At 45.0% G+C, this 72,089-nt stretch overlaps 1 protein-coding gene and 1 long non-coding RNA gene across 2 annotated transcripts; one reads left to right on the top strand and one right to left on the bottom strand.

Annotated features, from left to right (window-relative positions):
- Window positions 1-25,499: 25,499 nt before the first annotated feature.
- Window positions 25,500-67,866, bottom strand: LOC120930525 (snake venom metalloproteinase atrolysin-C-like). Its single transcript, XM_040341703.1, has 4 exons — window positions 67,769-67,866; window positions 29,095-29,183; window positions 25,735-25,811; window positions 25,500-25,641 (listed from the first exon to the last, which is right to left on the bottom strand). Exons 1-4 carry the CDS (start codon window positions 67,818-67,820, stop codon window positions 25,500-25,502), a joined length of 360 nt encoding a protein of 119 aa, XP_040197637.1. The 5' UTR covers window positions 67,821-67,866.
- LOC120930895 lies at window positions 43,244-44,283 on the top strand. Its single transcript, XR_005747774.1, has 4 exons — window positions 43,244-43,373; window positions 43,482-43,555; window positions 43,894-44,011; window positions 44,118-44,283. It is a non-coding gene; the product is annotated as an uncharacterized LOC120930895 (long non-coding RNA).
- Window positions 67,867-72,089: the final 4,223 nt, after the last annotated feature.

The raw sequence follows: 72,089 nt of genomic DNA, 5'->3' as shown, positions 1-72,089 counted from the left end.
CATTCCAGGTCTTCCAAAATAAGAAGCAAGCAACGTTTTGGGTCAATAGGCAGTGATATCTGGAACACCCTGTTAATGGTGTCCACTACCCCCGCCCAATAGGGGTGAAGCTTCGGGCATCTCCACAGTAGGTGAATCAGATCACCATGATCCCTCTTACACCTGGTGCATAGCGGAGTGGGCCGTAGCCCCATAGCAAACAGTCTGTGAGGGGTGTAGTACACCCTCAATAGCAGGTATAGTTACGATACTTTATGGGACACATTTAGGGAACAAACTGGTACAGCCTGCAGAGCCTCATCCCACTGTTCGCCGTCCATCGGGCCCACATCTCCCTCCCACTTGGCCCTCACTTTCAGCGGGTGCTTAGTCATGAAACCCTGTAACAGCATACTATAACATTGCGATATGAATCCCTTAGTAGTAGTTGCTCTCGCAATCAAATTAAACAGAGGGGTAGGGGAGGGGGACCACTCCGAGGCGTCTCCCTGAGCTCTCACTGCATGGCTAAGTTGCATATAATAAAACTGCATCGACTGTGGTAGCTTTTAAAGATCCCGCAGAGCCTCAAACGGAAGGAGTTGCCCGTTGCGAAATATCTGTCCCAGTTTAACTATCCCATACCTCCTCCAAAGCGCCCCATGCTGTAGCTTGGCCAATTCGGGATACGAATCATTTGACCAAATAGGACTGTATTCCGTGTATCCCGTCACTCCCTGCAGATACCTAACTTTGTTCCATACTTTTTGCATGAGGTTATAGGTGGGGTATTGTTTGTTTGGTTTTCCGAAGGCCAGTGCTTCCAGGGCAGGCGCTACCGATTCCCTCCCAACTGTGTGGAGCATCACCATCTCAGAGGAGCCTCCTCCCTCCTCTCCCCAGTGCGAACCACGCCTACCAGCTGTTGCAGCTGGGCAGCTATGTAGTATAACCAGGGATTAGGGAGGGCGAGCCCCCCCTCATCCCTCGGGCACTGGAGATGTTCTAGCTTAATCCTAGGGGTGCGGTTCTTCCAAATGAGTGAGCGAAACAGGGAGTTGACAATTCTAAATATCTTCAGGGTCACCACTGTGGGGGCATTATGCAGTACATAAAGCAGCTGGGGCATAAGGATCATTTTGATCAGGTTCACCCTACCTGCAACAGACAGGCAGAAAGAATTCCACGTTTTGATACGGTCACAAAATTTTTGCAGCAACGGGGACACATTCAGTCTTCCATACTCACATATCCTGGGTGTCACCTGGATACCCAGATATTTAAATGAGGTAGTCAGGGGTACCGTGGACGAGGTGGGGGGAGCCCCCCCTTCATCAATAAGCATCAGTGAGGACTTGGTCCAATTTATCTGTAGCCCTGAGAATGTACCAAACTCCCGTATCACAGTCATAGCCCCCGTCAGTGAGCCCTCTACGTCTCCTAACAAAATCATGGTATCGTCAGCATACAGCATTATTTTTTCTTGTCTGTCTCCGTACCTGAACCCCACTATCTCCGGGCTGGCTCTAATTTTAATTGCAAGGGGTTCTATCGCCAAGGCGAACAACAGGGGTGACAACGGGCACCCCTGTCGCGTGCCCCTCCCCAAAGAGAAAGTGTGCAAAACCGCCCCCGCCGACCGAATGGCCGCCCTCGGGTTAAAGTATAGCAGACGGACCCAAGAAATGAAGGATTCCCCAAAACCGAACCTCTCCAGGACCTCCCATAGGTACCCCCACTCCACGCTATCGAAGGCCTTCATAGCGTCCAGTGAGAGCAAGGCCCTCTGTCCTACATTATCTACTGGGGATTGCATATTAAGGTACAACCTACACAAGTTGACAGCCGTCGACTTGTCAGGCATAAATCCTGCTTGGTCAGGGTGGACCAAGCTTGTAATGACACCGTTCAACCTGATCGCTAACATTTTGGCCAGCAGCTTAATGTCGCTCTGGAGCAGTGATATCGGCCTATAGGAGCCCGGATCCAACGGATCTTTGCCAGGCTTTAGTATCAACACAATATTGGCAGTGGTCATGGAGGGAGGTAAAGACTGTCGTTCCCTGGCCGAATTAAATACCGCCAGCAGCCTTGGCAGGAGAATACCTGCATAGTGCTTGTACACTTCAATGGGCAATCCGTCTGCCCCCGGAGCCTTACAGTTAGGGAACGCAGCCAGCGCTATCTGCAACTCTTCTAAAGTGAAGGGGGCGTCTAAGGCCTTCCTTTGCTCATTACCCAGTCGGGGGAAGTCAATGTCTTGTAAGTAAGTCAGTAGTTCTGTCCGTGTGAATAACTCCGTCGGGAGGTACAAAGTCTCATAGAATCTAGCCAGTTCTGCCAGGACCTGATCCGGGGAATTCACTATCTTGCCCTCTCTGTTTTTAATTGCACCAATACTGGGAGCCCTCTGCTGGGAGCTAGCTATTCTAGCGAGCATACGCCCTGTACTTTCGCCCTCCTCAAAAAAAGCCAGTCTAGAGAAGAATAGCTTCTTTTCGGCCTTGGAGGCCAGCAGCCGCTCATAAGCTGATTGAGCTGACTGCCACACCTCCCTAGCGGCCTCAGTGGGGGTTTGCACGAAAGCCTCCTCCAGGGCCGTTACCTGTTTTTCAAGGTCCTCTTTGAGCCCCGAAGAATCCTTCTTCACCCTGGTAATTTCCCGGATAAGTAGTCCCCTCACATATGCTTTAAATGCGTCCCATTGCTCGGATGGAGATTCAACAAAACTCCCTCTATCCAAAAACTCCCGCATGCTCCGCTCCACCTCCTCATGTGACAGGAAAAGTTCCAGCCAAAAGGCGTTAAATTTCCATGGGGACCTTGGAAGTGTAGAGGGTGGGGAGATAATTAAGTTAGTCACCAAATGTGAGTGATCAGAGACACTGCGGGGCCTATACGTCACTTCCGAGATGGATGGGAGCATTGCGGGGTTGCCCACCACCAGATCTATCCTAGACAATGTCCCGTGAGTCTTGGAAAAGCAGGAAAACTGCCTCTCCAATGGGTTCCTTGCCCTCCATACATCTATCCATCCTACCTCGGTGAGCAATCTCAGCAATGGAGAGTCCCTCGGAGTGGACGAAACCCCAGAAATGGGATGTCGGTCCAGCGAGGGACTCAGCCAGCAATTGAAGTCCCCCACTATCAACAGCGGAAGGTCCGGCCTGCCCTCCAAATAGGTCAGCAGCGATCGGAGCACCGCCACTGTGAACGGCGGGGGTATGTAAATACATGCTAATATACAGATCAGCTTACCCACCCGGCAATGCAAAAAAATAAACCGCCCCTCCGCGTCAATACAGACATCCAATTCCTGAAATTCAACAGCGGCGTGTATCATTACACTCACACCCCTGGAATACGAGGTGTGAGTAGAATGGTAGGCCTTACCCACCCAGGCATATTTAAGACAGCATTGCGATTCTGTGGTTAAATGCGTTTCCTGCATACATAAAATCATAGGGTGATATTTTTTCAAACAAGTACATACCATCATACGCTTCAGTGGGGAACCGAGGCCCCTCACATTCCACGATACTATAGGTATTTCAGCCATTGGGAAATAAAATGCATGAATGAAAGGTTAAAGACATTGGGAATGACTGCATCGGCCTCAGGCTAGTACCTAGAGGCCCAGGAGTGGTCAGGAGAAGACAGTCATGACACCACAGTGCGGCAGTGAGCAAACATAGTTCTCGATGTAGTTGGTAAGAGTTCAACAAACAAAAGGCCTGGGTTGCCAACGGGCCAGACCCATATTCATGGCCAGCATTCCGGAAACAATACAGTAGTTAAAAAAAAAAGAAAAGGTCCAGGTCACCAACAGGGCCGACCCCTCGGCTCCAACATGGAGCGGACCATAATAAGGCACTTTTACTCCACATACATTGTGGAGAAATCGCATTTTCCTTGCACCTTTACAAGACAACTCAGAGTTCACATCCTGATATAATGTCTCCCAGCAGAACATGACAAAAACATAGTCATCCAGGAAAAGGTAGATAGGTAATAAATGAAGGGGTTAAAGAAAAATAAAAGGGGTCTTTTGTGCAAAAAATCAACGGATGGGGACATCAGACCCACCACCCCCGTCAGGGGAAGAGGGGAACAGAATCAAACCCCCCACTGTAGAAGTGCTGACAGTGCACCGAAACTAAAACTTAAAACATAATGACCTGCTTCAGCTCCTGTAAGGTCAGTCACCTTCCTCTTCTCTCTCGCGGAGACGTAGGGCCTGTTTGTTACGGTCGAGCCACTGTGCAGCGTCTTGGGCTGATTCAAAGAATTGGGCTTGCCGGTTGGCAGTGACTCTCAGCTTAGCAGGGTACAGCATAGCATAAGGTAGTTGTAGTGCGCGAAGACGCCTCTTCACATCTGAAAATTTAGCCCGGCGGCGCTGCACCTCAGCAGAAAAGTCCGGGTAGAAGGACACCCGAACACCATTAACCTGGACGTTGGCCTTCTCTCTAGCATGCCTCAGCACCGCCTCTCTGTCTCTATAGTGCAGCAATTTGGCCAGGATAGGCCTAGGGGGGGCCCCAGGCTGCGGTGGGCGGCCCGGTGTGCGATGCGCTCTTTCCACCGTAAAGAATGGGGAGAAGGCCTCCTTCCCAAATATTTCCACCAGCCAGCTTTCAATAAAGGAGGTGGGGTCCCGGCCCTCCGTCTTCTCCGGCAACCCCACTATGCGCACATTATTGCGGCGTAAACGGTTTTCGATGTCATCAGCCCTGTTGTTAGTGTCTCTAGCCAGTTGAATGGCCGCATGAGCCTCGCGGGCAACTGGGGGCAGCCTGTCTTCCACTTCACTCACCCTGCTCTCCACAGCCGTAGTACGCTCCCTCATCTTTTGCATGTCTTGCCTTAGCAGGGATACCTCCTCTCTGAGGCCCCCAAACTGTTCTTTCAATGTGTTCACTGACGCCGTGCATACATGGACCGCTCTAAGTATTTCAGCCAGCGTCGGTTGCTCTGCTTCCCCAGCCCCTGTCTCCGGGTCTGTAGGCATGGAGGGGGATTGTTCCACTCCATCCACACGTTTCACACATTTCCAGGCCCTGCCATCCGCCTGTCCCTGCAAGGCCTGCCCCGAGTCCATGGCCCGATCAGCTCCCCCCCTGTTTCTTGTTCCTGGGGGCCCCCAAGCTTCTGGGTGAAAAAAGTCATATCTCTAGGGTACTCCTTACCCTGTGTCTTTGCGGCTTTTTTGCTGGTCTCCCCTTTGAGCTTGTCAGCGCCTCGTGGTGTGCGGAGAGTCCGGGCCGCGGCGGCGCTATCTTGGATCTCGAGCAGGGGCCAATCGTCCTGTTTTTTAGCCATACCGCGGGTGCAGTGAGCCGGCGGATGTCCGGGTGAGTAGCCAGCTGAACAGCCGGTCAGAACCGTCGGATCGCTGCTGGGAGAGGATCAATAGCAGGTATTGCGGAGGAGCTGTGAGACACACGTCTTCTCACATGCTGGGTCTTGGCCACGCCCCCCCGAGCGGACAATTTTCGGCGGATAAAAATCCAGCCGACGGATTCCCAGCGGATAAAAATTTTGTAGCTTGCTACAAAATCTATCCACTGGAATCCAGTCCAGCGGACTGATCCGGTCGTCTGTACAGACTCACCGGATCAGTCCGTCCGCTCTCATCCCTCGCATGCGTCGTAATGATTCGACGCATGCGTGGAAGTATTTACCTTCCAGCGTCGCGCACGTCGCTGCGTCATCGTCGCGGCGACGGCGCGACACGTGACCGCGGATGTTTTCTGCGCGGATTTTGATCCGATGGTGTGTACAAGCCATCGGATCAAATTTGGATACCTACAGTATCTCACAAAGGTAAGTACACCACTCACATTTTTGTAAATATTTTGTTCTATCTTTTCATGTGATAACACTAAAGAAATTACACTTTGCGACAATTTAACCACTTGCTTACTGGGCACATATTTCCCCCTCCTGCCCAGGCGAAATTTCAGCATCCGGCACTGCGTCGCTTTAACTGACAATTGCGATGTGGCTCCCAAACAAAATTGACGTCCTTTTTTCCCCACAAATAGAGCTTTATTTTGGTGGTATTTGATCACCTCTGCGGTTTTTATTTGTGCTATAAACAAAGAAAAAGAGTGACAATTTCAGTGATGCGGCGGGCACACGCGCGCCCCCCAGTGGCTGGAGACTGGAGGCCGTATATAGACGCCTCCCGGCATTTGTGATCCACACTGCGGCCATACAAAGTCGTACGGCCGGCAGGAAGTGGTTAAAGTAGTGAGTGTACAGCTGTATAACAGTGTAAATTTACTGTCCCCTCAAAATAATTGGCGCAGGGTTCCCCTTAAAGCGGGGTTCCAACCACAATTAGCATTTTTTAACCACTTAAGCCCCGGACCAATACGCTGTCTAAAGACCCAAGGTGTTTTTACAATTTGGCAATGCGCTGCTTTAACTGGTAATTGCGCGGTCATGCAATGTTGTACCGAAACGAAACTTGCGTCCTTTTCTTCCCACAAATAGAGCTTTATTTTGATGGTATTTGATCGCCTCTGCGATTTTTATTTTTTGCGATATAAACGCAAAAAGACTGTAAATTTTGAAAAAAAAATGATTTTTCTTATAACAAAAAGTAAAAAATATCGAATAAACTAAATTTTAATCAAAAATTTATGTCCTTAGAAATCTTGAAGGCGGTGCTTGGTTTTCGGGGTCTCATACGCGGCTAGGCTCCCAAAAAGTCCCACACATGTGGTATCCCCGTACTCAGGAGAAGCAGCAGAATGTATTTTGGGGTGCAATTCCACATATAACCATGGCATGTGTGAGAAATATATCATTTAGTGACAATGTTTTGTACATTTTTTTATTTTTATTTTTTTTGGTCATGATTCAATCACTTGGGGCAAAAAAATTAAATATTCCATGGACTCAACATGCCTCTCAGCAAATAGCTTGGGGTGTCTACTTTCCAAAATGGGGTCATTTGGGGGGTTTTTGTGCTATTTTGGCATTTTATGGCCTTCGAAACTGTGATAGGTAGTGAGGAGTGAAATCAAAAATTTGCGCCCTTAGAAATGCTGAAGGAGGTAGCGGATGGCGTGCACGTGAGGACGTGACGCGCTCGAGGGCGGGGGGTGTGAAGATCTGTGGGAATGCCGGGTAGGAGGACGGAAGAACTGCGCTGAACCGCGCTGACTGGATGCAGCGACGGTGTCTCCCATCCACACACCGCACGCTGCCTAAACAAACCGGCTGACACTTCGGACGCCACAGACATCATTTTCAGCGCGGAAGGAGCGGGATGCTGTACCACACGGACTGCAGCAGCCCGCATATCACAGTGCTGTGCAGTCCCATTGGGACACACAGCTGGTAAAGACCGGAGCCGACGGACGGAGACAGAGAGCAGTGAGGGGGAGATCGAAACCACCAGGTCTACTCTTAAAGACACCCACCTCCAAACAACACAGATGAAAGGGTCAGTGCTCAGGCTTATACACTCCCTTGGAAGAATAGAGGTAAGGTGGGGGAAAACCCCCAGGCGATGAAGATCATGAAGGTATGAAAAAAATGTAAATGCTGTAAACGATCTGGATGTCACCTAAATCTCTGGAGAGTAAAGTTTGCTAAATTACTGCCAAGATATGATAAAACTATGTACAAGTACTGATTGGAATGCTTGCAACGTATGTAATATCCTTAGCCACCAATTTTTTTTTTTTTGGGATTCCCCTGGTCTATTACCCTAGATGACACAGCTGCATATAATCAGGGGAAAAGTCTTTGGAAGGACAATAGAACCACACTGAGGGAAATAAGCTGGGATAGGGAGCGAGCGGAGCCTAGACAGAGTTTATCTGCATCTACTCCCCCCTAGCCGAGTGGGCTCTAGAAACATTGACCTAACGGCTAAAGAGAACCAGTCGGGGGGAAGAGGTTAATCTAAATGTTTGGTACATATCTCAAATCCCAGGAAGGCAAAAACGGATTACTTTGGTCTGCAAAGTATGGTATGACATAAGTGATTATAGTACATAAGAATAGAGGACCGATGCTCAGGTGGAGGAGAACCCCAAGAAAATTAGTCAGATTGTAAAACCATCTGGAAGATTGACACCATTGGTAACGGGACGGTATAGCTCATGGATACGCCACTAGATGGAGTGGACTATATATATCTTTTCCTAAATATTTAGAATAGATAAATCTGACATAACCGCACGAACTTAAAAAAAAACTTTTTTTTTTTTTTTTTGCGCTCCCTCCCTAAAGGTCCCCAAAGGTTCCAAGTAAAAGGGGGTGGATAAAGCCACATTTACGGATAAAACAGGACTCTATATGTATTAACGGGGAAGGATTAGAATAGGCAGGGCTGTATAATTTCAGTCTTGTTCCTTTTTCTCTCACCGTGATATACAAATCCAAAAGGGGGCCCACCCCATTGAACCCTTCAGGTCCGCTGACTGCAGGATAATATCCATACCCTCTGCGGACGCGGATATTATATATCTGAACCTGACCGGATAGGGCCTTTATCTTGGAGTTTTGCATAATCTTGATGAGAGTAAGAGGCCAAGCTGGGGAAGAGAATCAGAAGGAAAGAGACTAATATGAGCAGAATGGCGAGTAGATCAACAAAAGGGGGACCTCCAACTACCCCAAGTAATATAACAGCAACAAGCTCAATAAGGCCATTTGTGACCAGAGGGGAAAGCCCGTGTACCTCCGGGAGCCAGGGAGCAACAAAGCAACAACATGGGAACAAAACAAAAAAGATCGAAAATAAGAAACCCCAAAGTGATGCACCCCGAGAAACATCTATAGAATCAAGAGAAGAAGGACCCATAGGAAGTGACCTAGAAAGCAGCAGGAGGCTAGAACGGAGTCCAGACACTCAGGCCCCCTCAAAAGGAGAAATGGCAGAGATGTTGCTAAGACTGGAGAACGTGATAAAAAGTGAAATACAGAACTTACGGACCGATTTTGGCCATATGCTCTCCAGAATAGAAATGGTAGAGGGACAAATAGAGAAACATGAACAAGAATCAAATACACTTAAAGCCCAGATGGACCAGATCCAGTTACAGCAGAGGCATATTCTCTACAAATTAGAGGACCAGGAAAACAGAAACCGGAGACAAAACTTGAGGATAAGGTCAATACCAGAGAAGAGGGGAGAGGACCTCAGGACAATAATGCAGACAATATTTAATCCGCTACTGGAAAGAACAATTGACAACCCGATTAGGATCGAAAGGGTTCATCGAGTAGGAAATCCGAAAAGAGTGACCTCCGAGCGAACAAGAGATGTCATAATAAGGTTCCAGTCTTACGAAGATAAAGAAGCAATCTGGAAGAAGCTGAGGGGACAACCCCCAATAGTATTTGAAGGAATGGCCCTGCAGATATTCACCGATGTGGCCCCAGAAACTCTGGCAAGGAGATGGCAGTTAAAACCGCTCCTAAAACAGATGATAGATCTGAATATTAAGTATAACTGGGGTTTTCCTGCTTGCCTAATCGGAACAAAAGAGGGGAGATCTGCTACGCTGAGGTTCCCAGAGGACTTAAACGAATTCTGTAGGAAATTAGATATTCAGATCCCTGACTTGCCAGGCTGGGGGTAGAGGGGGAGGGGAAACTCACCCCCCCCCCCTTTCTCCTGGTCTGTCCCTGGGTGCACCCTTGGTCTCTCCTGGGCCACCCCGGAGACCCTTCTGGTCTTTCCTTTTTTTTCTTTCTTCTCTTTTTCTTTTTTTATTTTATTTATTGGTTTTGTGTTTTCTTAGTTCTTTGTTCGGTCTCCTTACCGTCCGGCAGGACTGGGTCTCTACTCCCCCCCCCTCCCTCCGGGTGGAAAAACCGGGGGGAGGGGAGGCAATCCCAGACCCCGCCCAGAATGATCTGAACCAAGAGATGGAAGTAGGTTCAGAGGTCTTTATCAGGCCAAATAGGGGGAGGGGGAGGGAACCAAACGGGAGGGTGGGAGGAGGGTTTAGGAAGGGAGGAAGGGGGGAGGAGGGGGAGGGGGAGGGGAGGGAGGAAGATACCCTATCTCACCAAAACAATCGGAAGAAAGCGTAACCAACAACCAAGATGCCGGTAATTAAATGCCTATCCTATAACGTAAAAGGCCTCAATAGTCCATCAAAGAGACATAAGGTACTAAAGGAACTAAAGAGGTATAGGGCCGATGTAGTCTTCCTACAAGAAACCCATCTTACATTAGGATCAAACATAAAGCTATACTCCCCTGACTTCCCCATATGGTACTATGGCGACACCATTACTAAAAGGGCCAGAGGGGTAGCAATCGGAATAGCTAAGGGGATTAGGTTTGTGTTAACAGACCGATTGACAGACCCAGAAGGGAGATTCCTCTTTCTAAGGGGAAAACTAGAGGAGGAGGAATATACTCTTGTAAACATATATGCACCGAATACCTCCCCGATGAAATACCTCCTGGGAATCCTAGGGAAATTAAAAGACTTCAGGAAGGGAAAGATAATACTGGGAGGAGATCTAAACTTCTGTATGGACACAAAGGCCGATAAAACACACCAGACATTAGAAACTCAAGAAAGGCAATTAAGAAAGGTAAAGGGTAGTCTACATAGAAGCCAATTAGTAGACACATGGAGGATCTTTAACCCAAGCAAACGAGATTATACATTTTACTCTCATGTACATGAGAGCTACTCCCGGATTGATCACATTTTCATCGAGCATAGAATGTTAGATGCGGTGGTCGAGACAAAAATAGAGACCATGACGATTTCCGACCATGCCCCAATTAGCATATCCATAAATATTATAGGCAATCAAAGGACCTATCAAAATTGGAGACTAAATGAGAAACTACTAATAGAAGAGAAAAGTTTAATGAGGGTTAAAAAAGAATTAGAGGAATATTTTAAGATAAATAAGACAGATGAAATTTCGGCAGCAACACTATGGGACGCCCATAAGGCGGTGATCAGAGGGGTGTTAATCTCCGAAGGAGCAAGGAGGAAAAAAGAAATGAACAGCAAAAAGGAAAAATTAGTTGATGAGATCTTCAATTTAGAACTAACACATAAGAAAAATGGTAAACAACGAGATATATATTTGGACCTAGTTAATAAGCGGAACGAACTTAAAGAACTTATCGACCGGGAAACAAGAAGGGAATTCAACTTGGTGGCAAGGGAGAGATACAGGTGGGGAAATAAAACACGTAAACATCTGGCTCGGATGGTGCAAAAAAAGAAATCAAGGAATTATATAGATAAAATCAAAAATGAAAAAGGAGAGGTCTTGCATACAACAAAAGATATTGCCGAAACATTTAGATTATATTACGAAAAACTATACTCAGTAGAACAAAAAAACTGGCAAAAAGGGGAGAAAGAAAATAAAATCTCAGCATTTTTAGAAGAAGCAGGGTTATCAAAAGTCAGTCAAATAGACGCAGAGGGGATGGATAGGCAAATTTTCGGAAAACGAAATTAAATTAGCACTATCAAGTTCTGCCTCAGGTAAAAGTCCGGGGCCAGACGGCTTTACAGTAATGTATTACAAAAAATTTAAGGAGATACTTCTGCCAAGGCTATGCCAGTATTTTAATGGGCTTGGAAAGGAGTACGAACTAAGTAAAGAGGCATCAGAGGCAACTATCACCGTTATCCCTAAGGAAGGTAAGGACATCGGAAATTGTACAGGATACCGGCCAATATCTCTGCTCAATACAGATTTAAAGCTGTTTGCAAAGGTATTGGCCGGGAGAGTTAAACAGGAAATGACGAAATTGGTGTACCCGGATCAGACGGGGTTTGTCCAGGGAAGAGAGGGGAGAGACAATGGGGTTAGAACACTGTTAATCCTCCGGAAAATGAAGGCAACGGGGTCCCCAGGTCTACTCCTGTCGATAGACGCGGAAAAAGCGTTTGACAGGGTGGACTGGGGACTTATGTTGCTCACCCTGAAGGAAATGGGGTTCGGACAGAGGATGATGGAGTGGATTGGCACCCTCTACAGGTCCCCCACGGCCAAAATAAAAATAAATGGAAGTCTCACTCAAACCTTCTTAATGAGAAACGGTACAAGGCAAGGGTGCCCTCTATCGCCACTACTGTTCGTGCTCTCATTAGAACCCCTGCTGGCTAGGATCCGAAACTCTCAAAAAATAAAAGGGGTTAAAATAGGAGAGGAAGAACATAAACTTGCAGCTTTTGCAGACGACGTCCTCTTCTATTTAATGGAACCCAAAACATCAATCCCAAACCTTCTAAATCTATGTAGCGAATACGGAGAAATTTCAAACTTTAAATTAAACATTACAAAAACGGAGATCATGAGTATAAACATAAGCAAGATAGAAGAGCAACTCCTGAAAATGAAGTACAAATTTGCTTGGGTTAAAGAACTTAAATACCTAGGGATATTGCTAGCAAAATCTACTAGGGAGATGTATACGATAAATTTCATCCCTTTATTGAATGAAATTAAGACAGAAACAAAAAGGGTGGAAAACAGGGCAATATCATGGATAGGACGAATTAATTACTGCAAAATGGTTATTCTACCAAAAATTTTATATAAATTCCAGATGATCCCCATTGCCCTCCCCGGGACATTGCTCTCTGCCCTTAGAAAATTAATAATGAATTATATATGGAGAAATAAGAAACACAGGATAGCACTTCAGACACTAAAACAACCAAAAAAAAGGGTGGATTAGCGGTGCCCGATGTCAAGAGATACTATGAGGCTGTGATATTAACAAGAGTGGTGGAGTGGGCCAGAGCTAGTAAAGAAAAAAGGTGGGTTAGTGTAGAAAATGAATTATCACAGGCAAGGTTAGATAAGATAATTTGGAACCCTCCCCAATTTAGGACATTAGATAAAAACGCACACGAGATAACTAAAAATGCACTTAAAGTTTGGGACACTGTTTACAAGAAAACTGTGAAGGAGTACAATTCACCCCTTATATCACTAAAGAATAACGATTATTTTGCACCAGGTAAAACACAAGTGGGGGGGAAATTGGATTAAAATGGACACTATACAATTAAGGGATATAATGAAGGAAGGCCACATTTTAACACTACAGGAGTTGAAATTAAAAAACTTTTTCCTGGAAATTAATGAATGGAGATATCGGCAATTAAACCACTTTATCCAAGACCTTCCACACCCACTGAGGTCGGGAGATCAGTTATTGGAATTGGAAAAAATATGCTCTACAAAAAATACCAGAGGATCTATCTCGGGACTATATAGGATGTTACTGAAGATGGAAGAGCAGAACATACCTCCATTCATTAAAAAATGGGAAAGGGAACTAGGGACACAGCGGGATAGGACCACAATAGAGAAAATGCTGACTCTGACACACTCCTCCGCGGTGGACAGCCGCACAGCAGAGATGTGTTTTAAATGCATAGCCGGATGGTACATGACACCAGACAAATTAAAAAAGTTTAAAGAGGGACAGACTGGAGAGTGCTGGAGGGGCTGCGGTTCACCAGGAAATATGGCGCACCTGTGGTGGGGATGCCCTAAGATAAGGAGGTACTGGGAAAAAATATTGGCCTGTGTTGAAGAGATTACAAAGAAAAAGATAAAGATGGACCCTTGGGTTGTCCTGTTCCACGGGGGGGAAGAAGGCATCAAAAGTTATAAAAAATCGCTAGTACCGCACCTACTGAATGCTGCCAAAAGATTAATCCCAAGGGGCTGGCAAGAGGTGGAATGCCCATCAATCTGGGAATGGATCGATGCGGTTGAAGAAACTTATAAAATGGAGGAACTGCAGGAGGACATGGAGGGCAACAATATGTTACAAAATATGAAATGGGAAAATTGGAGAACCTTTAAGAAATCATGGAGTTACGCGGAAAAGTTAAGAGAAGATATTTAAGGCCTCCATAGAAAAATCAGAGAGAAGTAGAGGTGTATGGAGATTGTTTTGGGTGAGATAGGAGGGGGGGGGGGAGGGAAGGGTAAGGGGGGTGAAGTATTAAGGGGAAAACTTTTGTATATGTCTAGCAAAAGAAGTTAAATATGTATTTAAGAAAATAACATATATATATATATATATATATATATATATATATATAAAAAAAAAAAAAAAAAAAAACATAAGAGGGAAAACAAAAACAATTTACACAAGAAACAGAGACACTAATGATGCAAAACCTAAATAGAGATGCAATGGGCTGGTACGCAGAACATGAGCATGTAAATGCACACTCTATGAGGTGGAGTCTGAAGTAAAAAAATAAAAAAAAAAATAAAAAAAAAATAAAGAAATGCTGAAGGCGGTGCTTGGTTTTCGGGGTCCCGTACGCGGCTAGGCTCCCAAAAAGTCCCAAACATGTGGTATCTCCGTACTCAGGAGAAGCAGCAGAATGTATTTTAGGGTGCAACTCCACATATAACCATGGCATGTGTGAGAAATATATCATTTAGTGACAATTTTTTTTTTTTTTTTTTTCTCATTATTCAATCACTTTGGACAAAAAAAAAAAATCAATGGACTCAACATGCCTCTCAGAAGTTTCCTTGGGGTGTCTTCTTTCCAAAATGGGGTCATTTGGGTTTTTTTTGTGCTATGTTGGCATTTTATGGCCTTCGAAACTGTGATAGGTAGTGAGGAGTGAAATCAAAAATTTACACCCTTAGAAAGCCTGAAGGCGGTGATTGGTTTTTGGGGTCCCGTACGCGGCTAGGCTCCCAAAAAGTCTCACACATGTGGTATCCCCGTACTCAGGAGAAGCAGCAGAATGTATTTTGGGGTGTAATTCCACATATGCCCATGGCATGTTTGAGCAATATATCATTTAGTGACAACTTTGCGCAAAAAAAATATATATATATATATATATATATTTATATTTCCCACAACTTGGGTCAAAATCTAAAATATTCCATGGACTTAAGATGCCTCTCAGCAAATAGCTTGGGGTGTCTACTTTCCAAAATGGGGTCATTTGGGGGGGTTTTGAATTGTCCTGGCATTTTATGCACAACAATTAGAAGCTTATGTCACACATCACCCACTCTTCTAACCACTTGAAGAAAAAGCCCTTTCTGACACTGTTTGTTTACATAAAAACATATTATTTTTTTGCAAGAAAGTTAAGTTGAACCCCCAAACATTATATATTTTTTTAAAGCAAAGGCCCTACAGATTAAAATGGTGGGTGTTGCAAATTTTTTTTCCACACAGTATTTGCGCAGCGTTTTTTCAAACGCATTTTTTGGGGAAAAAATACACTTTTTTTTATTTTAAAGCACTAAAACACACTATATTGCCCAAATTATTGATGAAATAAAAATTATGATCTTAGGCCGAGTACATGGATACCAAACACGATATACTTTAAAATTGAGCACAAACGCGCAGTGGCGACAAACTACATACATTTTTAAAAGCCTTTACAGGTTACCACATTAGATTTACAGAGTAGGTCTACTGCTAAAATTACTCGATGTCCTCGATCTGCCCTTCGCGGTGATACCTCACATGCATGGTGCAATTGCTGTTTACATATGACTCCAGACCGACGCTTGCGTTCGCCTTTGCGCAAGAGCAGGGGGGGACAGGGATGCTTTTTTTTATTTTTTTATTTTTTTATATATTTATTTCGCTTTTTTTATTTTATTTGTTAACTGTTCCTTCCATTTATTTATTTTTTTACCATTTTTATTGTTATCTCAGGGAATGTAAATATCCCTTATGATAGCAATAGTTAGTGACAGGTACTCTTTTTTTTTTTTTTAATGGGGTCTATTAGACCCTAGATCTTTCCTCTGCCCTCAAAGCATCTGACCACACCAAGATCGGTGTGATAAAATGCTTTCCCATATTCTCAATGGCGCCGTTTATATCTGGGGGGGGGGGGGACATTCCCTCCCACTGAATGTAAAAGCAGTCTAGAGGCTAATTAGCCGCTAGGACTGCTTTTACATGAAAGCCGACCGCTGGCTGAAAAGAATGATACCAAGATGATGCCTAAACCCGCAGGCATCATTCTGGTATAACCATTCAAAGTCCAGCAACATACCAGTACGTTGATGGTTCTTGTTGGACATGTATTGTAATCTTTTTTTTTTTCATGCAGCCTGTTGGCTGAACAAAAAAAAGATTGATCGGTGGGTATGCCCACCATTAGAATACCTCCCTTCATCCACCCACTTCTAATGATGGGCATACATGCACCATTTATATATGCCGAAGCATGGGGGCATCCTCCCGCAAAAAAGTTATGCCGCGTACGGTCGGACTTTTCTATGCCGCGTACACACGGTCGGACTTTTCTATGCCGTGTACACATGGTCAGACTTTTCCACGGGAAAGCCTCCGTAGGAATGTCAACCGTATGTACGCGGCATTAGGAGCAAAATCGCTCCTCCGCCCCTGCTGCCCCCATGCTTCGGCATATATGTTCTTTTTTTTAACTGTGGTGGTGAAATCACCTCCTACAGCACTGGAGTCGCGGCTTTATATATCGTGGGAGCAAACGCTGTTGCTGTCAAGATAAATAAGTCCGCGCAACAGCTGAATGGCGTACCTGAAAACAGTAAAATAAATTACATACCTGAAAAGCAAGCATGAAAAAACATAACAATAAAACTTTGCAGAATAGAATACAGTAAAAAAGAGCAGAACAATAGAGAGAGAATAGAGAGGGAGAGAACAATAAAAACGACAACTATTTTTGTTTTTTTTATTTTATATTTTTTTGTGTGTTTTTATTTTTTACTTTTTTTTTTTAACACTTTTTTTTGTAACTGTGAACTGTAACTTCAACTTTTCGGTTCCAGGTTTGGGTCTCTCAAAATGCGATGGCATCTTGGGAGACCCTGTGTAAGTGAGCCTAGCCTGTGAAATGTTTCACCCTACACTAATAATTAACGTGTGTGTGGAAGCGTTCAAAACATTCACCAACACAAAGACCAGGATCGGCAGGACATTTGGGACAAAAGAAACGGGTGTCACGCCTAAATCCGCGCTTGGTACAGACACGACATTTTCTTTGGGGGGCTCGTTGGGTAAGGGTACTCTCGAGGGCATACGAAAAATGCCTCTCATGCAGTCGGCTTACTGCATTTGGTAGGGGCTGGTGAGGTACAGTACCGCCTGGATACAGGAGTTCTGTGATGATATCCCTCTGGAATTGAAGGAAGGATTCATTCCGTCCTGAAGCTCTGTATACGACATGAGCATTCAGTAGAGCCAATTGAAATAAATGTAGAGACACTTTTTTGTACCAGCGTCTCGTCTTACGGGCAATATGATACGCCGCCATTAACTGGTCGTTGAGGTCCACCCCTCCCATATTAAGGTTATATTCGTGGACACAGAGGGGTTTCTCCACAACACCAGTCGCCGTACGAATTTGGACTGTCGTGTCTGCGTGAAGGGTGGTAAGAACGAAAACATTCCTATTGCCCCGCCACTTCACAGCGAGCAAATTTTTACATCTGCAGCAGGCTCTCGCCCCTGGCCTAATACGGGCATCTACAAGCCGCTGGGGGAAGCCCCGGCGATTAGGTCGCACGGTGCCACATGCTCCAATCTGTTGATCAAATAAGTGGCTAAAAAGTGGCACACTGCTGTAAAAATTGTCCACATACAAATGGTACCCCTTTCCGATTAAGGGTGACACCAAGTCCCAAACAATCTTGCCAGCGCTCCCCATGTAATCTGGGCATCCTTCCGGCTCTACCTGACTATCTTTTCCCTCGTAAACCCTAAAGCTCCATGTGTAGCCTGTGGCCCTGTCACAGAGCTTATAGAGCTTGACCCCGTATCTGGCACGCTTGCTGGGAAGGTACTGTTTGAAAGACAAGCGGCCAGCAAATTTAACCAGGGACTCATCAACGCATACAACCTGCTGGGGATTAAACAAGGCTGCAAAACGTTCGTTGAAATGGTTTACAAGGGGCCGAATTTTGTAGAGCCGGTCAAATTCAGGGTCTCCACGTGGACGACAAAGTGCATTGTCACTGAAATGCAGGAACCGCAGGATCGCCTCGTATCGTTTCCTGGCCATGTGAGCAGAGAAAACGGGCATATGGTCGATGGGATGTATGGACCAATACATCCGCAATGACGGAAATTTGTGTATGCCCATGTTGAGGGTAAGGCCCAGAAAGGTCTTAAATTCGGAAACCTCGAGAGGTTTCCATTGTTTGGCAAGGCGAGACTGGGGGTTAGCGGCGATGTAGGTACCAGCATATAAATTACTCTGGTCCACAATAGATCTATAGAGATCTTCCGTGAAATACAGCGAATAAAAATCAAGTGCCATAAAATTCGCTGTATCCACCTGAATACCGGGTTGGCCAGTGAATGGGGGAAGTACAGGTGCTGTAGAAGTGGTGGGGACCCAATCAGGATAGGCAAATTCTACAGGAAGGGCACTATGGGCACGACAGGCCTATCTCTGTCTTCTTCTTGGTGGCAGCGGGACACTACTTGTGCTTGCCACATCGCCAGCGTGCGAGCTATCTGACATGGAGCCGCTGTCGTAAACGGGTTTGTATTCTGAGCCAGAATCTGTCAGATGCGTGACCTCCTCCTCTTCACTATCTGACATGCACATGAACTCCAAGGCCTGCTTATCATTGTACCTTCGCTTTGCCATTTTGGACTCTAAATTTAGTGGTACAATGGTAAGGATTCACAGGTAAAAAAAGCACCTGATCTGTAGGAAAGTAAACGTAGAAAACGCTTCAAAAAAAACTGTAAGCGATCGCAGGGATCAGGCCTGTCTCTGCGAACGCTGCAGTTATGTGTCTTGTGTTTTGTAAGTGACAGTGATCGATCGATACTGCACTTGGGTGGGTTGGGCTGGGCAGAGGGGGAAAACGCAGGTGCTAGCGGGTATCTGGGCTGATTCCGCTAACAATGCGTTTTTGGGTACCCTAAACTGCTGGGTACGCTAGTATAGATCTGATCAGATCAGGTATCGATCCGTTCAGATCCTATACCACTAAGGGGGGTGTATGCTTAGCGAGTGGGTGTAAGCGGTACTGGCTCTAACCTAACGCTGCCTGGGGAGACGCAGACCCTGACTGGCGCTAAAATTAAATTTATATCACCCGCCGGGTGATCAGGGGGTTAAACCTATTGGGTTATATACGGCGGGTGCCCTGATGCTATAAACAGCAAACTAACCAACCAGCGTCAACCGTAACACTTATACGGTGATCACTGGTGAAAGGGTTAACTAGGGGGCAATCAGGGGGTTAAAACCTTTATTCGGTAATATATGGGGGTACCTGACGCTTTCTAAAAACCTGGTGGCGAACCTAAAATAACTAAATAACTAACTGGCCAACCACGTCACCAGTGACACTTATACAGTGATCAGTGGTGAAAGGGTTAACTCTAGGGGCAATCAGGGGTTAAAACCTTTATTTATGGGGGTACCTAACGCTATATAAACCTGGCGGCGAACCTCAAAAAAAACTAACTGCCTAGCGGCAACAGTGACACTAATACAGCGATCAGAAACCGATCGCTTAGTGACACTGGCAATAGGGGTGAAAGGGTTAACTCTAGGGGCAATCAGGGGTTAAAACCTTTATTTATGGGGGTACCTAACGCTATATAAACCTGGCGGCGAACCTCAAAAAAAACTAACTGCCTAGCGGCAACAGTGACACTAATACAGCGATCAGAAACCGATCGCTTAGTGACACTGGCAATAGGGGTGAAAGGGTTAACTCTAGGGGCAATCAGGGGTTAAAACCTTTATTTATGGGGGTACCTAACGCTATATAAACCTGGTGGCGAACCTCAAAAAAAACGAACTGCCTAGCGGCAACAGTGACACTAATACAGCGATCAGAAACCGATCGCTTAGTGACACTGGCAATAGGGGTGAAAGGGTTAACTCTAGGGGCAATCAGGGGTTAAACCTTTATTGGGGGGGGGTAGGGGGCTACCCTGGACCTAAAGGGGCCTAAACCTAACTGCCCTGACACTTTTTTCTGTCACACTGACACTAAAAGCAGTGATCAGAAAATAAATGATCACTGCAATCAGTGACACTGTGACAGGGGGTGATCTGGGGGTGCTGGGGGGGTGATCGGGGGGGGGGGGGTTATGTGCCTATGTGTGCTGTGTCAGTGTGCTGTTGGTGCAACTCACAGTACAGACGTCTTCTCTCCTCTGGAACCGGACGAAAAGACCGCCAGAGGGGAGAAAACGTCACTTCCTCCCTGCCTGTGTTTACAGTTACACAGGCAGGGAGGGCTCAGGTGGAAGCCGATTCGCCGAGGGAGATCGAGAGGGGACGGCTGGAAATCAATAGCCGCCCCCTCCTCCCGGACCTCCCGTACACCGTTCCCGGCCGTCGCATGTACCGGAGGGGGTCCCGATCGGACCCCCGAACCCGGGAAAGGCGGGGACGTACATGTACGCCCATGTGCCTGTACATTTACATGCGGGGGTCGGGAACTGGTTAAATGTATGTCCTTTCAACATGCGTTTTTTATAATATAAATCCGGTCACTTACTATTTTACAATCCGCCGCCGCTCCACATAGTTATTCAAAAAAGATAGTTTATAAAACTATGTCCACACTGTTGTCATTTTGCTTGTGGGCATTGTGAAGCCCACAAGCACTTACTCCCTGGAAGTCTTGGATGGGGAGTGATAATTGGGAAGCGCACTGCATCCTGGGAAATGATGACACCCATTTCCCAGGAGCATTAGATGGAGATGATGTCAGAATCCTAGGTGATTCCAAAGGCAGATTTCGTGGGACCGCATAGCAACAGGCATTTCCAGATGAGTAAAACATTTTTTTTCTTTTTTTCTTTTTTAGGTCTAATGAGCACAGTAATGAAAACATTTTGGGATGGAAACTCCACTTTAATAGCCATACCAGACCTGAAGGGCCTGGTATGGATTTTGGGGGGACCCCTACGCAATATTCTTTTTAATTTTGGTTCAGGGTTCCCCCTAATATTTATACCAGACCCAAAGGGCCTGGTAATGGACCATGCCATTTTTTTCAATTCGTTATATTGCCGAAACCCGACAATTCATTACAGCCACAAGCAATTTAAAAAAAATGTTTTTCCTTTAGAAATGTAATTTTGCTGTGGTATTGTTCTAAACATGGGAAAACTGTGTCTCTTTACAGGCATACTATAGACACCCCCCGGGCGTCTATCACTTTAAGCATTATTAAAATCACTGCTCCCAAAAAATTGCCATTTTTAAAACTTTTTTTTTGCATTGATACATGTCCCCTTGGGCAGGACCCGGGTCTCCAAACACTTTTTATGACAATAATTTGCATATAAGCCTTTAAAATGATCACTTTTGTTTTTTCATGGTAGTGTCCCATGGATTTTAAGGCCCCATGTACACAGGACGCTGATAAACATACGTTCAGAGGCAGTTGGACACTTTTTTCAACTGCCCCTGAACTCATTAACTGTAATGTTATCCTATGTGACCAAGGTACACAGTCTCGTTTATTGCCGTTTTTAGGCAGTTGCATTTAACAGAAAGAAAAAAATGGGTTCAGAAGCAAAAGATTTCCACATTTCAGACGCCAAATGCGACTAAACGCGTTTGGCATCGTTTCATTTATAGGCGTTTTTGGCCATTTAAAAAAAAAAAATGTAAAACGCTTCTAAACGCAAACGCAGAAGCAAATGGCAAAATGCCGCTAAACACGGCATGTAAACGCGGCAAAACGGACGTTTTAAACGTGGGTTACTATCTTTTAGGGCAGCACAGTGGTGCAGTGAGTAGCACTTTCGCCTAGCAGCAAAAGGGTCGCTGGTTCGAATCCCGACCACGACACCATCTGCCTGGAGTTTGCATGTTCTCCCTGTGCATGCGTGGGTTTCCTCCGGGTACTCCGGTTTCCTCCCACACTCCAAAGACATGCTGGTAGGTAAATTGGATCTTGTCCAAATTGGCCCAGTATATATATGTATATCTGTGTGTATGACTGTGTGTCCCAAGCGTGTCATGATCCTACGGAGTAAAATGACCGCACCAGCCAAGCAGACTCTGGCTGGAAAAAGCCATTGTAAAAATGTCCCGTGTACATGAAGCCTACTGGGGTTCCTCGGCTTTCGAATTTGCCCCGAACACCACATAATGTTTGTTGTTCGCGAACATCCGAACAACCAAAGTTCGGCTCAAACTTATACTCGGGCTGAACCCTTCGCCCATCCCTACTGGTAATATGTCTATGCAAGTCTGCCCTGCATACAGCCAGGAATGGTCATGTAAATATCACTGTATGTGTCTGACCTGATGGCCTATACCGCTACACAACATAAAGATGCTGAATATTGGGCAGCAGTAGCCCGAGTTTAGGGCTCACAAAGGTTGCAGGACTATTTCGACTATTAACCTCAGCTTATGGACAAAAGATATATATAGGTGGCAAGAGACATGTTCATGGAATATGAGTCATTAAAGGATATCAGTGCATTTGTGGTCATTAAATAGGGCAAAATAAAAGCAGTAACCTGCTAGGTAACAATGCAAACAGCTATTCCAATAAAGCAATGCTGCACAATGGCAATCACAACATTAGGCAACGAGTTTCACTTAAAGTGGTAGTAAATCCTGTGCATTAATTTTACCTATAGGCAAGCTTATAACAAGGCTTACCTATAGGTATTATAAATACTTTCTAAACGTACACCGAGATATTTACTGTAGATTCAGCCGGTGAAGTCACCGTCACATGCGCTCTGAAGGAAAAGCACATCCTGTGGCGTAAACAGTGGCTCCGCGAACCCACAAGGAAGATCAGGTGAAGATGGAAACACCTTCAGCGATGCATACTAGCACATTATGACATTGTCTAGCAGGGTTTAAAAAAAATAAAAAGCAATACCACCGTTTTAAAGTTTAAATGAAGGCAAAACACATGTAGTATACATCTGCAATAAAGACATATTTGTGGATGTTTTATTCTTTAAAGACTCTGCTTGTGCAGAACTATACACGTTGCTCTGCCGGAAATTTTATTTTAAAACATTTAGTACAGTTTTTTGTGGACAGGGTGGTGTCAGCACTGCCTAGATAAAAAAAAATGTTCTCAACTAAAACAATACCTAAACCTAAACTCAATCAAAGAAAAGTACTAAGAGGGCTAAACCACCTTTTTGAGATAATGCAGACTTAGGGCCATATTCTTAAAGAAAGTAGACGGGCGGCGCGTAAGCCATTTACACTCCGTCACCCCAACCTACAGGAGCAAGTGCTGTATTCCCCAAACACTTGCTCCGTAGTTTGGGGCGGCAAAGTGTAATTGGCCCGGCGTATCCCCGCGTATAACCAAGGGGGCGGCTTCTATTTAAATGAAGCGCGCCCCCCGATTTTAACGAACTGCGCACGCGCCGGGTTTAAAATAGCCCAGTGCGCATGCTCCAGTTCTCGGCGTAAAACGTCAATGACGCCGACGTGTGCGTCATTGACGTAAAGTCGTATTCAAGAACGACTTAGTAAAACAACGTACCCGACGGGAAAACACGACGCGGACCCGACGCCATACTTAACATGGCCTACGTGGGACTGGCGTAAGGTTACCCCTCATATAGCAGGGGTAACCTTACGCCTACGCAAACGACGTAAGCGACGGTTACGTGACGCAAATTCGTTCGGGAATCGGCGTATCAGGCTCATTTGCATAAACAAATGAGACCTGAACGTAAACGCCACCTAGCGGCCGGCGGAGTAATTACATTTAAGATCCGACAGTGTAAGTGACTTACACATGTCGGATCTTCAGCGTATCTATGCGAAAATGATTCTAAGAATCAATCGCATAGATACACTGGCCAAAAAAGAGAGATACGATGGAGTATCCTGAGATACTCCATCGTAACTTTACTCAGAATATGGCCCAGAAAGAACAAGATACAGGACTGCTCTCAATTTCTGAGCGGATCAAAAGTTCTTTGTTTGCATTTATGAAACAGATATAACAAAATGCTTCCAAAAGGTACATTTAACAGACCAAAAGAGAGCAAGTACGAGAAGTAGTTCAGTGTTAGGCTCCATACACACAGAAGCTGATAAACTGCAGTTTATTGGCGTTTTGGCGTTTTTTTAAAAAGCCCATAAAATGAACTCTATGTTAGCCTATGTGCCCATGCACATATGGGTGTTTTTTAGCGTTATTGAGCTTTGGAGTTTATTGGCTTTTTTCTGAACGCCTGAAATTTGCGTTCAAAGTGCCGTTTTACGGTGGAAAAAAGTTCCAAAAAATGAAACGCGCTTAAAAAAAAAGCTCAAAAAGAACGCTAAAAAACACTGGCACCAGCATTTTTTAGCGTTTTTTGTCCATTGAGAAAAAAAAAAGAAAAAAAACGCTACACTGAAAAACGGTAATAAACGCTATTGCAAAAACTCTTTTTTTTAGCTTCTGTGTGCATGGAGCCTTAGGCCCGGATTCAGAAAGGACTTACGACGGCGTATCTCCAGATACGCCGTCGTAAGTCCAAATGAGCGCCGTCGTATCTATGCGCTGATTCATATAGGCAGTTACGCCTGAATGTGGCCAAGATACGACCGACGCAAGTCTCTTACACCGTCGTATCTTGGGTGCATATTTACGCTGGCCACTAGGGGCGCTTCCGTAGATTTACTCGTCGAATATGAAAATGACGTAGATACGCCGATTCAGAAACGTACTTGCGCCCGTCAGATTTAGCTACGCCGTTTACATAAGGCGTCGGTCCGGCATAACTTTACCCCTCATAAAGCAGGGGTAAGTCATGTTAAGGTATGGACGTCGGAAACGTCGGAACAGCGTCGTATTTTACGTCGTTTGCGTAAGTCGTACATGAATGGGGCTGGGCGTATGTTACGTTCACGTCGACAAAGCATTGAGCCAACGTATCTTAGGGAGTATTTGCGATGTGACTCTGAGCATGCGCGGTTCGATCGGTCACTCATTTACATGGGGTCACGGCTCATTGTAATACAACACGCCCACTGCCTTGATAATTTGAATTAGGCGGGCTTACCCCGGCCCATTTACGATACGCCAAAGTAACTTTGGGAGCAAGTGCTTTCTGAATACAGTACTTGCCTCTAAATGTTACGTCGGCGTAGCGCATAGGAGATGCGTTACGCCCGCTCAAAGATACGACAATGTATCTGAATCACGGCCTTAGGGTTTACATACACTTTAAAACACTATGGGGGAGATTTACTAAAACGAGTGCACTCAGACTCTGGTGCAGTTTTGCATGGTAGCCAATCAGCTTCTAACATCAGCTTGCAAGCTTTGGCAATAAAACCTGGAAGCGGATTGGTTTCTATGCAGAGTGACACCACATTTTGCACTCTCCAGTTTTAGTAAATGACACCCCTATGAAACAAAACAGAGAGACTGGATAGCCCAGAAAGTTGTCTGGCCTCAGATCTATGCTGCCTCCTAACAACTCCCGAATGCAGTCTGTGTGCTCTAAATTGTTGAAATATAAAATAAAACACGGAATAGAGAATTTAGTAAATCAGCTGTAAAATCATCTCTGCGGATGAAGCTTGTCATCTACATAGAAATATTAATTGTCCCCTCATCATCAAGAAAGAATATGACTTTACCTTTATGTTCCCCTTAGGGCTTATCATTATCGGTCTGTCATCCTGATCATAGCTTGTCTCCATATATCTATCAGCTACCAGTTCCCTGAGGGATGAAAAATTGGGGAAATTAAAGGGTTTGCAGCATTTCAACCTCCCCCGTTCTTCTTCCCTCCAAGTGCTTCAAGATGTCACTTACTCATTCCTCTCCAGGTGTATAACCAGAGGTTTGTCTTCAATCTGTAATTCATACTTAACCACATGTGGATATTGGTCCTAGGGGGAGCATAGAAGAAGTTCAGTCAGTGCTCTTCTCTTTCAATGTTTTTGTTGAAAATTGCAAAACATTTCTGACATTTTGGTGTAAACTGTTTGCCATACCTTAATATAATTATACAACGTGATCTTAGCAGAAAAGTAAATAATTTTCTTCCGGCCTGCACATCCAATGCCGTATAATTACAATTCCGCAGTCAGTGCTCTTCTAACAGTGGAGAATTAATTGCACAATGGGCCCCAGGCTGTTATTAATTCATGGGCCCCTTACAAATTTAACGTGATTGTGAAGCCTCTTTTTTTTTTCTTTTTTTTTTTTATTAAAGGAGAAGTCCACCCTAACATTAAAATCCCTGCATCCACAGGCAGCCAAAATCTAACACTAACCTCATCTAACCCATTAAAGAATAAATCAGTATAAATACCTTTTTTGAAGCCGATTCGTTTAGGTCTCCAGCAGCAGAAGCTCTGCAGACAACACACCAGAAAATGAATGGAGAGTGACGTCACCCATAGACTTACTATGGGGTTTTCATTGTCGGAAGGTGTGTATGCCGATTTCTCTTTTAGAGAGTTAGATAGGTTTAGTGTTAGATCGTGGATGTCTGTAGATGCAGGGATTTTAGTGTTAGGGTGGACTTATCCTTTAAAATAAAAAAGATGTTATATTTGCCTGCTCTGTGCAATCGTTTCACACAGGGGTCCCTTACCTCCTTTTCTCGGGTCCCCTGATGGTGCTCTCCACTCCTCCTCTCTTCCAAGTGCCCCCTCAGCAAGCCAGCTGATCAGAGGGCACCCGGGTGCACATCTGAGATGGGCAGTGTGCGTTCATAGGCACACACAGGGTGGGTTGGCCACATAAACAACAAGGAAAGAGACGCCTTTGAGAGTAGATGTATAGAAAGACACTTTAACCGCTTAAGCCCCGGACCATTATACAGCTTAAAGACCTGGCCACTTTTTGCGATTCGGCACTGCGTCGCTTTAACTGACAATTACGCGGTCGTGCGACGTGGTTCCCAAACAAAATTGTCGTATTTTTTTCCAACAAATAGAGCTTTCTTTTGGTGGTATTTGATCACCTTTGCGGGTTTTAGTTTTTGCGCTATAAACAAAAATAGAGCATTTTGCTATAATATATATCCCCAAAAAATATATAAAAAGCGTTTTTTTTCCTCGGTTTAGGTCGATACGTATTTTTCTACATATTTTTGGTAAAAAAAAAAAATCGCAATAAGTGTTTATTGATTGGTTTGCACAAAAGTTATAGGCCCGGATTCTGAAAAGAGATACGCCGGCGTATCTCCTTATACGCCGTCGTAAACACTTGGAGGTAATCATGCACAAGGTATCCAAGAATAGTTCAGATAGATAGCATGTCCTATTTGATAAAGACCGTCAGGTAAAGCGCTATATGATGGCGTGGCGTCCGTGTATGCCCCAGGGTCACAGCTGAACTATTCTTGCATACCTTGTGCATGATTACCTCCAAGTGTTTACCTGCCCCAGCCTCAAGTCCCCTATTGGACTTTTCAGGGGTTTTTCGATATTCTGATATACACCCCTTCCATGTATTTCCCTGTGTCTGGATTTGATTGTTTAATCTCTGACGTCGCGAAATTGTCATCATAGATGCACTAAGCTTGGACTATTGATGACAATTTTTGGTACCATTAAAAGAGATTCTTAAATAATCCCACAATAATTGTGCATACTCCTTATATGTTCGGAGTCTTTTTGAATGGATGCACCTACCGCAATGCATCAGATTATGAAACAATATCTACATATTAGCAAGAAATCCTGTTTGTCTCGTCCTGAAGAAGCCCCACGGCGAAACGCGTAGGCGACTTCAAAGGATTTATTCACTACCCATGTATTTCTAATCCAAAATGTTTTATTGTGATTGTATTTATTCCCTCTTTATTATACCATTGCTATTGTGTAAAATATTTTTCATCTTTGTAATAAATAATATATTTTATATACTTCCGCTTGCCTCAAAGTCCGACCTTTGCTCATTCCTTGGATTGTTTTTTTTTTTTTTCATATTCTTACCAATTACGGACGTGGCTAATGTGAGTGCTTTCCTTGTGTGTCTTGTCTTACTTCCCTCCCCTCTTTCCCTCCCCTTCTTTTTCCCTCCCCTTTCCCCTTCCTTTCCGTCCCCTTTGTGTTGTTTTATTCCCTTCCTCTTCATCCCCCCCTTTCCTTGTTTAATTCAACTATTTTGGGACCATTGTCATCTATACAGCGAACAGTGCTATAAGAATGCACTGTTTACTTTAAAAATAACACTGGCAGTGAAGGGGTTAACCTGTAGGTGGCGCTGTAGGGGTTAAGTGTGCCCTGATTTGTGTTTCTTACTGTGGGGGGTGTGGCTTAGCATGTGACGTCACTGATTGTCGTTCCCTATGACAAGGAACAGACGATCAGTGTCAGTCTCACTAGGAAGCACGGGGAGAGGTTTGTTTACACTTACCTCTCCCCGTTCTTCCTCTCTGTGACCTGATCGCGAGACACCGGCGGCAATCGGGTCCGTGGTTCCCGCAGGGACGGTCACAAAGTTTAGGATCGGGTCGCAAGCACACCACCGGCGGCACGCTACGCGACCCACGACGGCGCACTGGGCAAACCAAGGCTGGGCTCCTAAAGGGGACGTACATGTATGCCCTTGTGCCCAGCCATACCATTCTGCAGACGTATATCTGCGTTCGGCGGTCCTTAAGTGGTTAATAGGCATACAGTTTATGCACTCACATTTGGTAGAAGTAAAACAGAGCATATCGGTCCCAATGGAGTCAAGATGGCCGCTCCTGCAGACTGCACTCTCCATTTGTGTAGCCCTTTCGCTTGCTGAGATGGCTTCACTTCGTGTGAATGGGTGCCGGCTACTACAGAGGAACTCGATATCAGAATGAGGCTTGGAACTCAGAGCAGAGATGGCAGCAGAAAGATAGTGTCACCAATAGATGAAACGCGTCCTGATTACCAGGTGGTGTAGAGGTACCTTGCCAAAGGGCAGGGCTTTAACATTGGGGGTGGGGGGGGGGGGGGTAGCCATAGTTGCATGTAAGCCACCTACCCAGAGCCAGTGCACTCTTTAAAACGATTACTTTGTCCCTTTACTACTCTGTATTAATAAGCATTGAAGTTTCAGTACCTCTTGGATGTATTCCTTTGAGCTCTGAATTAATGACAGATCCCTGAGTGTATACAAACATGTGTGTACGTATAGATATCTTAACACATAATTTGTATCATACTTTTTTCATAGTTTTACCTGAGTATCACTTTTGTACAGTGCATGGATTTGCTGTGGAATGACAACCTTGTATTTATGTCCTGTAGGCAGAGCATGTAGACCTGGAACTGAGTTCAAATGATAAGTGATCATATTAACCTTTATTTTAATTATTATTACAACAACTGTAATAATTACTACTATTGCTAATATTATTATTATTATTATTATTGTTGTTAATTTTACTAAAAAACATTCAGCAAGACAGTCAATATTTTTCTTTTAATTCAATGTCCGAAAAATGATTTTACATACGGAAATGGAGAAGAGAAGGAATACAAAAAACAATATTAATGATGTTTGGAAAAAATCAAGAGATGGTGTTACGCTCCAATAGCATAGAATGGTGTAAGTGGTAAACGTTATAAATAACCAAAATAGTATAATTGATAAATTAATGTGCAAATATGCAAATAGACTGACAGAAAGATAAAAATCGCTATAAATGCTAAGATAAGGTGTATCCAAAGGTGAACTGAATGAATGTGCAAACAGTGCAGATAAGGTGACTCAGGTGCATAAATAAAATCACAACGTAAAGATAATAATATATTCAGTCGCAGAGGAAATCGCAGGATGGTGTTATGCTCCAATCAAAATGAATGGACATAACTGATATATAACAATGATGGATGAATAAAACAGTAAACTAAGCATAACAGTGCACCTTATCTTAGCATTTATAGCAATTTTTATCTTTCAGTCAGTCTATTTGCACATTCATTTATCAATTATACTATTTTGGTTATTTATACATTTTACCACTTACACCATTCTATGCTATTTGAGCGTAACACCATCTCTTGATTTTTTCCATGTCTCACTGTGGGTAGTGGTTGGCCCATACAGTAGTTGCCGCACCTTTACCCTCTGCACACATAGGTTCCACTGTAGCGCATGAATAACTACTTTACCCAATATTAATGATGTTGCTTAGAAAAAGGCTGAAGACATTTATATTTCTCTCTGAATGAAAATAAAAGATAATAAAATACTACATTATGAGCCAAAGTCGCTATCCCTTATTTTTTAACTAATATCAGCTGCACTGTTAAGAAGGAATTAACATGGCAAATGTCAAAAGTTGACCGGGAACCAAATAATTCTTACCTGGCAAATTAATAAAACCATGCAACTGTATTAGAAATTAATTAATATGTACTTCAGAAAACACAACTGATTTAATAAAAGAGTTGAAAATGATTTGTGTAAACATACTCTTCAATTAAGCAGTTAAATGTATGTGTGTATATATATATATATATATATATATATATATATATATATACCGTATTTTCCGCACTATAAGACGCACTTCTTCCCCCCAGAAAAATGTGGGAAAATGTCCCTGCGTCTTATAGTGCGAATATACGTCAGGCACCGCTCCCCGCCGCCGCTGGTACTGCCCCCCGCCCAGTGCATATTGCGGGGCAGCATCAAGGCAAGAAAAAAGCCCGCCTCTGCAAGTCACGACTCCCACACACATAACTGTCCCCAGCTACAGACCCCCAGGCAGACCTGTAGTGATAAAAACAGCAGCAAGACTTTGCCGGGGAGGGAGGGCAGGAATTAGTGTCCCATAAGCGGGCAGTGATTGGCCGCACTCTAAACAACTTACGGAAGCTCCGCCTACCCTCCTCCGTGGCTCAATTCAGATGTGCTCACCGCGCTGTCTACTAGTAAACACAGAAGCCTCAGTTCTGTGCTTGCTAGCTCTGAACGCATCTGTCCCGCTGGCTTCCACAGAATCTCTGAGCTGCTGCACTGAAACAACGGAGACAGTTGCCCAGCGCTGTGTGATGATGGCCAGGAGGTGGGGGCGGGGCATTACACGCTGAGTTTCAGATGTCCGGATGGTGACCACCATGCCTGATGATCCCATGGCTGCCACTGGCAAGTGAAAAGATTTGCAGTCATAAGTGCTGTACACTGCGTGGGTAAAGCCAGAAAGAAGGGGGTTATGGATGGGTGGGTGTGCAGATGTGAGTTATGGACAGGGGGTCAATGGTCAGTCTGCATTTATCATTTATGGCAATGGTTAGTCTGCGTTTATCATTTATAGCAATGGTCAGGCTGCGTTTATGGCAATGGTCAGGCTGCGTTTATGGCAATGGTCAGGCTGCGTTTTTTGGCAATGGTCAGGCTGCATTTCATGGGCTCTTGGAAAATATTTTATTACACCATTTGGTTCAGAATATGTTTTTTCTTGATTTCCTTCTCTAAAACCTAGGTGCATCTTATGGTCAGGTGCGTCTTATGGAGTGAAAAATACGGTATATATAGCGCCCCCTTACTTTCAGTATGGGCACTACGCTAAAGTTAGTGGGGAATGGGAGAGTTATTTTGCTCCCATTCATAATTTGCTAAATTTGGGCTGCTGTCATTCCTGAACTGTCCTGTAGGTCAGTCTGCGCTCCAGGGGTGTCGTTTCCACCCCTGGGTGACAGGTGGTGCTAGAGGGGTTCTGGCAGAGCCACTTTTCCCCAGCAGCCAATTAGAGGAGTTTTCCCTCACGGGGCATGCTGGGGGAGGGTATATCTGTGGCAGACGCCATTTTGTGTGTTTCTTCACGGGTTCCAGGTGCGGCACCCACCTTCAGGGTGTGCGCATCCAACGGACCCCGGCGATGGCCTTCCAGGCCGGGGTCACATTCTACGCGGAGCTCCATGTTGCTGAGAGGGGCCCCAGTGACTTACTGGGTCCCCCGCTTTACTGAGAAGATCCCAGGCTGGGTGCCGTTCGATGGGGGGTCGGCTTGAGGAGAACCCGGAGGCAGGTTGTCCAACAGGGCTTGAACGAACCATCGGGGATCTGGTGACCGGAATGCTGACAGGTACACTTTTGCTGTCATCCGGTGACCAATACTTAAATCTACTGGGAGATTCGCTCAATTCGTCCATTTAGCTCCCTCAAGTAATAGGCCTGTGGCAGAGGCCCTAGAGCCAGGTCTGTGGCAGAGGCCAGTTCCTCCCAGCAATCTAAAGTGACACTTCGGCTGCCAGGCTTTAGCCAGCCGCTGGTTGTTGTTGGAATCGGCATATTAGATTACCTCAGTGTTGTCTAGGGGTGCAGTTGATGAGTAGAGTAATGAGCGAAGGCAGAAGTCTGTCCGGGGGCACTTCACCCACTCTGGCAAGAGTGGTGACGAACTGTGACTACTACTACTGTGCTACTGAGAGCAGGATTGCACTGTTCATATCCAGGCCTGATACCGCAAAGTTCTCTATCGCTTCATCAACCTTTCCTTCCTACTCCATGTTGATGTTGGCTATGTTGGACCTGAAATAAAGCATTTGAAAACCTTCCTTCATTGACTGGACATTCGCTCATTACTCTACTCATCAACTGCACCCCTAGACAACACTGAGGTAATCTAATATGCCGATTCCAACAACAACCAGCGGCTCCTTCGGGGGTAGCGCTACACATGGGGGCTCGTCCGGGATTATCGGCTGTTACCTCTGGCAACGGAAATTGTGAGTAGCAATTTACTAAAGAGCGAAGTGTCGTATACCACACTGCTAAGCTTGGGCGTACGTGCAGCATAGCACGCGCCTGCAACGTGTCTGGACAAGCTCTTCAAGTGGGAGGAGCCACCCTCCCCTGCATGAGACATGGGTGAAGTTTCGTGCCAAACAAGAAAAGGAAATACCCACCTTTGCGCCAAATCAGCAGAACCACCATTTTCTTTGAAAAGGACGGACCCCTATCGAAGATGTCTGTACCGTCGGAGAGTTCTGCTGCCCTTGCTGGGTTGAGATGCCCTTTGACCGCACCGGGGATGTTCTCGACGGCTGCCACACCTGGTATATCCATAACAGATACGGGTATTCGGTTGTCCATGCAGGGACAATTCGTGTTGTTGTCCTCAGGAGGGACAGAAATGCTGGGCCTGGCCTGCCCTAAATGCCAGGAGCTGGCCATTCGGCTTCTACCTTTCGCCCAGTGCCGAAAATGTCGGGCGTACCTATTTAATGTCATCCCGTCTGTTGGTTCCCCAAGGGAATACCATGTGGACCGTTCTCCTGCTGGATGTCATATGATGCCCAATCAGGATAACAGAACAACCGCCCGGCCGTCATTCTGCTATGCCGGGCAGGAAGTGGTTAACTAAGGTCGGCTCAGATAAATTGTTGGCTCTCTGATTATTTTCAACGTACACAAAATCATACAGTATGTACTAGAAGAGTTTTTTTTTCTTTTTAATGATTAATGCTGAGGTTTATACAGGCCTTTGAGACACTAACTTGTGGTACAGCAAAGAAAGATTATTTTATGGACACAAGAACGCTTTTGTTTTCTTTAACAATACCCTGTCCACTGTTAACACAATTTGGCCACACCCACTCTTCACTGTGGCCCACTGTATGCGCCACATTACAACTCTCTTTGGGGCTCCCAAAGGTGTCCCAGTTATTTTACAATCCTATAGTGTATACTACAGGAAAAATCCTGTGCGTCGCTAAAGTGTTCGGGTTTGGCCTGGAGAAAAGATGGCAACCCTACCCCAGGCACTAGTCAAAGTGAATGGAATACTGTCCGAACCAATTAAAATTTCAAATGGAACGCGTCAGATTTCCACTATACCCAATGCTATTTGCCCTCTCCTTAGAGCCCCTATTAAATAAAATTAGGCAAAATCCAGATATCTGGGACTACAGTACATATAGGAGACCAGAATTATAAAATATCGGCTTTTGCAGATGACCTGCTGTTCTCGTTGTCCAGTCCCCATGTTTCATTGCCAAATTTGATTAAAGAAATAGATGAATATGGGGTATTGGCAAACCTAAAAATTAACTATGCAAAATCAGAGGCTATGGGAGTGGCACTCCCCTCGGTAGTACAGCAAACTATACAACCCAATTTTACATTTAAATGGGTAAGATCAGCCCTAAAATATCTGGGGATACCATCAAGATTAGAGAAGATTTTTAAGGTAAACTTCCCCCCGTTAGTAAAGACAGTTAGTTTACTATTAAATAGGTGGCAGCGGGGATTCCATTCATGGTTTGGACGTTGTAATACCATCAAAATTAGTATATTACCAACATTTCTGTATTTATTTCAAGCAATACCTATAGAAATCCCTGCTGCCTTCTTCCGTCAAGTTAATACGCTCTTCACTAAATTTATTTGGGCAAATAAAAGACAGAGGATTAGCAGAAGGCATATGACCCTGCCCAATTGATATGGAGGTCTGGCAGTTCCAGACATAGCTAAATATCATCAAGCAGCGCATTTGAGCAGGGTCATAGACTGGTGTAGAAACACAGAATTTAAACTATGGACAGAACTGGAACAGGAAGTCAGCCAGGTACCCTTGAGAAGAGCACCATGGTGCTATGTAAAACTACCAGACCTACTTAAAAAAACACCCCTTTATAGATCCAATGCTTCTTATAAGCTCTAGAATTTGCCAGACAGCTAAATATTCATCAATGCAATCCCCACTATACCCAATACTTGGGAATCCAAGCTTTGAGCCAGGGATGGAGGGGGGGGGCTACCAGAAACTCAGGCCTCGTACACATGACCAGACATCTCCGATGAAAACGGTCCGCGGACCGTTTTCATCGGACATGTCTGCTGGCTGAATTTGGTCTGATGTGTGTACACGCGATCAGACCAAATTCCCCGCGGACAGAATACACAGTGACGTTTGCGACAACGTGCGCAAACCCGGAAGTTCAATGCTTCCACGCATGCGTCGAATCACTTCAACGCCATGCGCGGGTTCTCGGGTACTGACCATCGGACATGTCCGACGGACAGGCTTCCAGCGGACAAGTTTCTTAGCATGCTAAGAAACTTTTGTCCGCTGGAAACCTGTCCGCTAGGCCGGAAAATTGTCCGTTCGGCCCTACACACGGTCGGACATGTCCGCGGAAACTAGTCCGCGGACCAGTTTCAGCAGACATGTTCGGTCGTGTGTACAAGGCCTCAGAGAGAGGAGATATACACAGGCCTCACATTTTTTACACTTGGACTCTTGGCCAACAGTTACCTCTTTGACGCAACCTGGAGGTCAATTCGAAATAAATTACTGGCAGGCACTACAACTTTCTCATTTTTTGATTTCGTTAGGCCCAGCGAGAAGTTTTAGACGGGAATTGACACGGTTTGAAAGATACTGTGAAGAGAAAGAACCCCTCACTTGAATCATATCTAACCTCTATAGGTTGTTAATAGCACCACTAGACAGTTATAAGATGGCAGCAATTGGAAAATGGGCAAGGGACCTTGACCAGAATTTTACTCAGGTTCAACAACAGAAGATAATATATCTGTCATTGAAATCATCAATCTGTACTAGAACTACAGAAATTAAACTATAATCTAGAACTACTAGAATTAAACTATAACCTTTTAAATAGGTGGTATTATACCCCATCGAGATTGGGTAGGTTCTTCCCTGGAGTGACAGACCAGTGTTGGCGATGTAATAAGGGGCAGGGGACCCTGCTCCATATATTATGGACATGCCCTAAGATCAGACAATATTGGCAAGAAGTACAAAGGGTCACTCAAAAATTTACAACTTACCAAGTAACGGATGACCCTGCCTTCTTCTTGCTACACCTATCACAAATACCAACAGAAATATAAAAACTCGGTCCTATGCCATTTGATCAACTAGGCCAAGGCGGGTATTGCCCGATTCTGGCAAAAACCCTAAGCTACCGTCGATCCCAGAATGGCTAAATAGGGTCAGAAATGCTAGTGCCAACTTGGTATTTTCGGCCCAAGATAGAAAAGAGCAATGCAATAACATTTGGACACCATGGAATGAATTTGTATACTCGGAAGAAGGGAAGAGACTGCTGGGGAGTACAGGAGTAGAATAAGTCTGCCTGGTCCATATTATAATGCGAAGACCCGGTTGCTCCACTGGGGAGGGGGGACCTGGAGAGGAGAGAGTTAGAGAGGGCGAACTGAGGGGGGATTTAGGGGTCCCTTTTTTTTTTTTTGTTTGGGTCCTGTTTTGTTTGAGGAGGTTATCAGGACGCCATTGATTTCAGTTAGGCGCGGGGGAGGATAGGTAGAGGGGGAAGAAAAAGAAGAAGGATAAAGGGGAGGTATAGGTGGTACATTGATATTTAAAGAAATATGATCAATGAGATTCAATGGAGGAAATTAAGTAAATAAAAGACCGGCCTGTATTGGAGGATATAGGGAGGGTGGGGTTATGTAAAAGAGCCATTGGATGAGAAATGATTGATATATATTTATATATGTATATATATGTAATGAAAATGGATACAATGTACTACCTTTTTTTTTTGAAAATATAAATAAAGACTATTTAAAAATAAGTACAAACTGGTGTATATTATTTGGTCTTTGTGAAAGTTATAGAGTACACCAAAATATATACTGCTACATATCTTTAGTAAAAATAAGTCCACAAGCTATGGTGCCAATATCTGAAAATTGATCACACCTGAAGTACCGCTGGTCTATCTCATTTCTTGAGACCCCAACATGCCATAAAAGTACAAATACCCCCCAAATGACCCCCTTTTGGAAAGAAGATATTTCCCACAATTCTTTGCAAAATAAAGATTTTTTTTTTCCCCAAAATTGTCATATTAGCAGTTTATTTCTCACACACAGCATATGCATACCACAAATTACACCCCAAAACACATTCTGCTATTACTCCTGAGTATGGTGATACCACATGTGTGAGACTTTTACACAGCGTGGCCACATACTGAGGCCCAACATGTAGGGAGCACCTTCAGGCGTTCTGGAGCACCCAGGCCAATTCTGACATTTCTCTCCTACATGTAAAAATCATAATTTATTTGCTAGAAAATTACATAGAACCCCAAAACCATTAAATATGTTTTTTTTTGCAAAGACCCTAGAGAATACAATGGCAGTCGTTGCAACTTTTTATCTCACACGGTACCTACAAAGCCATCCACAACCCCAGCTACATCACTGACCTAGTTTCTAAATACCAACCTGTACGTTCTCTTCGTTCTTCTCAAGACCTCCTACTCTCTAGCTCTCTCATCACCTGCTCCCATGCTCGTCTCCAGGACTTTTCTAGAGCCTCTCCAAGCCTATGGAACTCATTACTCCAATCTATCCATCTATCTCCTTCTCTATCAGCTTTTAGAGGATCCCTGAAAACCCTCCTCTTCAGAGAAGCCTACCCTTCCCACACATAACTGTATTTTTCATTTGAGTCCATCTGATCATCCCCCACAGCTAACTACCCTTTGTTCCACTTGACCCTCCCTTCTAGATTGTAAGCTCTAACGAGCAGGGCCCTCTGATCCCTCCTGTATTGATTTGTATAGTGACTGTACTGTCTTCCCTGATGTAAAGCGCTGCGCAAACTGTTGGCGCTATATAAATCCTGTATAATAATGGGTAAATGCATGATGGGTAAATGTGATCAGTATATTAATATGTGAGTAGGAGCCTAGTCAAACCTCAATCATTTGAGCCATATCGACAAAGTTCATTTTAGATAAGAAAGAATGTATTATTACAAAAATGGAATATGAATATTTAACAATTACTAAAAACAGTCAGACTAGAAAATAGAAAAAGTACTAAATATGCACGTGAATGCACATAGTCTTCATCATAACCCACGTATTGAGGTTCTACTAGTTTTGCCCGGATGGACTTTGTCAGGAACCCTTGGAGGGTAATAGTCTATATAGGTAGAAAATGTACCAGTAAGATAACATCACATATCCAAAGAGTTTATATATATATTTTGCATATACAGAAATAAAGAGAAAAGAAAATACAAGAACAAAATATGTGAAGCAAAACCATTCATTACAATATTATAATGGTATATACCAATGGACCAGACAGGTGCGGTATCTATGGACCATGAGACAGTCCTTACCTGGGAGAGGGTGGGGTGAATTCCCGTGAGAGTGCGACCGTAGCAGTATCTGTATCCTTGATGATAATAATCCCGAATGACGGGAAGGGTCACTGCACAGTCGTGGCTGACCAACCATGGGACAAACACGAGACAAGACGAGAATCAGATACCTCTTCTTTATCATCAGCGTCTTATATCCCCGTAGAGAGACGAGGGGACGCAGATAATAAAAAGAGAAAAAGCGACCTAGATAGAAGCTTACAGGAGATTTCTCGCTCCCAGTTCCCCCTGAAAGACAAACGATCTCGTTCTCAGAGGTCACGTACCAGTCACTCCACTAATAATACCAGCTTAGCAAGCAATACCTCTCTGACACTCCCAACGCCCATCCTAGGTGTTGCATCCACCTCGACCCTTGCACCTCCTATGACCCCTATGCCACAGGGGCCCATCCACTCTGCTACTAATATGCCAACAGATATACGTACTGCACCTATCTTTACATTGGATAGGAAACCCAGTGCTGGGCCATCCAACACCCAACAGACACTAAAAGATCAGGTCCTGGTCCCCACAACAGTGTAGACCGGGACACCAAAAATATCATCAATCTTTCTCCATATCCCTTAACTCCTAATCAAGAAAATGTACTCCAGCTTGGTCTCTCGTTTTGCCCAGATGGCGAGGTGGACAAATTTGAATTGGTCAAAGATTTGCACCTCTTTGCCCGACGACTAATGTATAATGTGCTATATGACAAATCTGACAGTGCTACAGATACTGCCAGCAACGATAATACTGCCTTGGACAACGTCTCTCTCCAAGAGTTACAAGCCCTACAGCAGTGGTCATCAACCCCCGGTCCGCGGCCCACTACCGGGCCGCAGCGTCTCTGCAGCCGGGCCGCAGCGGGCAGCATAATATTGTAAGGCGGGCAGGTGAGAGCCCTGTGGATCAGACAGGCGGGCCGGCGGAAGAGAGAAGTGCGCTGGCGAGCAGAGATGACATCTCTCTCTGCCCCCACCTAGCATCACTGCTCTTCCGCCCTCACAGCGTGCGGAATGTCGGAGGTGCGGCGGGGAGTAGAGAGATCATGTCTCTCCGCCCGCCTAGCATCACCGCTCTTCCGCCCGCCTAGCATCACCGCTCTTCCGCCCGCCTAGCATCACCACACTTCCGCCCACCTAGCATCACCGATCTTCCGCCCGCCTAGAATCACCGATCTTCCGCCCGCCTAGCAGAAAGTACAGCCTTTCCTCTCAGTACTGGGCTAGTTTATCTAATATCCCTGGCTGGGAACCCCTGAAAGTCAGGCACTGCTGGCAGTCATTAACTAAAACTCCTAATCTTCTCAGCTCTTTATCAGTGTGCAAGGCAGCAGATGGGTCACATGACTCCTAGCAGGTGACGTGGCATTTCTCATCTGGTGGCACTGGCAGGTGACGTGGCAAGTGGCATTCCTCATCTGATGGCAGGCAGTGAACGTGGCAAGTGGCATTCCTCATTTGGTGGCAGGCAGTGGACGTGGCAAGTGGCATTCCTCATCTGGTGGCACAGGCAGGTGACGTGGCATTCCTCATCTGGTGGCACTGGCAGGTGACGTGGCAAGTGACATTCCTCATCTGGTGGCAAGTGACATGGCAAGTGACATTTCTCATCTGGTGGCACAGGCAGGTGGCGTGGCATTCCTCATCTGGTGGCACTGGCAGGTGACATGGCATTCTTCATCTGTTGGCACTGACAGGTGACGTGGCAAGTGGCATTCCTCATCTGGTGGCAAGTGACATGGCAAGTGACATTCCTCATCTGGTGGCACAGGCAGGTGACGTGGCATTCCTCATTTGGTGGCACTGGCAGGTGACGTGGCAAGTGACATTCCTTATCTGGTGGCAGGCGACATGGTAAGTGACATTCCTCATCTGGTGGCAGGCGACATGGCAAGTGACACGCTCATGGCTCCCACTGATTCTGCATTATGGTTGAACTATTTCATTTATATTACAATGTAATATAAGAAATAATGCGCTTCAATCATTCTGACACCATATCAATCATGGTGCCGTGATGATTGAAGCACCAACAGCAGAACAGCAGCTATTGCCCCGATAAATTGCCCGCGAAAAATCACTTACCCCCGCATGTGCGTACGCCCCCCCCACGCCGGGCCTTGGCACAATTTTCTTCCAGGCAGCCGGTCCCCAGTGCCAAAAAGGTTGGGTACCACTGCCCTACAGGACTTAATGTCGCTGTGGGACGAAAGTAACCCTGAAGAAGAAGGATGGACATACCAACTTCCGGGCATTCTACCCGGGAGTTTGGTACAATCCAGACTAAACAAACCCGTTTATGTAGATCCAAAGACCTACAGTATAAGCCTAAATCCAGATCCTTTCCTGTCCTGCAAGGCAACCCCAACATTTGGGCTTTTGTCTTGCAGGTTACCAAAGCCATAGAGGCAACCAATTGGAAGATTGGCACCACACCCAATTTAAGTCATAACCTAAAAACTGCTTTAAATTCCATTCGTAACAATGATGACTTAGTCATCAAACCCTCTGACAAAGGGGGTAATATTGTGGTTATGGACAGGGTTGGCTATGAGGAGATGTGTCACAAGATTCTCAATAACAGAGATTGGTACAGACCGGCCTCTATGATTACACAGAGTATCAGACAGTACCGTCAAATTTTGAACCGTGCACGCCATCTGGGCATCATTGATGATACCACGTTACAATTTCTGAATGTTGAAAGTCCCACTACCCCTACCTTTTATGCCCTACCCAAAATCCATAAGGGGATCCTACCCCCACCAGGCCGCCCCATTGTATCAGGTTGTGGCTCATTGACAGAAAACATAAGTAGAATAATTGATGAATATCTATATCCACATGTACAAAGTCTATTCTCTCATGTCAAGGACACCATAGAACTGTTGAAAATTATCGATGGGCTCAGAATTCCGCCGAATGCATGGCTAGTTGCCATAGACATCGAGGCACTGTATAACTCCATCCCTCATGGGTTTGGCACGCAGGTGGTAAGGAGCTTCCTCAACAAACGAGATAAAAATACATCTAAATATAATAATTTTATTATAGAAATTCTCGAGTTCATTTTGATGAACAATATCTTTTTGTTTAAACATTCCCACTACCTCCAGGTGCAGGGTGTGACTATGGGGGCAGGTTGCACCCCCTCATATGCCAACCTGTACCTGGGGGGGTGGGAACATGACCTCTTTAGTGAGGAGTCTAACAACACCTTATTGGATAGCGTGCTAACATGGATTCGCTATATCGATGACGTGTTCATGGTATGGGCAGGATCAAGAGTTAATCTGCTAATGTTTTTGGATGGTCTACAAATAACCAATACAACTTAAAGTTTACATATAACTATAGCCAGGAGCAGATTACGTTCTTGGATGTGGAACTATACATAGATGAAGGGGGCTCCCTTTGTTCTACACTTTATTGGAAACCGACGGCAGGCAACAGCTTGTTGCACGCCACCAGTTCACACCCTAGACCACTTATTAACAGCATACCATATAGTCAGTACTTGAGACTGAGACGCAACTGTTCTCACGAAGATGACTATAAAAGAGAAGCAGCACAACTGTATGCGCGACTCAAGGATAGAGGCTATAGTAAGACATGTTTGCGTAGAGCCTACAACAAAGCAAGTGCACTAGAAAGGAACGCCCTTATCTATAAACCTAAAACTGTTTCCAAAACTAATACCACTAGAATAATTACCCGCTTTATCCGCCAACACAGATCAATTCGCAAGATTTACAATACATTTTGGTACTTATTTACGTCAGACGATAAAATAAATACATTTATAAACACAACACCTGAGATCACCTTCAAGCGATCTCCATCAATTAGAGATAAAGCAGTATCAATTCACTACGCGGTACAAATGGTACCCAAACCTACTCAGACTGGTACATTTCCATGCGGCAAATGCAATTTCTGCCGCTATATCTTGAAAGGGAATAGTATCACCCTTCCGAATGGAGAAACTCTGTCACCTAAATTCCGTGCAACATGCCAGACAGTAGGAATAATATACTTAATGAAATGCAACTGTGGGGCCTACTATGTAGGAAAAACGAAACAAAACTTTTTTTTGTAGAATAAGAGACCACGTTTTAGCGGTCTAAAAAAAACTGATGGAGACACCCATTAGCCGTCATATTGGACTGTTCCATAATCATAATCGTGCAATGCTGGGCTTTTACGCTTTAGCACACATCCCCTTAAACGAAAGAGGAGGTGATGCTGATAAGCGCCTTTTACAAACCGAAGCGAGGTGGATCTACACGCTACGTGCTACCCAATACCCTGGGTTAAATGAAAACATAAGTTACAAGCCCTTTCTTTAGTAATTTACTAGATAAAATTATTCAATCTGTTGGGCCTTTCACTGCCACCTGCTGTCCTCTCACGACCTTTATTCCCCTTCCCCATTGATCTGCTACTAGGCTATTTTAGTCTTCAGAGAATTGAGCACCAGTACCTTAGACTTTAAAACATTATTTATGACACCATCAAGTGGTACACTGCCAGCAGGCCAGGATTTGTGTCCTAAACACTCTCAAGAGCCTGCTGTTTGTGTGCTCCCAATGTGTCATTACCCTATAATTATAGTATGTAAATATGCGGCTCTGGTCCTGTATTGCAATGACCAATAGTCTTTTTTTATTCTCTATGTTGTATTAACCTTTATCGATTTATCTTAATAGAAGATTTACTGATTAATCTCTTTTGTATTTCCAGTGGACCAGCAGTGTGGGCTGTGGATCTGAAGACATTTCGTCTTATTTTCCCTTTTTGCCATTCTTTTCTTTCTCCTTTCTCCTTTTATTGCTTTCCCTCATCCTATCCACCTGGAGGAGTGGGTGATGCCTATCCCGCTGCGTTTGTGCCGATCCGACTCTCTGTCCCCGCACCCCATGGTGATCTTCATGTGGACATCAGCCTTCTATCTTTGCAAGCCTTTGTGGGCGGTTGGGGGCCTGGACCAGCGACGATTTACTTATCGCTGAATCCGAGCAGAGGCTTGGGTGCTTGCCCAGGTCCGCCCAGCGGCTTCACCTATTGGTGGAGCAGCGGGCGTCATGACCATTGACGCCCGCGCCCCTTCTCCATCTGACGCCCCTCCTCTGCGCATGTGCGGGATAGACGGCGAGGACGGGGGATACCCCCATGACGTGTGCCGCATATCCCCGCCCACTTACGTCAGGCACACAGCCCCACACACAGGTGGTGGCTGTCTAGCCTGAGTGTGAGCACTATAACAGAAGCTCAACAGCTGACACAATCAGCGCGAGCTCTGTGAGAGGAGTCATTACACTCTGTGTTGAGACCAGAGCAGGACATAGGTATGTTTTTGCCATTTACCCCCTTTAAAATTGAGTCTGCTCATGACCTATGGTGTCAGCTACCATTCATTATGCACTTATACTAGCACTTTTTACTCTTTAACACAGTATTCGATCCATCTGGCATACCAGCGCCATAGTTTGTTAAACTCAAAGGCAGGCCTTGCTGCTATATGAACCAGGTAATAATAATAACGGCCCCCTCCCTACTTTTTTCTTTCCTCTCTTTCCTTTATGGAATATTTCTGAATTTAACTATGCACATACGGTTGTATGTTTTGCCTTATATGCAGATTCATCTCTGCGATCAAGCAGGACATGTATACTGCTTTAGATAATATACATATACAGATTTTTAACCGTTTATACATCTCTTTGCCTCTTTCATTTTTCGTTTTTCTTTCCTTCTTGGTACCTCTCTTTTTGTCACCTTTCTTCTGTTTTACCTTCTTCTTTCCTTCTTTTTTCGTTTTGTTTTTTCCTTTTTCTTCGCTCACTTTGATCCCTTTGTGTTATGCAGTATGGACAGAGCAACCTCTGATCACTGTGCATACCCCATTGAGATAAACTCATGCATGCAAACTTACAGATTTTGAATAAGCCCTCTCTGCGTGCTCAATACTCATCAGTTAACGTTAGTAAGTTACCATTGTTACCAGATTACTCAATATCAATGCCATTGTGCTATTCGTGCCCTTGGCATCTCTCTAATTCCACTCCTAAACATATATCCTTTACTCCCAGCCTCTGCCCACCCTCTCTCTTCCTCACCAGACAAGCTTACTGGCTGTTTGTCCCATGGTTGGTCAGCCACGGCTGTGCAGTGACCCTTCCCGTCATTCAGGATTATTATCATCAAGGATACAGATACTGCTACAGTCGCACTCTCACGGGAATTCACCCCACCCTCTCCCAGGTAAGGACTGTCTCATAGTCCATAGATACCGCACCTGTCTTGTCCATTGGTATATACCATTATAAAATTGTAATGAATGGTTTTGCTTCACATATTTTGTTCTTGTACAGTATTTGCTTTTCTCTTTATTTCTGTATATGCAATATATATATATATATATATATATATATATATATATATATATATATATATATATATATATATATATATATATATATATATATATATATATATAAACTCTTTGGATATGAGATGTTATCTTACTGGTACATTTTCTACCTATATAGACTATTACCCTCCACTGGTTCCTGACAAAGGCCATCCGGGCGAAACTAGTAGAACCTCAATACGTGGGTTATGATGAAGACTATGTGCATTCACGTGCATATTTTGTACTTTTTCTATTTTCTAGTCTGACTGTTTTTAGTAATTGTTAAATATTCATATTCCTATTTTGTAATAATAAATTCTTTCTTATCTAAAATGAACTTTGTCGATGGCTCAAATGATTGAGGTTTGACTAGGCTCCTACTCACATATTAATATACTGATCACATTTACCCATCATGCATCATTCAAAATCCCTCAACCATATCCTATAGGAAACACCTCTAAACCTTACTTACAGAGGGATTCGGTTGCTGATGGTTCTTTGTTTCTAATCAGTGTTTGCTCTACAAATCTACTTATACTGTCACAGATATACTCCTCTCCAGCATGCCCAGCGAGGGAAAAGAACTCCTCTGATTGGCTGCTGGAGAAACTTACTCTGCCAGAACTCCTCTGGCGCCAACTGCCGGCCAGGGATGATATTGCATCCCTGGACCACAGACTGACCCAGTGGACATTTCTGGAATGACAGAAGTCCCAGAAGTCCCAAAATTTAAACAGATTACGAATGGGAACAAAGTAACTCTCCCATTCCCCATTAACTTTAGCGTAGTGCCCATGCTGGAAACAAGGGGGCGCTACATAGTATTGCGGGGTATTGCGGGGTATTGCAGAGTGTTGCAGGGTATGACAGGGGTGGCTGAGCAGGGATGGATGGATCTCTCCCCTCTCACACTGTACCGATCAGTACAGAGAGGGCAGAGAGAAACCGGTGTCATGACATGACAACGGTTTGTTTACAAGTGGTCGCTCCGTCATTTGACGGAGCGATCACATGGTAAATGGCCACTATCAGTGGCTTTTTACCACTATCTGTGATGCGCTAGGTCTGGAGGTCCATGGAACGCGATTATGGGAGGACGTTATATAACGTCCTCCCAGAGTTAAGGAACCGCCTTGTAGCCGTTATTCGGCTATGGACGGTCATTAAGTGGTTAAATACCCTGGAGCCCCTCAACCTGCCCATTTGAGAATCCTGGGTGACAAATACCAAGACAGGGAACTGTATTGTCACAAGACGTTTTCAGTGGGACAGGTTGCGGGAGTTGGCACCAACAGCGGAGCGACACGGGGTTCCCTGTCCCGACTGGATGTGGGACATTGTTTTGACAGTGCAGCACAGTGGATCCAGCGGTCGGTGAGTGGGGCTACTTGGAAGACTTACTCAAAGGTATGGAAGGAATGGGTGGAGTTGGCCCTGGGACTGAGGATCTCCCCAGTGGGGAATGAGGCTGGTATCGCCGTGCTGTATTTTCTGACTTTGAAGATGGAGCAAGGAGCATCGGTATTGGCGATTGATCGGGTGCTGGCAGGTTTGACATTCTTCTTAAAGTGGCACGGTATGAAAGACCACAATAAGGAATTTTGGGTGAGGCAGTCGGTGAAGGGGTACAGGAAGGGTCGCAAGGCTGTGGATCAGCGTCGGCCAGTTTCGTTTGGGTTGTTGCAGAACCTTTTTCTTCAGTTGCATACAGTGTGTTCATCGGCCTACGAGTGTGGGCTCTTCAAGGCCGCCTTTGCGCTCGCCTTTTTCGGGGTGCTCAGAGTGGGTGAATTGGTTAGTCCCTCAAGAGGGGTACAAGGTGGGTTGTTGGATTAGGATGTGGAGTGTTAGGAAGGGGTTGTAGGAGTTTGGGTGCATAGGTCTAAGACAGACCAGAAGGGTAAGGGCATGCGGCTACAGTTGTTTAGTGTTCCGGGAGCAGACATCTGTCCTGTACGAGCGCTGGAATCTTTTCGTTCCATGCGTCTGGGACTGGCGGGATCCTTTTTGATGCATCAGGATAGGTCAGCTTTGTCGCGGTTCCAGTTCGTAGCCATGTTTCGAAAATGTTTGGTGGGGGCAGGGTATGACCCGAAGGTTTACGCTGCCCATTCGTTCCGGATTGGGGCGGCTACGGAAGCCGCCCGAGCTGGTTTTAATACAGACGTGGTGAAAAGGATAGGGCGGTGGGAATCGTATAGATTCAAAATTTACATTCGCCCACGGTAAATGCATGTTTAGGTTGGGGACAATGGAGGTTCATTGGGGTTACAAATTGTTCTTTGTAAAAAAAAGTGTGTTTTGTTTGATGTTTTCAGGTGGTGAGAATGGCCTGGTTTGGATCCTGGGCCATTCATACGTGTTTTGGGGGGCCAGACGGGCTGATGTTCGGCCCAATGGGAGGCAGCTAGGTATCCCTGTATGGGAAGCACAGGTCAGATGGATCAGGGTACCGTGGATGGCCTGGAGCAGGCTCGGGTGAAGGTTAACAAAAAGGTGGGTAGGTTCTTCATTTGTAATGGGGGTTTGGTAGTACGCCACAGGGAGTTGGAGGTGGGTACCTGGCGGTATCTGTGGAGAGATGGGGTTCACCTCAATGACGTTGGCATTGCGTTGTGGACTCTGGGACTGCAGGAGGGAATCCAGAGGGCCCTGAGGGTGTGGAGGTGCTCGCAAGGATAAGTCTGGAAGGTGGTGTGAAAAAGGTTGTACCCATACGTAGTATGGGGGCTATTTGAGTACCTTGCTGTTGACGTGGGTTAACAGGAAGGGGTTAAAAGTGTTATGTCACTGAGGACGGTTATGCTGCCTCTGAGTCGGCGTCTCGCGACTGAGGCCTAGTTAATAATTTGTTGTCCCAGTGTACAATGTGAGAGGTGTGGTCTTCAGACCACTAGGAGTTAAAATGTGTATATAGTTATTTAAAGTTATTTATGTTTAAATTTTATATTTAAATAAAGAGTAGGGATGAGCTTCGCGTTCGATACGAACGTATGTTCGACTCGAACATCGGTCGTTCGATCGTTCGACGAAATTCGAACAAAACGGGTCGTTCGCGCCAAATTCGAGTGACACAAAACGGCCCATAATTCACTGCGGCGATGCGCGCTGATGATTGGTCAAGCATGCACCATGACCCTGCATGCTTGGCCAATCACAAGGCGCAAAAAACGAGGAACAATAATTGGCCAAAGCCAGGCTGGCTTTGGCCAATTATGGCTCAGGGGGTTTAGTACACGCCCCACACTATAAAAGGCAGCCTGTAAGGCGGCCTTGTGTAGTGTGTTCCGGCTTTGTTACAGACAAGAGCAGTCAGACAGTTAGAGAGAGAGAGAGATAGATAGAGACACAGGGCTAGATTCAGAGAGAGATACGACGGTGTATCTCCAGATACTCCGTCGTATCTCTGACTTAGGCTGGTCGTATCTATGCGACTGATTCAGAGAATCATTTACGCATAGATATGCCTAAGATCCTGTGTTACACCGTCGGATCTTAACTGCATTTTAAAAATGGCCGCGGGGGCGTTCTCGCTGATTTACGCTGAATAATATGTAAATTAGGGAGATACGCCAATTCATGAACGTACGCGGGCCCGACGCAGTGTTGTTACAACGTTTACGTAGCGGATTTCCTGGTGTATGACATTCTATGAGGCGCAGCCAATGTTAAGTATAGCCGTCGTTCCAGCGTCGTTTTTTTTACGTCGTTTGCGTACGCCGATTCAGAAACCCGCGCATCGCAAGTTACGCTCACGCCGGGAACGCGCCTGATTTAAATAGTACACTCCCCCTAGCCGCGGAATTTGAATTCCGCCAGGAGATTTAGGATCCGCCGCCGCAAGTTTGGAGGTAAGTGGTTTGTGAATTACCCACTTGCCTCTCAAACTTGCGCCAGCGGATCTTAAATCACATAGATCACGCGGATCTAAAGATCCGCTCATCTATGTGAATCTAGCCCACAGTCAGTACAGTTAAATTTACAGTTTGTAGAGAATATATTCACATCCCTAGGAGTTGTAAATATATTTATAAACTGTATAGCTTAGCTAGATCTGCTATTAGTATTTGTCAGGCAGGAGATTGTGCTTGATGCAGTGCTCTAACGTGTTGTATTGCTTGCATAATGTTTAGCTTAAACATAGTACTCCGTGTTAGTGGACGTGTGCTATTTAATTGCACACACACGCATTGCCTGTTACTGCACGTGTGCTATTTATTTGCACAGAAACGCAGTCACTGTTAATGCAAGTGGGCTATTGAATTGCACAGAAACCCAGTCTCTCTTACTGCGCATGTGCTGCTTAATAGCACCTAAACGCAGTTGGTGTCACTGCGCGTGTGCTGTTACATAGCACCTGAACGCAGTTGGTGTCACTGCACGTTTGCTGTTACATAGCACCTGAACGCAGTTGGTGTCACTGCACGTTTGCTGTTACATAGCACCTGAACGCAGTTGTGTCACTAGACGTTTGCTGTTTAATAGCACCTAAACGCAGTTGGTGTCACTGCGCGCGTGCTGTTACATAGCACCTGAACGCAGTTGGTGTCACTGCACGTTTGCTGTTACATAGCACCTGAACGCAGTTGTGTCACTGCACGTTTGCTGTTTAATAGCACCTAAACGCAGTTGGTGTCACTGCGCGTGTGCTGTTACATAGCACCTGAACGCAGTTGGTGTCACTGCACGTTTGCTGTTTAATAGCACCTGAACGCAGTTGGTGTCACTGCACGTTTGCTGTTAAATAGCACCTGAACGCAGTTGGTGTCACTGCATGTTTGCTGTTACATAGCACCTGAACGCAGTTGGTGTCACTACACGTTTGCTGTTTAACCACTTCGTTACCGGGCCTATTTTGGCACTTCTCTCCTTCATGTAAAAATCACAATTTTTTTGCTAGAAAATTAATCAGAACCCCCAAACATTATATATTTTTTTTTAGCAGACACCCTAGGGAATAAAATGGCGGTCATTGCAACTTTTTACTCACATGGTATTTGCGCAATAATTTTTCAAACGCCTTTTTTTAGGGAAAAAAACAGTTTCATGAATTAAAAAATAACAAAACAGTAAAGTTAGCCCAATTTTTTTGTATAATGTGAAAGACGATGTTCCCCCGAGTAAATAGATACCTAACATGTCACGCTTTAAAATTGCGCACACTCATGGAATGGCGCCAAACTTCGGTTCTTAAAAATCTCCATAGACAACGCTTTAATTTTTTTTACAGGTTACTATTTTTGAGCTACAGAGTAGGTCTAGTGCTAGAATTGTTGCACACGCTTTAACGCACGCGATGATACCTCACATGTGGGGTTTGAACGGTGTTTACATATGTGGGCGGGACTTGCATGTGCGTTCGCTTCTGCACGCGAGCGACCGAGACAGGGGCGTTTTAAATTTTTTTTTTTTATTATTTTATTTTATTTTTTTACTTCATTTTTTTATTTTTACACTTTTTTTGTCATTTTTTTTTTATCACTTTTATTCCTATTACAAGGAATGTAAACATCCCTTGTAATAGGAATCAGTGTGACAGGTCCTCTTTATGGAGAGATGTGGGGTCAATAAGACCCCACATCTCTCCTACAGGCTTACAAGCATGAAATCGGTGAAAAAAATTTCACCGATTACATGCCGACAGCCGCGGAACTGCCGCTTTGATCATTCTTCTGGTGCACAGAATCGCCAGCTGAAGACAGCGATATCTGAATGATGCCTGCAGCTGCAGGCATCATTCAGATATCACCGCTCAAAGTCCAGGACGTCCTACGGATCTGAAGTGGTTAATAGCACCTAAACGCAGTTGGTGTCACATAGCACCTGAACGCATTAATATGTCTGGAAGGACAACAAAGAGAGGCAGAGAGTCACAAGGGCAAGCAGGTTCTGCATCTAGAGGTAACGCTAGTGGTGGATGTGGTGCATCCTCTTCAGCACGTGGCCGTGGCCGCTCGTCCTTCTTTTCGGGAGGTGGCCGTGTTGAGCCTCAACATGCAGAGAAATTAGTGGACTGGATGACCAAGCCGTCCTCATCCTCCTCATCCTCTCTCACACAGACTGATCTTAGTTTGTCTGGCAAAGCAGCTGCCAAGGCGTCCTCTTCCCTCTGCACAATGGCATCACACAATCCTTCCCTAGTCCCACCATGTCCTCCTGAGGAGTCCCTCGAACTGTTTCAGCACAGTGTTGGGTACATGCTGCATGAAGATGCGCAGCATTTTGAAGGCTCCGATGACGGAACACAGATAGAGGAAGGCATTGATGTGAGCCCAGGGAGAGGGGGTGGCCAAGAGGGACAGCAATCTGGCAGTGATGTTCCCCCAGCTGGAGCATACTGCCAGGTTTTCGACAGTGCTGATGAGGAGGGAGGGGATGATGAGGTCACTGACTCTACCTGGGTGCCTGATAGGAGAGATGAGGATGAAGAGCAGGCGGAGGAGGAGGAGGACGAGGCACAGGCACATCTCCAAAGAGCCAGGATGCCCTCCAGGGGTCAGCGTAAGAGCAGCACACCAACTGCATTACGTGGCACATCTTCGCTTGTGCATGGCGCTGCTGTGTCTCAGCGGTACAGCAAAAGTTCTTTGGTGTGGGCCTTTTTTGAAACATGTCCATCAGATCGTACCTTTGCTGTTTGCAACATATGTCTCAAGCGTATCTCGCGTGGCCAAAACATCACCCGCTTGGGCACCACATGCTTGTCCACACATATGTCGACCTGCCATGCAGCTCGTTGGCAAGCATACCAGAAAGACCCACACCAAAGACCAAAGCGGACCTCCCCTTGCCCTTCTGTGACCTCTAACCCCACTAGACCCCCATTCCTCTCTGAAGCCTGCACTGAAGTTGTAGAAATAGGTGTGTCACAACCTAGTAGTGGTAGTACAGTACATGCGGGCAATCTACTGATAGTACCAGAAAAATTTCCCTGCCCCAGCTGATGCAGCGCCGAAAGAAGTACACTCTCACCCATCCACATGCCCAGCGTTTGAATGCTAGCTTAGCGAAATTGCTAGCACTTCAACTGCTACCTTTTCAGTTGGCAGATTCTGCCCCCTTCCGTGAGTTTGTGGAATGTGCAGTACCTCAGTGGCAAGTACCCAAACGCCACTTTTTCTCACGGAAGGCGATTCCGGCTCTCTACCGGCATGTGGAAGGCAATGTCCATGCCTCGCTGGACAGGGCGGTCAGTGGTAAGGTGCAGGCATGGACAGGGACGTTACCTGTCTTTTACGGCCCATTGGGTGACTCTGCTGGCAGCTGGGAAGGACGCAGGGCAAGGTACAGTAGTTTTGGAGGTTGTTCCGCCACCACGCCTCCAAAACACTACTACCGGTTGTGACACACCTCTCTCTTCCACCCCCTCCTCTTTTTCTTCCTCTGTGGCCTCTTCCTGTGGTGATGTTTCCTCAGAACCAGCCGTGCTCCGTAGGCGTATGAGGGGCTACGCAGGAATGCAGCCCATGAGATGCCATGCGGTGCTAGAGCTGGTGTGCTTGGGAGACAGGAGCCACACTGGGGAAGAGGTTCTTTCAGCTCTGCAGGGGCAGGCTCAGAGGTGGTTGATGCCACGCCAGCTGAAGCCTGGAATGGTGGTCAGCGATAATGGCACCAACCTCCTCTCTGCCCTGCGACAGGTAAAACTCACCCATGTGCCCTGTTTTGCGCATGTCCTGAATTTGGTGGTGCAGCGGTTCTTGGGCAGGTACCCGGGCTTACAGGATGTCCTGAAGCAGGCCAGGAAAGTCTGTGTGCATTTCCGGAGGTCATATAATGCCACTGCTCGGCTCACATACCTCCAAAGGGAATACAACCTGCCCAAGAACCGACTAATCTGTGACATGCCCACCAGATGGAACTCTACGTTGGCCATGCTGCAGCGGCTGCACACGCAGCAGAGGGCCATCAATGAGTACCTGTGCCAATATGGCAGCAGAACTGGGTCAGGGGAGCTTGGTTTTTTTCCACCACGCCAGTGGGCCTTGATCAGGGATGCATGCACTGTCCTGTCACCATTTGAGGAGGCCACGAGGATGGTGAGCAGTGACAGTGCATGCATCAGTGAGACTGTCCCTCTTATTCACATGTTGGAGCACACTCTACGTGGAATAATGGACAGGGCCCTTGAGACAGAACAGAGGGAGGAAGAGGAGGACTTCCTTACCTCTCAAGGCCCCCTTTATCAAGACAGTGTTCCTACTTGCCCACCCAGCACACAGGAAGAGGAGGAGGAGGATGAGGAGGAGGAGTATGATTGTATCAGCAGCATGGAGGTGGAGCCTAGCACTCAGCATCAACAGCAGCAGTCTTCAAGGGATCATTTACAGTCACAAGGAACACGTGGACTTTTACGTGGCTGGGATGAGGTGGCTGCGGATCCTGTCATCCTCAGTGACCCAGAGGACTGTGCCCCGGATGCCTCTGCAAACCTACGCTGCATGGCCTCCCTGATCCTGCAAAGCCTGCGTAAGGATCCTCGTGTACGTGCTATCAGGGAGAGGGATCATTACTGACTGGCAACTCTCCTTGATCTACGTTACAAGAGTAAGGTAGCGGACCTTATGTTGCCATCGCAGAGGGAGCAGAAGATGAAACTTCTGCGGGAGGCCTTGCAGAAGGGTCTGTGCAATGCGTTCCCAGAACCGGGGGGATTACCAAAACCTGGCCCTGGACAACGTCTTGCTGAGGCTTTGGTGAGTCAGAGAAGGAGCGGTGGAGAAGGTGGCCATCTGACCGATGCGTTCAGACAATTTTTTAGTCCGCAGCCCCAAGGTCTGAGCGGTTCCAGCAACCATCGCCAGCGTCTGGTTTACATGGTTCGGGAATACCTAGGGGCAAGATCCGACTTGGACACCTTCCCCACCAAAAATCCTCTGGCTTACTGGGTCTTGAGGATGGATCACTGGCCAGAGCTTGCACAGTACGCAATTGAGCTACTGGCTTGCCCTGCATCCAGTGTTCTTTCAGAACCTACACATTCAGTGCTGCTGGAGGCTTTGTGACCGATCACAGGGTGCGCCTCTCCACCGACTCTGTTGATCGACTGACCTTCATCAAAATGAATCAGGCTTGGATCAACACCAGCTACCAAGCACCTGATGCTGATGTTACTGAATAATAATTTTTTGTTGAAATGTCAGATCCCTTTGAGACTGCGTATGCTGATGCTGAGTGACTGTCCTGTTATGCTGCTGATGGAATATCCTTCTCCTCCTCACTTTTCTTGCTGATAGCTAGTAAGAAATTTTGTTTTTCTGGGCTCCGCCACCAGTGCCTAAGGTCTAATTTTTCTGGGGCACCTAATAACAATTTTTGATGCAATACTTTGCACGTGGCTCCTTGTTGCGCTCCAATTAAAGATATTGGGAGGGGTTGCAATGTTGTGTTGTGCCTAAGGACACATTTTTCTGCCCCTGTTTAACAGGGGCGTCTAATAACAATTTTTGATGCAATACTTTGCACGGGGGTCCTTGTTGCGCTCCAATTACAGTTATTGGGAGGGGTTGCAGTGTTGTGTTGTGCCTAAGGCCTAATTTTTGTTCCCCTGTGTTACAGGGGCGTCTAATAACAATTTATTGATGCAATACTTTGCACGTGGCTCCTTGTTGTGCTCCAATTACAGTTATTGGGAGGGGTTGCAGTGTTGTGTTGTGCCTACGGCCTAATTTTTGTGCCCCTGTGTAACAGGGGCGTCTAATAACAATTTTTGATGCAATACTGTGCACGTGGCTCCTTGTTGTGCTCCAATTACAGTTATTGGGAGGGGTTGTAGTGTTGTGTTGTGCCTAAGGCACAATTTTTGTGCCCCTGTGTAACAGGGGCGTCTAATAACAATTTTTGATGCAATACTTTGCACGTGGCTCCGTGTTGCGCTCCAATTACAGTTATTGGGAGGGGTTGCAGTGTTGTGTTGTGCCTAAGGCCTAATTTTTGTGCCCCTGTTTAACAGGGGCGCCTAATAACAATTTTTGATGCAATACTTTTCTACTTTTCACGTGGCTCTTTGTTGCGCTCCAATTACAGTATGTTTGAGGGGTGCCCTTTTTTCTACAATTTTGCTTTCACAAAAAAATAATGGCTCCCCCCCACCACCCCTAAAATAATCGAGATATTGTTGCCACACAGCACGTGCGCAAGCAGTATTAAATTACTTTTTTCTTATAATAATTTCATGTTGTGCAGGGACATTTATAAACACGTGCCACTACTATAGACACACAGCAGGTGTGATATTTAAAGGAATTTTTCATTTTTTCTTTTTCACTTTAAGCATCATTAAAATCGCAGCTCTGGAAAAAACTGCCGTTTTTAAAAGTTTTTTTTCCATTGATACATGTTCCCTGGGGCAAGACCTGGGTTCTGAAAGACGTTTTCCAACATTAAATTGAATATTGGTCTTTAAAATGAGCGTTTTTGAATTCGAAAGTTCGAGTCCCATGACTTCAATGGGGTTCTAAATGTTTGCGCGAACCCGCGAACGTTCTGGTGCGAACCAAACTCGGGTATGTTCGGCTCATCCCTAATAAAGAGGCATGAAGGCCAATTTTACTCCACAGCGTGGTCCCTGGTATGTTTGGGCTGGTGGGGTAAGGTACAGAGGTGGTTATGGTATATGGTGGTTAATGGTCACTAGGATCAGGCCTTCACATGTCATATAGTAAGTGGTCAAGCTGACCAGGATTTCTTTTCATGTTTCTTTTTATTTTGCTGTCATATTTTTCACTGTATATAGTATAAATAAACCGTACCTGTTTTTTTTTCACCTTCAACACTGTCTGCTGTGCCTGATTTTTGTGTAGTGAACTCATCCAGGGGGTCTGACACACCGCTGCTGAGGTAACCCCCTCACAATATATATATATATATATATATATATATATTATTTATTTATTTTTCATTCAGCATCACCTCACATTTTAACATTATCAAAAAACATTGGAAATGCTTAAAGGATAACACCCTCCCTTTCCCCCTTCCAAGCATTCAATTCAGGAAAGGGAAGTCAGTTGGGGATATGATCATCAGAGCCGATTTTAAGAACATTAGAGCTGAGATCCGGGAATTTGTAAAAAAAAATAAAATAAATGAAGGTACACTATGAGTTAAAGCGGTTCTCCAATGAAAAAAAATTATGAAAAACCAGCAGCTACAAATACTGCAGCTGCTGACTTTTAATATTAGGACACTCACCTGTCCTGGAGTCCAGTGCCGTCAGCAGCAGAGGAATAGCGATCGCTCGTCACTCTGCTGCCCCCACCGCCATCCTCATTGAGGGAACCAGGAAGTGAAGCATTGCGGCTTCACTGCCCGGTTCCCTACGGCGCCTGCGCGAGTCGCGCAGCGCCGTCCTCACTGGTTCCCGCTGTGTTCTGGGAGCCGAGTGTTTCCCAGAACACAACGGGTGGGGGCGGGAAGTGAAGCAATACCCGCAGAATCCCTGCAGTGAGGACTCCCGGAAGTGGGTGCAAATACCTGTCTTTGAAAGACAAGTTCCACTTTAGGGTGGAGCTCCGCTTTAAGTCCATTGAGGTGCATGACACCTCCTGGGCTTAGCTGTTATTTATAGCAGCTTTATAGTACTCCTAGAATACAGCTATCACTGTAGTTCCGGGAAAGCGACATTGATCCTTCGGAGCTCTGCATCTTGAATGGGGGAGTCGCTGAAACTGCTGTGCCCACCCCTCTCCTCCTCCCAACCAGTCACAGAAGCTTTGGTATAATGTGTACATATTCACAAAATACAAAGGCTTCTGTGAATGGGCAGCAGAGGGGAGATGTGCATAGGTGTTTGTTTCTCTCCTCTTAGATCCCCTAAGGGCTCTTTCACATGCTCGGCCCGTTGAGATCCGCCTGCCATTTTTTTAGGCGGACCTGAACGGACGCTCCGTGCTCCTCTATGGAGCAGCGGATGTCAGCGTTGACATGTCCGCTGACATCCGACCCGCCAAAGTGTGATGGAGGAAAAACATACTTTTCCATCGGTCTGGCAGATCGGATCGGGTGAACACGAAAAGACGGTCCGTGTTCATCTGATCCCCCATAAGGGAGAGCGGAGAAAAGACAGGGTGTGCGCCGGCTCAGCGGGGATCAATGGAGCGATCCCCGCTGAGCAAGGTTCATTACTGTGAAAGGGGCCTAAGTGTCTCCAAACAGAGTTATAAACCTGTCAAATGTAAATAATAGAGATAAGCCCAGGGGATGTCATGCAGCTCCTTTGTCTTAACTCATTGTTACATAGTTAGTCAGGTTGAAAAAAGACACAAGTCCATCCAGTTCAACCACAAGAAAATAAATAAATAAATAAACAAACAAAATAAAAAACACAATACAATCCCATACACCCAACTCCATACCCACAGTTGATCCAGAGGAAGGCAAAAAACCCCAGCAGAGCATGATCCAATTTGCTACAGCAGGGGAAAAAAAATCCTTCCTGATCCCCGAGAGGCAATCGGATTTACCCTGGATCAACTTTACCTATAAACGTTAGTACTCTGTTATATTCTGTACATTTAGGAAAGAATCCAGGCCTTTCTTAAAGCAATCTACTGAGCTGGCCAGAACCACGTCTGGAGGGAGTCTGTTCCACATTTTCACAGCTCTTACTGTGAAGAAACCTTTCCGTATTTGGAGATGAAATCTCTTTTCCTCTAGACGTAAAGAGTGCCCCCTTGTCCTCAGTGTTGACCGTAAAGTGAATAACTCAACACCAAGTTCACTATATGGACCCCTTATATATTTGTACATGTTGATCATATCCCCCCTTATTCTCCTCTTCTCAAGAGTGAATAAATTCAGTTCCTCTAATCTTTCCTCATAGCTGAGCTCCTCCATTCCTCTTATCAGTTTGGTTGCCCTTCTCTGCACTTTCTCCAGTTCTCCGATATCCTTTTTGAGAACTGGGGCCCAAAACTGAACTGCATATTCCAGATGAGGTCTTGCTAATGATTTGTACAGGGGCAAAATGATATCTCTGTCTCTGAAATCCATACCTCTCTTAATACAAGAAAGGACTTTGCTCGCTTTGGAAACCGCAGCTTGGCATTGCATGCCATTATTGAGCTTATGATCTACCAAAACCCCAAGATCCTTCTCCACTACAGATCCCCCCAGTTGTACTCCCCCTAGTATGTATGATGCATGCATATTCTTAGCCCCCAAGTGCATAACTTTACAAAGTGATTGAATTACTGGAGTTCAGCTTTAACCACTTACGATCCGGACCAATATGCAGGCTAAGGACCCGGGGTGTTTTTACAATTTGGCACTGTGCTGCTTTAACTGGTAATTGCGTGCAGGGCCGCAATCAGGGGGGTACAGGCAGTACACCTGTAAGGGGCCCGGAGGCCCCCAGGGCCCCAGATGGAAACCCCCCCTTTTTTTATTTATTTTTTATAAAAAATATATATTTTTTAATATATTTTTATTTTATTTTTTATTAAAGGGACAATTTTATTTTATTTTTTTAGAGGTCCGGTGGTCCCCAGGGGCCCCCAGGGCCCCGGGTTGCAACCCCCCCTTTTTTTTATATATATATATTTTTTTAATATATTTTTATTTTATTTTTTATTAAAGGGACATTTTTTTTTTAGGGGTCCAGAGGTCCCCTGGGGCCCGGAGATCCCCAGGGTCCCGGATGACAACCCCCCTTTTTTTTATATATTTTTTTATTTCTTTTATTTATATATATATTATTATTATTATTATTATTATTATTAAAGGGCCCAGAAGCTCCCAGGGCCCCGGATGGCAACCCCCCTTTTTTATAATTTAAAAAAAAAAATTATATTATTATTTTTATATATATATATATATATATATATATATATATATATATATATATATATATATATATATATATTAAATGGGCCAGAGGTCCCCAGGGCCCTGGATGGCAAAAAAAACCTCCTTTTTTTTTTTTGTATAAATATTTTTTTATTTTATTTTTTTCTTTATTATTTTTCTTTATTAAGGGCCCAGAGGTCCCGGATGGCAACCCCCCTTTTTTATATATATATTTTTCTTTATTTCTTTCTCAAATTCAGGCGGCAGCCACGTCTTTAGTAAAACAAATCTAAATAAGCCTATATTTATTGGTTTTCGCACAAGTTATAGCGTCTACAAACTAGGGTAAATTTCCTGAAATTTACACAGCTTTTAATTTATGACTGCCTATCTCATTTCTCGAGGTGCTAAAATGGCAGGGCAGTACAACCCCCCCCCCCCCCATTGCAAAAAGTTGTCACTAAATGATATATTGCTTACACATGCCATGGTTATATGTGGAATTGCACCCCAAAATACATTTTGCTGCTTCTCCTGAGTACAGGGATACCACATGCTTGGGACTTTTTGGGAGCCTAGCCGTGTATGGGACCCCAAAAACCAAGCACCGCCTTCAGCATTTCTAAAAGCGCAAATTTTTGATTTCACTCCTCACTACCTATTAGGCCCCATACACACGACCAAACATGTATGCTGAAACTGGTCCGCGGACCAGTTTCAGCATACATGTTCGGTCGTGTGTAGGCGCGAGCGGGCCGAATTCCAGCAAACATTTGCCCGCCGGGCCTTTTCCCAGCAGACAAAAATTCCTGGACGTGTTTTAAAACCGTCTGCTGGAATCCTGCCCGCTCAGACATGTACGGTCGTCACTACAGACCTACCGTACATGTCCGAGCGCCCGCCGTCCCTCGCATGCGTTGAATGACTTTGACGCATGCGTGGAAGCCTTTAAATGGCAGGCCCGCCCACGTCGCCGCGTCATCGCCGCGTCATCGTCGCGGCGACGACGCGGACACGACCCGCTTATTGTTTACGCGCGGACTTCTGTACGATGGTTAGTACAGCCATCGTACAGAAGCCCTCTGGCAGGCATGTACGGTGAAAACGGTCCGACGGACCGGTTTCATCGTACATGTTTGCCCGTGTGTACCGGGCCTTACAGTTTCGAAGGCCATAAAATACCAAAATAGCACAAAACTACCCCAAATAACCCCATTTTGGAAAGTAGACACCCCAAGCTATTTGCTGAGAGGTATGTTGAGTCCCTGGAATAATTTATATTTTGCCACAATTTGCGGGAAATTTACAAACTAATTTTTTTTGCACCCACTTCTCCTGAGTACGGGGATACCACATGTGTGGGACTTTTTGGGAGCCTAGCTGGGTTCGGGACCCCGAAAACCAAGCACCACCTTCAAGATTTTTAAGGGCATACATTTTTGATTTCACACCTCACTACCTATCACAGTTTTGAAGCCCATAAAATGCCAAGATGGCACACAAACCCCAAATGACCCTATTTTGGAAAGTAGACACCCCAAGCTATTTGGAGTATTTTACAGCTCTCATTTGTTTTTGAAAATGAAGAAAGAAAAAGAAAAACATTTATTTTTTCTTTTTTACATTTTCAAAACATTGTGACAAAAAGCGAGATCTGTAAAATACTCACCATACCTCTCAGCAAATAGCTTGAAGTATCTACTTTCCAAAATTGGGTCATTTGGGGGGGTTTGTGCCATCTGGGCATTCCATGGCCTCCGAAAACTGTGATAGGTAGTGAGGAGTGAAATCAACAATTTACACCCTTAGAAAGCCTGAAGGGGGTGATTGGTTTTTGGGGTCCCGTACGCGGCTAGGCTCCCAAAATATCTCACACATGCTGTATCCCCGTACTCAGGAGAAGCAACAGAATGTATTTTGGGGTGTAATTCCACATATTTTCATGGCATGTTTGAGCAATATATCATTTAGTGACAACTTTGCATAACAAAAAAAAAATTGTCTTTTTCCCTCAACTTGTGTCAAAATATAAAATATTCCATGGACTCGACATGCCTCTCAGCAAATAGCTTGGCGTGTCTACTTTCCAAAATGGGGTCATTTGGGGGGGGTTTTGAACTGTCCTGGCATTTTATGCACAACATTTAGAAGCTTATGTCACACATCACCCACTCTTCTAACCACTTGAAGACAAAGCCCTTTCTGACACTTTTTGTTTACATGAAAACATATATTTTTTTTTGCAAAAAGGTTAAGTTGAACCCCCAAACATTATATATTTTTTTTAAAGCAAAGGCCCTACAGATTAAAATGGTGGGTGTTGCATTTTATTTTCCACACAGTATTTGCGCAGCAATTTTTTGGGGAAAAAATACACTTTTTTTATTTTAATGCACTAAAACACACTATATTTCCCAAATTATTGATGAAATTAAAAAAAGATGATCTTAGGCTGAGTACATGGATACCAAACATGACATACTTTAAAATTGCGCACAAACGCACAGTGGCGACAAACTACATACATTTTTAAAAGCCTTTAAAAGCCTTTACAGGTTACCACATTAGATTTACAGAGGAGGTCTAAAATTACTGCCCTCAATCTGACCTTTGCGGTGATACCTCACATTCATGGTGCAATTGCTGTTTACATTTGACTCCAGACCAACGCTTGCGTTCGCCTTTGCGCAAGAGCAGGGGGGGACAGGGATGCTTTTTTTTTATTATTATTTATTTAGCTTTTTTATTTTTAAACTGTTCCTTCCAATTTATTTTTTTTCACCATTTTTATTGTTATCTCAGGGAATGTAAATATCCCCTATGATAGCAATAGTTAGTGACAGGTCAATTAGACCCTAGGGGCCAGATTCACAAAAGAGATACGATGGAGTATCTCAGATACACCATCGTATCTCGGATTTTTTCTGGTCCTATCTATGCACCTGATTCATAGAATCAGATACGCATAGATAGGGCTAAGATCCGACAGTGTCACACTGTGTTACACTGTCGGATCTTTTTTTTGATTTAAAAATGGCGCCGGGGGCGTTCCCGCTGATTTACACTGAATAATATGTAAATCAGCGAGATACGCGAAATTCACGACCGTACGCGGACCCGACGCGGTGTTCTTACGTCGTTTCCGTAGCGCGGTACCCGTCGTATACTTACCCATGCTAAAAGCAGGGGTAAGTATTGTTAAGTATGGCCGTCGTTCCCGCGTCGATTTTGAAATTCCCTACGTCGTTTGCGTACGCCGATTCACGAACACGCGCGTCGCAAGTCCCGCTCACGTCGCAACCACTGACGTCCTATTGACGTCAGTGGGAGCAATGCACGCCGGGAAATTCCCCGGACGACGCATGCGTATTTAAATCGGCGCGGGAGCGCGCCTGATTTAAATATGACACTCCCCTAGCCGCGGAATTTGAATTCCGCTGGGGGAGTTAGGATCCGCCGTCGCAAGTTTGGAGGTAAGTGTTTTGTGAATTTGACACTTTCCTCACAAACTTGCGAGGGCGGATCTTAATTCACATAGGTTACACGGATCTAAAGATCCGCTAACCTTTGTGAATCTGGCCCTAGATCTTTCCTCTGCCCTCAAAGCATCTGACCACACCAAGATCGGTGTGATAAAATGCTTTCCCAATTTCCCAATGGTGCTGTTTATATCTGGGGGGGGGGGGACATTCCCTCCCACTGCTGGTAAAAGCAGTCTAGAGGCTAATTAGCGGCTAGGATTGCTTTTACATGAAAGCTGACCGCTGGCTGAAAAGAATGATACCAAGATGATACCTAAACCCACAGGCATCATTCTGGTATAACCATTCAAAATCCAGCAACATACCAGTACGTTGATGGTCCTTGTAATTGTCATTGTAATCTTTTTTTTTCATGTAGCCTGTTGGCTGAACAAAAAAAAGAGATTGATTGGTGGGTATGCCCACCAATAGAATACCTCCCTTCATCCAAGCCGTAAGTGGTTTCCATTCTCTGGCAAGGACAGACTGGGGATTAGCAGCGATGAAATTACCAGCATATAAATTACTCTGGTCCACAATAGATCTATAGAGATCTTCCGTGAAAAACAGTGAATAAAAATCAAGTGACGTAAAATCAGCTGTTTCCACCTGAATACCGGGTTGGCCAGTGAATAGGGGAAGTACAGGTTCTGCAGAAGTGGTGGGGACCCAATCAGGATATGGCGAATTCTGCAGGAAGGGCACTATGGGCATGACGGGCCTGTCTTTGTCTTCTTCTTGGTGGCAGTGGGACACTACTTGTGCTTGCCACCTCGCCAGCTTGAACTGCACTTATGGGACTCGCCACGTCACCACGTGATACTGCAGTGCTGGATAAACGACCAGGGTGTACTAGGCCGCTGGTGCTTGCCAGTTCACCAGAAAGAATAGCGGCGCTAGTACTGGCTCTCTGCTCCATACGGGGGTCCTGCAGTTCTTGCGCCTCAACAACATCAGAATGGGTCGGCTACGCCGACCCTTAGCAGGGACCTCACCTTTGTCAACAGAGCCATCTGACATGGAGCCGCTGTCTTCTACGGGGATGTATTCTGAGTCAGAATCTAAAAGATGCATGACCTCCTCTTCACCATCTGTCATGCTCAGAAACTCGTAGGCCTCTTTACTAGTGTACATTCGCTTTGCCATTTTGGGCTCTAAATTTAGTGGTACACTAGTAAGGATTCACAGGTAAAAAAGCACCTGATCTGTTAGCAAATGTAGACTGTTAGCGATCGCAGGGATCAGGCCTGACTCTGCGAACGCTGCAGGTATGTGTGTTGTGTTTTGTAAGTGACAGTGATCGATCGATACTGCACTTGGGTGGGCTGGGTGGAGGGGCAAAACGCAGGTGCTTACGGGTATCTGGGCTGATGCGTTTTTGGGAGCCCTAAACTGCTGGGTACGCTAGTATAGATCTGATCAAATCAGATATTGATCTGTTCAGATACTATACCACTAAGGGGGGTGTATGCTTTGCACGTGGGTGTAAGCGTTACTGGCACTAACCTAACACTGCCTAGGGCGACGCAGACCCTGACTGATGCTAAAATTTTATTGATATCAGCCGCCGTGCAATACAGCGATCAGAAAAACGATTGCTTAGTGACACTGGTGACGGGGGTGAAAGGGTTAACTGGGGGGCGATCAAGGGGTAAACCTTTATTAGGGGGAGGGGTAGAGGGCAACCCTGGACCTAAAGGGGCCTAAAGCTAATGTCCCTAACACTTTTTACAGTCACAAATGACACTAAATGCAGTGATCAGTAAATAAATGATCACTGCAATCAGTTACACTGTGACTGGGGGCTGGGGTGATCTGGGGGTGAAACGTGTGCCTATGTGTACTGGTGTTAATGTAGTGTTGCTGCAACTCACGTGAGATGTCTTCACTCCATGAGCTCCGGTCAAAAAGACTGCCTCGTGGAGCGTGACATCACTTCCTCTGCCTGTGTTTACATTACACAGGAAGAGGAAGCATCTGATTCGCTGGGAGCTATTGCGAGGGGGTGGCCAGAAACCAATGGCCGCCCCCTCATCCCGGATCGCTCCCACAGCAAACCGGACCGCCGCATGTACCGACCCGAGGGAAGGCAGACACGTACAGGTACGTGAATGTGCCTGTACGTGCCATTCTGCCGACGTATATGTACATGCAGCGGTCCTTAAGTGGTTAAATCGACTGGTATAACTAAATTTTTAGGTCCAAGACAGAACAGCTCATTCCCGTTTGTCATGCTCAAAACTTTGGGGCTGGGATCACACTATTGCAAATTGGATACGGATTTCCCCGAATCAAATTTGCATGTCAGGAAATTGTGACCGGCTCTCTATGGAGCCGGTTCACACATCTCCGGAGCGGCTCCGGTACGAATTGGACAAGAGTCCTGTGTGTCTTCTGCCCGTTTCAGGTCTGAATTCAGCCAAACATTTGGGCTGAAATCAGACCTCAAACCATGAACAGACACACACCGGACCCCTGCTGTGAGCAGCTTCAGTGTGAACCAGGGGCGGACTGACCATTGGGACATTCGGGCACTGCCCGGGGGGCCCCATCAGGGTTGCCAGGCTCAATAAAACCAGGGACAGTATGTAAAAATCTGTGTTTTTTTTACATCTGTCCCTGATATGTCCGAAACTGACATGCTTTCGATGTGAAAATCCAGAGATTTCAGCTGCCCCGCCTCTGCACTGCCTCCTGTTGTGGTGGCCATCTGTAAGCCCGGGGGCCCTGAAAGCTTCTATTGCCCGGGGGCCCCATAAGTTGTCAGTCCACCACTGGTGTGAACCCAGCCTAAAGCATAATAAAGTAAAAGGCTCTTCATTCACACACCTGCATGCACAAAGGGGAAACAAATTGAAATGAAGGGATTCATTTGAAAAGGTGTGTGTGTGTGTATATATATATATATATATATATATATATATATATATATATTGTAAGATTGGGGTGATTAGACTCCAGCGGTAGGTGCGTTTTTAGTGAGTACACCAGTCCAGAACTGAATTTTTAAGGGCCTGGTAGCCCATTTTTATTTAAAAGCTCAAAAAGTTCACAAATACATCAGTAGCCCTCACAAGGGGGTTTCCACCATTACTGTACCTTGCATACTCAACACTTTATCCTCCTGGCTTTCATTCTTGCCATCCGGCTGTTTCAGGCCTTTTGGCTGGGTTCACACTACTACACTGCTTTCATCCTACTTTGCTCTGTGTTCAATGTTTCCCTATGAGAGCGTCTTGTAGCGTCCTACACAAGTCGGTCCGACTTTGAAAATGCTCCCTGTACTACTTTTGGTCCTACATTGATCCTACTTCAGGCCTATTGAATATCATTGAAGTCGGACCAAAGTAGTATCCTGTTCATGAAAGTAGGATGGATGTAGGACCAATGTAGGATAAATGTAGGACCAATGTAGCAGAGCAAAGTAGGATGAAAGTAGTGTAGTAGTGTGAACCCAGCCTCAGTCTGCTCCTCAGAACAAACAGAGTTTCCTAGAGTTAAGCTCTCTCCTCACATACTACTGATCAGCGCCTGGCTGCTCAATCACCAATGACATCTGCCTCCTGCAGACATGCATGCTCAGACTCCTCTCAGAGGGATGGAAGTCCACCTGACTCCCAGGAAGAGACTTCTTGTCTGTTGGGTGGGGCCCTGAGCCATAGTCAGGTCAGACCTAAATAGCCAAACACACAGCTTTGCAATCAGTGGGCCGGATTCAGATACATTGGCGTATCTGTCCGGCCCGCGTAACGTATCTCCGATACGTTACACCGCTCTAACTTTGGGCGCAAGTTCTTTATTCACAAAGAACTTGCGCCCTTAGTTAGAGCGGCATAGGGTATGTGTTTCGGCGTAAGGCCGCATAATTCAAATAGGGATGTAGGGGGCGTGTTTTATTTAAATTTCCCTTGACCCCACGTTTTTTACGTTTTACTAGAATGGCGCATGCGCCGTCGGTAAAATCTCCCAGTGTGCATTGCTCTAAATGACATCGCAAGGACGTCATTGCTTTCGTCGTGAACGTAAATTACGTCCATCCGTATTCGCGAACGACTTACGCAAACGATGTAAAAATTTCAAAACTCAGTGCGGGAACGACGGCCATACTTAACATAGGATACGCCGCACATACCCCTCATATAGCAGGGGTAACTATACGCTGGAAAAAGCCGAAGGAAAACAACGTAAGAAAAAAAAGCGCCGGGCGGTCGTTCGTTTCTGAATCGACGTAAATACTAATTTGCATATTCGTTGCGTAATAATACGGAAGCGCCACCTAGCGGCCGGCCTGGAATTGCAGCCTAAGATCCGATGGTGTAAAACACTTACACCTGTCGGATCTTAGGGATTTCTATGCGTAACCTGATTCTATAATTCCGGCGCATAGATACGACCGTCAGAACTCAGAGATACGACGGCGTATCAGGAGATACACCGTCGTATCTCTTTCTGAATCCGGCCCAGTGTGTCTTTCTCTTCAAAATATGGCGTAAACCAGCAATCTTTAACCACTTAAGCCCCGGACCATTTTGTTGCTAAATGCCCAGGCCAGGTTTTGCGATTCGGCACTGCGTCGCTTTAACAGACAGTTGCGTGGCTCCCAAACAAAATTGGCGTCCTTTTTTCCCCACAAATAGAGCTTTCTTTTGGTGGTATTTGATCACCTCTGCGGTTTTTATTTTTTGCGCTATAAACAAAAATAGAGCGACAATTTCGAAAAAAATGCAATATTTTTTACTTTTTGCTATAATAAATATCCCCCAAAAACATATATATAAAAAAAAAAATTCCTCAGTTTAGGCCGACACGTATTCTTCTACCTATTTTTGGTAAAAAAAAATCGCTTAAAATAGTTTTATTGCATTTTTATTAATTTTTTTTTTTACTACTAATGGCGGCGATCAGCGTTTTTTTTCGTGACTGCGACATTATGGTGGACACTTCGGACAATTTTGACTCATTTTTGGGACCATTGTCATTTTCACAGCAAAAAATGCATTTAAATTGCATTGTTTATTGTGAAAATTACAGTTGCAGTTTGGGAGTTAACCACAGGGGGCGCTGTAGGAGTTAGGGTTCACCTAGTGTGTGTTTACAACTGTAGGGGGGTGTGGCTGTAGGACTGACATCATCGATCGAGTCTCCCTATAAAAGGGATCACTCGATCGATGCAGCCGCCACCGTGAAGCACGGGGAAGCCGTGTTTACATATGGCTCTCCCCGTTCTTCAGCTCCGGGGAGCGATCGCGACAGAGCGGCTATAAACGAATAGCCGCGCCGTCGTCCCGGATCGCTCCCCGCAGGAATCCGACCGCCGCATGTAGCGGGGGGGTCCCGATCTGACCCCCGACCCGCGGAAAGGCAGGGACGTACATGTACGCCCATATGCCTGTACATGCCATTCTGTGGACGTACATATACATGTGGCGGTCGGCAAGTGGTTAAGGTCGCACAGGGTCCCACCACCACACTATATATATATATATATATATATATATATATATATATATATATATATATATATATATATATACACACACACACACAATATATGTGGTATACATTCTTAAATTTGCTCCTCTATGAAAACAAACAGCTCTTCTACTTAAACAGAGGTCACCTATAAGAGTACATTGACTTTCTTTGTATGTTTCTGAAAGCAGTGGCAATGGTTCTGTCATTTAAATATATCTCATCATTTATGGGTACATTGTGCCTATCTATGAGCATATTTAAAATGTTTTATTATGCTCTTCTGTACTGCAAGGTAGTATTCTTAGGACACCAGTTTGCCAGTAAAATGTTCCTCTAAGTTACGTAGAGTTATGTAGATTTCATGGCAATTATAGAAGTAATGGCTGAGAGGGTTGATGTATGAAGCTTAGAGGAAGGGCAAGCAATCCAATGTGGTTGGCAACGGTATAGTCAAAACTTGCTCTGGTGTCCTCTCCATAGACCCCTGACACACTAGGAATTTATTTTATCTTATAAATACGAAACAAAATGATAAACTCACCTATGACCGGGAGGATGAACATCACCAGTGGAGACATTATGGATATTAGCATACCAGCGGTAGGAGCACACAATAGGTGTATATGTGTGTGGGGAAATGGATGTGAAGAAAGCAGTTGGGATTCTCTGTAATTTATACCCTGATAAGCAAACAGGTTCATTGTCTAAATATTACAGGGTGTTTGTCCCCAAGCAATGTCACACTGTGTTATCACACAAAGCCAGGACAAGGACCTCTAGCACCCGAGGCGAAAATGGCAGGTGCACCCCAGACCCCCCCCCCCCCCCTTACAAACTCCTTCATTCACTGCCAGAAAAACTAAAACAACTTTAAATTGTATATACACAGTGCATTGAAAAAGTATTTATACCCATTGAATTATTCCACATTTTGTCATGTTACAACCAAAAACGTGAATATATTTTATTGGGATTTTCTGTGATAGACAAAGTGGCACATAATTGTGAAGTGGAAGAAAAATGATAAATGGTCAATTTTTTTTTACAAATAAATATATATAAAAAAAGGGCGAGCATTTGTATTCAGCCCCCTTTGGCTGGGTTCACACTTGTCCGACAAACGGTCCTACATTGGGAGCCTCATGTAGCATGACGTGTGAAAATCAATGTTTCCCTATGAGAGGTGTCTTAACTGGTCCTACACAAGTCGGTCCGACTTTGAAAATGCTCCCTGTACTACTTTTGGTCCTACATTGATCCTACTTCAGGCCCATTGAATATCATTGAAGTCGGACCAAAGTAGTATCCTGTTCATGAAAGTAGGATGGATGTAGGACCAATGTAGGATAAATGTAGGACCAATGTAGCAGAGCAAAGAAGGATGAAAGTAGTGTAGTAGTGTGAACCCAGCCAGGCTACACTACTTTCATCCTACTTTGCTCTGCTACATTGGTCCTACATTTATCCTACATTGGTCCTACATCCATCCTACTTTCATGAACAGGATACTACTTTGGTCCAACTTCAATGATATTCAATGGGCTGAAGTAGGATCAATGTAGGACCAAAAGTAGTACAGGGAGCATTTTCAAAGTCGGACCGACTTGTGTAGGACCAGTTAAGACGCTCCCATAGGGAAACATTGATTTTCACACGTCATGCGACATGAGCTCCCAATGTAGGACCGTTTGTCGGACAAGTGTGAACCCAGCCTCACCCTAACTAAAATCTAGTGGAACTGATTGCCTTCAGAAGTCACCTAATTAGTAAATAGAGTCCACCTGTGTGTAATTTAATCTCAGTATAAATATAGCAGTTCTGTGAAGCGCTTAAGAGGTTTGTTAGAGAACCTTAGTGAACAAACAGCATTGTGAAGGCCAAGGAACACACCAGACAGGTCATGGATAAAGTTGTGGAGAGATTGGCGCTGCTGTCAATCACATCCAGTGATGTGGCGTGCCGAGGTGCGGGGCCGAGTGATACAGTGAGCGGCTATGGCCGCTCACTGTATCACGGGGAGCGCACCCGCAAGGACTTCACACAATGCGAGCTCTCTCGCATGAATGTGTGTAGTTCTTGTGGGGAGGACCAGAGACAGCCGCCGAGGGACCCCAGAAGAGGTGGATCGGGACCACTCTGTGCAAAACGAGCTGCACAGTGGAGGTAAGTAGAATGTTTGTTATTTAATATTGTTCAGCTTACGGTGCTCTCACAATTTGAATGACAATTACTCAGTCATACAACACTGTACCCATATGACATTTTTGTCCTTTTTTCCACACAAATAGAGCTTTCTTTTGGTGGTATTTAATCACCGTTGTTTTTTTTTATTTTTTGCGCTATAAAAGAAAAAATAATTCTGTAAAAAAAAATGAATTTTTCTTTCTTTCTGTTATAATATTTGGCAAATTAGTAATTTTTCTTCATAAATTTTGGCCAAAATGTATACTGCTACATATCTTTAGTAAAAATAACCCAAATTGGTGTATATTATTTGGTCTTTGTGAAAGTTATAGAGTCCACAAGCTATGGTGCCAATTAAGGATGAGCTCTGGCGTGTTCGCATAGAACACGTGCAGAGCCCGCCAGGAAGTGTGCACGGCGCTGCGCTAATAACAGCCAGGGAGACATTTCACGATCCCTGCAGCCGATCATCGGGACAATGTCTCCCTGGCTGTGATTAGCACAGCGCCGTACACACTTCCTGGCGGGCTCTGCACATGTTCTTTGCGAACACGCCAGAGCTCATCCTTAGTGCCAATATCTGAAAATTGATCACACCTGAAGTACTGACAGCCTATCTAATTTCTTGAGACCCTAACATGCCAGAAAAGTAAAAATACCCCCCAAATGACCCCTTTTTGGAAAGAAGACATTCCAAGGTATTTAGAAAGAGGCATGGTGAGTTTTTTTAAGTTGTAATTTTTTTCCCACAACTCTTTGCAATATCAAGATTTTTCTTTCTTTTTTTTCCACAAATATGTCATATTAGCAGGTTATTTCTCACACACAGCATATGCATACCACAAATTACACCCCAAAACACATTCTGCTGTTACTCCCGAGTATGGCAATACCACATGATCCTTACCTGAAATGTGAGTGTTTATTATGTCTATATTAAAATTATGCTGACGTTTTTACACTATTGTGAGCGTAAGGCCCCTTGCACACTGGGGCGTTTTTCATGCGGTACAGCGCTAAAAATAGCGCTGCTATACCGCATGAAAAATCATGCCCTGCAGAAGCGGTGCGCTAGCAGGAGCGCACCAAAAGTCCTGCTAGCCGCATCTTTACCGCGGTATAGGAGCGGTGTGTTCACCGCTCCTATACCGCGCCTTCCCATTGAAATCAATGGGAAAGCGCGGTAATATGCGGGCGGTATTAACCCCTTTTTCGGCCGCTAGCGGGGGTTAAAACCTCACCGCTAGCGCCCAAATATCGCTGTAAATACGACAGTATAGACGCGCTACAAATAGCGCGGCTATACCGTCACCGCGGCTCCACGCTGCAATGTGAAAGCAACCTTATTCCTTCCATATGTGCCTTATGGGGAGTCATTGATTCAAATGAAGAGGGGCTTGTACACTGGCTAAGCGCTGCCTTTGTGGAGTGAAGTTGATCCGCTGCTGCATTTGGAGGGAAAGAGGAGCTGCCATTGGGATTTCACATAAGGCTTATTTTAAGCCTCCTAGAGGTAAGAGGCTGGTGAGACTGGGCACATAGGGAGTGAAGCACTTTCTGAGCTAGTTCTGAGCACTGCACATTTGGAAAACGTTGTGGACGTTACTTTTTACATATTTTTTTGCATGTTTGGATTTTTGTTCGGGAATTTTGCACTTTTAATGCGTTTTTGCACAATTGCATGAAGATATTTATTTTTATTGTTTATATTTGACTCATTTTGCACATCCAGTGCCGTTTGCTGAATTTGGTTTCAATGTATGGATGCACCTGATTAGCACTTATTTAATTTTTTTGCATGTTTGGGTTTTTTGATCCGGAATTTTGGAATTGTGCACCTTTAATGCCTTTTTGCACAATTGCATGAAGATATATATATATATTTGGTTAAATTGGACTTATTTTGCACATCAATGTGTGGATGCACCTGATTAGCACTTATTACCTATCATGCACCTTAGTGCTGCACATTTTTGATGTTGTATTTTGTCATGTCATGTTAGTGCACGGAAATTGCATGGGATTTTTAATTCTGGGATTTTAGATTATTTATTTACTAATTATTATTCTTAATTAGCGAGCGCCCCAACACATTACCTTCAATTACTGTTATATGTGTGTGAACACCCAATCGTTGTGGCTGCTGCTGTAGCCCATCCGTGATTTAGTATTCAATAGTGTGGTTTGCGCATCTAGTTACCCCCCATTCCAACCACATGTGTGAGACTTTTTACACAGCGTGGCTACATACAGAGGCCCAACATGCAGGAAGCACCTTCAGGTGTTCTGGAGCACCCAAGCCAATTCTGACATTTCTCTCCTACATGTAAAATTAATCATTTATGTGCTAGAAAATTACATAGAACACCAAAACAGTAAAGAATACAATGGCGGTCGTTCCAACTTTTTATCTTGCACAGTATTTACGCAGCAATTTTCAAACGCGTTTTAAAAAAAAAAAACTGTTTTGTGCTTTAACCACTTCAATACCCAGCCATAGTAATATGACGTCCACAGATGGGATCTCCCATCCTGGGTGGACGTCATATGACGTCCTGGGATTTGTGGGGGGGGGGGGGATATCTGAATGACGCCTGCAGCTAGAGGCATCATTCAGATATCATTATTTCATGACAGCGATTCTGTGCACGATAAGAACGATCATAGTGGCAGTTTCG

Source organism: Rana temporaria, chromosome 3, assembly GCF_905171775.1.
Source record: "Rana temporaria chromosome 3, aRanTem1.1, whole genome shotgun sequence".
Lineage (NCBI taxonomy): Eukaryota > Metazoa > Chordata > Amphibia > Anura > Ranidae > Rana > Rana temporaria.
This window is presented reverse-complemented; position numbering and strand designations above follow the sequence as displayed.

Excerpts from the sequence above, each read along its gene's own strand:
- LOC120930525 (XM_040341703.1), bottom strand. The coding sequence starts at position 67,820 with ATGCTAATATCCATAATGTCTCCACTGGTGATGTTCATCCTCCCGGTC. Across the intron at positions 25,812-29,094 it reads TGTACAAAAGTGATACTCAG|GACCAATATCCACATGTGGT; the intron begins GTAAAACTATGA and ends TGCTCCCCCTAG. Across the intron at positions 25,642-25,734 it reads ATACACCTGGAGAGGAATGA|GGAACTGGTAGCTGATAGAT; the intron begins GTAAGTGACATC and ends TTCATCCCTCAG.